Genomic DNA, 66860 nt, shown 5'->3' on the forward strand with positions numbered 1-66860 from the left:
TCTTTTACATTAATTTATAAGGTAATATATATATATATACTACACCGTAGGATATTAGCATCATAACAATCCATTCAGCGTTAAAATACGCATACATTGAACGAATTAATCTATGTAAGAAAAATTATACAATACACTCACATTAAGTACTAGATCAGCAAATTTACTCTTCTCCTTTTCTTCCTCCCCCCCCTTCCCTCATTGTACCTATACACTATTTCTTTATAATTTGTACTTTGTACTGCCCTAAATTTATATACACACATATATATATATATTATATTCCGTGATAAAATGTCAATAGTAGTAATGACGATAATAGTAATAATAATGATAACAATTAAAATAATCGCACGGTTTCCATCTTTTGATAGAAACACTGGAGGAAATATCTTTTCGATAATACCATCGACATTATCGCTCTTTATAGAAAATGGAAATCGAATCCATCGACACCACACATTTGCGCTCAGGGCATCAAGAAGTAAGAGTTGTATGCGTGGAATCGCCGTTACTCTTCTGGGTACAACTCCGAAATGGTGAAAAAGCCTACGAAAAACTGCAAAATAAATTACAAATAAAAATGGCCGCTAATAAGAAACTCATGACAAATATACATGAAGATCAAGCGTAATGCACAACAAGCTCTGGCATAGAGGTATAATAACCAGAGTCAGCAGACTAATAGGAGCAGCCGAAATCTTTCTAAAGGACATTGGCCGGAAAATATGTCTGTCTCACAATGAACTGTACGAACTTGACGATGAGTTCAGAAAATTACCGTGGCGTGCCATCGCTTGTGCTTTAGCTCACACAGGATCAGAACCCCCCACTCCCACCTGGCCAGAGGTTAATAAAAATCTAGCTCGCATAGTCGCTGAGGGTAATAAAGGATGGATAAACATAGTACAACCTCTTTGGAAAGGAGCTGCTTTAGTTAATCTTCGACTACAATCTGTAAATTTCGATGCGTCATACTATTTTAAAGAAGCACTAATTAAATTAGGAATAGCTCGTCACAGCAAAAACATTATGGAGCATGTTTCCCCCGCAGTGTAAAAAAAACAAAAAAAAAAAATAATAATAATAATAATAAAATAAAAAAAAGAAAAAAAATAACAACAAAAATAATAATAATAAAATAAAATAATAATAATAATAATAATATATATATAATGAATATATGCAAAATATATATACAATAAGTAAAACACATAGGATAACAACTATATAGCGCAAAAGCTATTTATTCTAATTTCTTTTATATATATATACAACAAGAGTCGCCCTTGAACACTTGATAATTGCTTACAGCGTAGAAATGCCGGGACATCATTACTTATCCGTTGAAAATCAGGAAGAAGACGATGAACTGATTGACGGCGTAAAACCAAGCGATCACCCTGAAACCTACAGCTACCTATTTGAACTTCGATGTATTGTTTCACTCGAGGGCGAAATTTATCAACGTATTTCAGACTGCTATAAAATCTGCAGTTTATGTTTCTTTAAAGTTCCGGAAGACTATCAGCAAGAATACGCTGTAGTGGCACCACATAATTTAGTACATAGAGCATCAGTAGAAAATCAAACCAGATGCACACAATGCTATAAGATAATAATAAAAATTAGACCAGCTGAAGAGTGCAAAGGATGCATCGAAAAATACTTGAACACCGATAAAGCATATCTTAGCGAAGGATGGGGAGCGCCTGTCTTCGCCCGATGGGAAGAAACATAACAGTGAAAAGAGAAACCTTTTCCCCCTTTTTCCCCCTCGCACTCTCACCATCAAATCCTGAATCTGTAACCATAACCACATGCCCTTGTTTGTCTCTATATTATTCACTACTTTTCCTCAACAAAAAAAAAATAATAATAATAATAATAATAATAAGAGAAGAAAAATAATACTAGAAATATAATAAAAAACCAAGAATATAAGATATATATATATATATATAATTTCGCATTCCAAGTATTTACAGTTAATTCTTGAATAATTAACCATCAACCGCAGCACAAAATGGCAGAAAGACAATGGCTTTCCTGGAACCCCGACACGCATGGAGAAGAAATTCATAGATCTACCAGAGGAACAAGACCACAAGACCATTCCGGAACACCAGATTACCTATTAGAACTCAGGTGTGTCAGGCAATCAAGAAACTATATTTTCCAACATCTCACAAATCATCAAAAAATTTGCACCCACTGCTACCTTACAGTGCCAAAAAGCCACCGACGTAAGTACTTAATGGTGTTGCCACACATGCTAATTCATAGAGACCTTACTGAACCTCTAAGAAATTGCACGCAATGCAATCAAACCATGATGAGAATCAGACCTGCAAACGAATGTGTAAACTGTATTGAAACATTTTGGAAGACTGACGAGACTGACCTGAATCGAGGGTAGGGAATACCAGTCTTTCCCTTAAGGAGAGAAAGAAGAGTAAGATCAAAAGACAAAGAAGGAGCCTTGTCTTTCTCTCTCATACGTACATCTGGTATCGACTCTGACAAAGACAAAATGTCCACATCTCTCTCTTGTCCTTACTATCCTTTCTCCGCTCCAGTCTTCTCTTTCACGCAACTATATAACTGCGTTAAAATATCAATTAACAATAATTTTTATTAAACTATCCTTATATTCTTCTTATGTTAAGTTGCCTTTATATAATATTTAATCATATTATATTTTAATCACAAAAAAAAAACATACATATATAAAAAGAAATCATGTACAAGAAGGACGAAAGAATAAAAGGAAGGGGTTATGGAGGTCGCCTTTTCTTTCCTCCTTCTTTAAAATTTATAACACACTTATACTATACTCTTACATATTACTTTAAATATATAATAATAATGCGTATAAATTTCCTTTTTCCGTTTCTCAGAAAGAAAAGAATCTAATATTCTTATTATTTGCAAATGTCGTGTACCCCCAACATTTGTCTAAGGCGGGGGTTGTTACGTCCGGTGGACTCCACGATTCTTTTCTTTCCTCGAAACGATTTCGTGGAAGAAAGAAATCAAGGATCGACTTGCATTCGGAATGCAAAGCGATTCTTCTTAGAAATAAAGATAGCACTTAGAAGAACGTAACCTCACTCGCGGGTATCGTCATTAAACTTTAACAAATCTAATACTGAGAATGGCCAGTCGAGATAGCGTTAACGAAACTCTAAATAAATTTACGAGTTATATGATGAAAAGTTGTTATGAGAAATTCTAACTGTCCCGTATCTATTGGTACGGCTTTATGTTCCAAGCCTCTCTATCTAAAGAATTTTCAAAATAAAGATCTGGTCCTCGGAAGAGTGACAAATAATAAACGTAAGACAAAACCTTTCGAAATTGATAGTGCACGTGCGCTCGTTCGACAGGCCACCCTCAAGCGTTCTCCGAATCGCCAAATCATCAAGCGATAAGATAATCAGCTCACTCCCACTCTCTACTGGATGGAGCTAAGTCTCGAGCCAAAGGGCTTAACCAATTAAAATCTTAAGAGACCCCTCTCCTTTTAAAAAATCAAGCTCCTTGACCTTAGGAAGCGAGTAATAGAAATCATTTCATTCGCCTAAAAAGATTCCCCACCATCCAGAAGGGAGGAGAAGTAAAATCCTTAAAACTCGCGAGCCGAAGACGCGGACACACTTCAGTTCACAGTTCATAGTACACAGTTCATTCTTTAAAAAATATCACGCCAGCTCTTCAGTGCAAGTTCAGAGTCTTTACTCACAGTCTTACTAGAAAGATTCTCTCGCCGGTTATACTTTTCTCCAGTTCACATACAATAAAAACAAAGAATATATATATATTCTAAAAGTGCGATCTCTAAACAAACTGTTCACGTGCGGCTAAATCTCACAATAAATTAAGTGAAGTGAATGAGGTACACTGCGGATCAACCGAGCCCTTCCTCATCACCTGCCAGCAATTGGACACTTGCGCCTCCAAGTCCGGCCGAGCTGAATTTTGTTTACATATTTCAACGCTCGCTATAATTAGTAAGTCTAATTTAATTTTATTGTCTTCCCCCTCTCGTGTTAACTTTGTAACTGGTTGTCGTTGGGAATGATCCTAGACCGATAGGTAAACGAAAGAAATATTCTACATCCAGCTTTGAGAAATAAGTTTTTCTTTAGTCAATAATCATTTTTACTTTTCTTTGTCCCACTCCCCTTTCTAATCCACCCATCATAATTCCCCGTTCGCCGGGAATCTCCGCAAGGCGATTCGCGAACAATTCCCCGTTCGCCGGGAATCTCCGCAAAGCGATTCGCGAACAATCCCTCGTTCGCCGGGAATCTCCGCAAAGCGATTCGCGAACAATCCCTCGTTCGCCGGGAATCTCCGCAAGGCGATTCGCGAACAATTCCTCGTTCGCCGGGAATCTCCGCAAGGCGATTCGCGAACAATTCCCCGTTCGCCGGGAATCTCCGCAAGGCGATTCGCGAACAATTCCTCGTTCGCCGGGAATCTCCGCAAGGCGATTCGCGAACAATTCCTCGTTCGCCGGGAATCTCCGCAAGGCGATTCGCGAACAATTCCCCGTTCGCCGGGAATCTCCGCAAGGCGATTCGCGAACAAATCCCTCGTTCGCCGGGAATCTCCGCAAGGCGATTCGCGAACAATTCCCCGTTCGCCGGGAATCTCCGCAAGGCAATTCGCGAACAAATCCTAATCCGAATTTCTCCTAAATTTCAAACCTTTATTTGAAACCATTTTCGAGTCACGTTAATTCATTTCATTTCCCTTCTATTTATTGCTTAACTATCTCTTTATTTGTATGACCAATTTAAGAGTAAAATCTTTCGGAACGAATTATCATTTTGCCTAAGGCTTAGCCATCTTTTCCCAATGACAACAGTGATATATTTTATAATAGCTAATCTAACATCAAATCAGTAAGATATTCAGCGTCAAAATTATTATTAGTGCCTCCCACCGGTAAACGGCGGGCAGCGTTGCGGTGGCGGAATCGGCTGAACAGACGGATACAGGCTCAATCTTTACCTAAACCTATTAATGGCGATACCTTAGATAATATTGACGCGCCCGTTAGAAGTAATAAACTCGACACTAACACACACACACCTAACCCCTCTTCCTCACCCGTATTCCGAATTATTCTCCAATCTCGTCCCCAGGGCATTCCTCGACCTCCCCCGGTACACCTGTTCCAGGCCCCGCGCCGTCGTCTGGTTCACCCCCCAGATCTCCTACCCCGACCCCACCAGAATTTTCTCCTTCCCCAGCTTCATCAACCCTTGTATTCGAACCCTCTCCTTTGCCTTCTCCCGAACCCCCTCGTTCCCCCTCCCATACCTGTCATCACCCTCGACTCAGACCCTCCTTCCCCTTCCACCTCCTCGGAGTTTTCTGAATTCAGCGAGGCTCTGGGAGATTTCGCGAGAGATCTTCCCGACCTTGAACAAGATTCCCCCGATTTCGACTTCCCTCCCGATTCCCCCCCCGTCGGAACATCCTGACACCCCTGAAACTCCTGAACCTCTCCCTCCTCACCCTCTAAGTTATTTCCTATCACAGTTTCCCCTCATCGACTTCCCCATTCCCGAAGGAACTTTCCGTATGGGCCCCGGTCCTGTTGACCACGAGGAGTTCCTTCACTACCTTACCACTGCCCCTCCCGATGCTATAATTGCTTGGCATCTCCCTGGCTCCCACCTTCCATTAGGAGTTCCCATACAAGCCCTGTGGAAGAAATTCCCTCCGTCCACTATCCAATTTAAAAATCCTTGACCTTTTGTGCTCCCCTCTCCCCTTTTTCTTCCCCACCTATAATATACCTGTTTAGATAGCAAATTTTAAATTAAAAGAAACAAAATTGTAATGATCTCCAGCCAGGGTTAATACTTAAGATTAGATTTACCACTTTTATTCCTGGCTGACGTCCTCCGAACCAATGTAACACCCGCGGAAATTCCCTCACACATACAAAACAACACATATAAAATTTTCAACTATATTTTGTATTTTTAGTAAGGATCTTTATGTAAACATACTTCATATCGCTCAAACGACTAATTATTGAATAAATGATAATTTATAATAAAATCTTCATTTAATTTTGCTACCCGTTCTCATTCCTTGAAGTCCGAAATCGCACAGGGTCCCGTCCCGAGTAAAAGAGATTCGATTCTCTTACCAAAAAGGGACCGACGAGCGTAACGGCCTAGGACACTCACAGAGTTAAAGGGACCATTCTGGTCACTGACCTGTGCCAGGCCCCTGACAGTGCGCTCGACTCGATCTATACACACGCCCGAAAAGTGTGTCACCGGGTAAGTAGGTTCCGTCCTTCCAGACGGCCCGACCTTTTAAGGGTCTGGACGTAACACTTTCATTTGAAAAATATTGTTTTACAATACTTTGAAATTTTTTTCGAGGTCCTATACTTGGGTTTAAACTTTTCAGATCTTCTTCTGTTAAAATATTAAATTGATCTATTTCAATTTCTTGAGCTAAAATGCAAATAAAAAATACATATATATCAGATATATCAGATTTAAATATTAAACAGTAAATTACACAGGCCCACAAAAAAAAAGTACCCTGTGCTGGCGATCTGACTAGGCTAGTCTTATGTATTTTGGCCCGCTGAATTCGAATCTGACGTCAGAATTGCTCCATCACGTCACAGTTTTTTTTTAATCTCAAAAATAGACGAAAATTTCGTAAAAATCGACATTCTAGGGTAATAAGACTGCGCTTCTTAAAGAAAAAGTTACCAAAATCATATTTTAATGTATTTTCAGACATTATAAATCCAAATCCGACCTAGAATATAAACGTTGTGCTCAATTTTTTTTGTGCTCATTTTTTTTTTATTTTTTCAGGTTGTAACACCTAAAATTTACTGGAAACAGATTCTATTTATCAAGATGCGAAGATATTAAGATAGGTTTTTATTTCCAGATAGCACAATCTTTTTTTCATGTACCTTTAGCGCTTTAAAGACATGAAAAGAGGTTTGTGATCTATATAAAGAAATTTCTGCATCTTATACGAACTCAACAGCTAGAAGCTGTAAGTTTCGAAAAAATTTTTCTCAAAATTTGGACTTGGAGAATATAAGATTAATTCTTTCCAATATAAGATTTATGAATGAACTAAAATCAAATATGGAATACGGAAGATTGCTACTTTTTCATGACAAATGTTAATGGAATCGATGGTATGATTGGTGTGACAAATCGGATTTGGATTTATAATGCCAGAAAATACATGGAAATATGATTTCGGTAACTTTTCCCTCAAGAAGCGCGTACTACCCTAGAATGTCGATTTTTACGAAATTTTCGTCTTTCTCTTTTGAGATTTAAAAAAAACTGTGACGTGATGGAGCAATTCTGACGTCAGATTCGAATTTAGCGGGCCAAAATACATAAGACTAGCCTAGTCAGATCGCCAGCACAGGGTACTTTTTTTTTTGTGGGCCTGTGTTATCAATAAGACTATTTTATGTATTTTATTATATAATATTTTGTTTCTTACTGTTTGTAATGAATAGTTACAAACGACAAGAGAGAAAAACTTAACTATCTCAAGTAACAAGATAGGAATTAAAACAAACATATTATAAAGAAAGTTCTAACACTGTGCAAAGTATTGTAAAACAATTTTAAATAATTTCAGCAACTAATATATTATGCAATTAATAATTACAAAAACATAAAACTACAAAATAACACTATACTCTAATGAGATATATTAAGATAATACGCGTGAAATGTTGTAATTGGTAAAAGAAGAGAATAGATTGTCGTGAGAAAAGATATATTAGGTTTTAGCAGAATGATTTGCAATGTTCAAGACAATATTTATAAAATGTTCATATATTATTAGTATTATTAGTCATACACTAAAATTGTTATTTTTGAATATTTACATACATATATTTATTTCTTGTAAATATTGTTTCGTATACATATTTAAAGCCTTGTGTCCATGATAACAAAAATCGATCCAAGATCTTGGTTTAAGAAATATATACCTAATCAACTCGCAGTTTTTATGGAAGAGCAGAAATTTTATTACACATTTCTCAGACCGAGATTTCAGATTGATTTCTATTATATGAGGTTGAAGACCTGAACACAGTATTATACCTTACTTAAAACAAACACAATTAAAACATTACACAAAGAGCATGAAATCATTGTCTTGAAATTACAATCATTCTACTAAGGTCCTTGCTCTTGCTTTTTTTGTCGAAAATAAGTTAACCTGTACTTACCTGTAAAATTCGCTGTTATTTCAGAAGAGAATCCCCATTTTGTTAATAAACTACACGCACTTATGTTCGACATATTCTTGAAATAAGCTTCGAAAGACAAGAAACTGTTTAACAAAATATTACGTCCGTATAATATGCAGCAGAGTCTAACGTATTGCGTGTTATACTGCATGTACTACTGTTGCGTCATATACCGCGTCGTTGAAAACAAAAAACGATCGTCTCATCGACGAAGAGACATATCAGATAGCTAGGACAGCTAACTTTTTTTATATAGCAGCAAAAAACAGCTAAATTTAGTAGCAAATATAATTTCAGCAAACATGATTAGCTATAACAGACACAATTTTCTTTTCCGTAGATATATTAAGTAGCTAAGACAGTTAACTTTATGTTGCTAAATAAAATGACTGTAACAGACATGCGATTATCTACGATATTTTGCTACTGCATCGACGTATTAGCAATAGCAGTAAATATTTGTTATGTAGTAGCAAATTTGGTAGCTATAGCAGCAAATATAGTTTCAGCAAACCATAATTAGCTGTGGTAGAAACAATTTTTTTTTCCGTGTAAGAACCCAGAAGAACGTAAAAAGTGGCTAGAAAGGATGGGTTTAAATAATGAAGATGTACCAGAAAATGCAAAATTGTGCTCGCTACATTTTGAAGAAAGTGCCTTTGACAGAAGAGATGATTATTATATTAGAATCCGGCCTGGTGTCATCCCATTTGTATATAAAATATAAAGAATTAATTTAATTATAAATATAAAATCAACTATATAATATTTAAGAAAGTATATTTTTTACAGGGAAACGCAAGTGTAAGTAACATAGAAGCTCCTAAAAAAAAACAGAAAGTACTGGACACAAAAAATCAAGAAAATATTGTTCCCAAGACAATTGTACAAAATAATTCTGATTGCCACTTTATAGAAACTGTACAAAATAATTCTGACATTCCTGGAACAGTAACGATAGATAGTATTATTATTAGTACTTCTAGCACTTCTGAAGGTTATTATTCTCTTTTGTTAAGATAATTAGTCTATTTTCTTGAAACAAATAGTTGCAGATATTTAATTAATTTCATTAAATTATTGTATATTTTTATATACAGGGTGACCCATTTTAACTTAGGCAGCCAAATAACTCGAAAAATAAGCAAGATAGAGAAAAATGTTTTAGACAAAAGTTGTATGGTTTCGAGGGGGCCATAAGATGGTATCATTGGTTTGACCTTGAAGAGTCATTTGAAGGTCACGTGAAGGTCACTTCAATTTTTTTAAATGGAACATCCTATATATTTTTGTACATTCTTGTAGCTCATCTTGAGAGCTTTCCAAAACACTATAATTAAGCACATTTTCGTTAAGTACTTTTTGAGTTATGAGGCTTGAAATAATTTCTTAATTTTACATAAACCGTAAAATATCTTGTAAAATATTCATTTTTCGATTACCTTACCTTAATAGTTTTATGTACAAAATAATGAGAGGAATCAATTGGTGTAAAGAAAACACATAGTTGTTTTTAAGAAAAAATATGGAATTGTTAATTGCAAATTACATATTTTTTCTTCAAAACAACTATGTGTTTTCTTTACACCAATTGATTCCTCTCATTATTTTGTACGTAAAAGTATTAAGGTAAGATAATCGAAAAATGAATATTTTACAAGATATTTTACGGTTTATGTAAAATTAAGAAATTATTTCAAGCATCATAACTCAAAAAGTACTTAACGGAAAGGTACTTAATTATAGTGTTTTGGAAAGCTCTCGAAATAAGCTACAAGAATGTACAAAAATATATAGGGTATTCCATTTAAAAAAATTGAAGTGACCTTCACGTGACCTTCAAATGACTCTTCAAGGTCAAACCAATGATACCATCTTATGGCCCCCTCGAAACCATACAACTTTTGTCTAAAACATTTTTCTCTATCTTGCTTATTTTTCGAGTTATTTGGCTGCCTAAGTTAAAATGGGTCACCCTGTATAGTGATTGATGCAGTTTCCCAATCAAGTACACCACGCAAAGTCAAACATCAAGGAACGGCTGTTTCACCACGTTTGTCGGAAGATACACCAAGGAAACAAACATTGAGAATTGCACTGATCAATACAAGAAAGCATTATAACAAGAAAATAAAATCTCTGCGGCAAAAACACCGAAAGTTTGTGAAGTGCATTGCAAATTTGAAAGATGTATTGGCATCTTTAAAGAAGAAACATCTTCTTGATCCACAACAGCTGGACATTTTAAACGGCATAGGTATGTTTAATAAGCAATTGTTACTGCGTCAAAGTAGTAAGATTCATAAAACACTAATGCGTAAACAATACGAGCCCGAGTTAAGATCGTTTGCTTTAACATTACATTTTTACTCGCCACGAGCGTACGCATTTGTCAGAAAAAAATTTAATACGTGTTTGCCCCATCCTAAGACAATTTGTGGGTGATATAAATCGATTAATGGTGAGCCGGGTTTTAATGAGGAAGCATTACAGTCGATCAAACAACGCGCGGAACTAGTCCATTATCCTCTTTTCGGCGTTCTTATATTTGACGAAATGGCCATAAGACAACATGTCGAATATGACGGTCAAAAATTTAGGGGGTACGTCGACTTAGGTCCTGATATTGATTGCGGTGACACTATAGCTAAAGAAGCATTAGTGTTTTTAGTAAATGTAATAAATCAGTCTTTGACAATTCCCATAGGATATTTTTTGATAAACGGATTGAATGCCGAACAGAAATCCAATTTAGTTATTCAAGCATTAAAAGCTTTGCACGAGCATAATATAAATATAATAGCAATGACTTTTGATGGAACTCCCGTTAATTTAACAATGTGCAATATTTTAGGATGCAATTTAACGCCTACTATGTCTTTTCAGACTTATTTTTCTCATCCAATGACACAAGAGAAAGTAGCAGTATTTCTTGATCCATGTCATTCTCTTAAACTATTAGGTAATTGTCTTGGAAATCACAAATCAATAATTGATGACAAAGGTAATATGATCCGGTGGGAATATTTCATGAAGCTTCATGAAATCCAATCAAACGAAGGGTTACATTTAGCTAATAAGTTAAGAACACAACATGTAAATTACCAAAAACTAAAAATGAAAGTGAAACTTGCGGCGCAAATCTTTAGTACTTCTGTAGCTGATGCGATAGACTTTTGTGCAAATGATTTAAAATATCCCGAATTTGCAGATTCGACACCAACAACACGATTTATACGATTAATAAACGATCTTTTTGATATCTTTAATTCAATGAATATGAAACAAAGTGGATTTAAACAACCGTTGCATGAAAATAATAGCTCTATTATTATTAACAAATTAAACGAAGGTTATAATTATCTTTCACAATTGCGAACAACGAAAAATGGTATATTGTTAATTCAGTCCAAAAACAAATGTGGAGTGATCGGTTTTATGATGTGTATCAAAAGTTTATTAGAAATTTACAACGATTTAGTTGTTAGTCAAGACATTCTGAAATACATACCGTGCTATAAATTTAGCCAAGATCACATTGAATTGTTTTTTGGTTGCGTAAGAGCTCAGGGAGGTTGCAACAACAATCCAACAGTTCGGCAATTTAAAGCCGCTTACAAAAAACTTCTTATCCACACAGAGATTGCAGATATAAAAACCGGTAATTGCATTCCTTTGGATGCTATTGCAATTTTACATGTTTCTTCGAATTCCTGAAATTATTATTAATCAGTCGACTCCAAGATCACGTTTATTTGAGGATAGCAGTTGTGAAGATAATAATAATTTAGACTTACCATTTTTGCCAGATATCGTTCAACTTTCTCAATGTTCTACTCGAATAATTGCTTATATTGCTGGTTTTGTGGTCCGCCATTTGAAAAAAATGATACGTTGTGACACTTGTGTCAAGGCTCTCTGTGGAAATGAAACACATCGGGAATGCTCTTTTATTAATATTAAGAATCGCGGAGAATTGACGCTCCCTTCGCATGATGTAATTGCTATTTGTAAAATAGCAGAAACTGTTATTCGCTTTACGCGAAAGTGGCGGCAAGCGTTTATTAAAACAAATGACTGAAGCTTATCTTTTACATCAAGTATTACATCGTTTTATTGGAAACAATAATGTATTTCTTAGTTTGGAACAGCATTCCTGCGATCAAACTCCGTTACAAAATCATGCGGTTCATCTAATAAGAGCGGTCGCTTCTAAATATATTCACATTAGACTTTACTTTATAGGGCGTAGTGCAATCGAAAGCAATGTAAGTATACGGCAACAATTTAACAAAATAGTATTGTTTAAGGGGCAATAATAAAGGATTAGTTTTTTTTAATATATTGTCTGATTAATCACATTATATGCGCAAATGCAGTCTTTACGGAGCCAAGCTGCATTTTGCGTGATGTGATCTATTGATCAGACAATGCATTAAAAAACTTTTTCAAAGTTTATTGTTATTTTTTATCATATTTTTAATAAATTATATAAATTATAAGAGAGTTTATATAAATTATAAGAGAGTATGTAATAAATATTTTATTCCATTCAATTATAATTTTTTATTTTCCACATTTATTATTTAGTATTAAATATATAATATAAATACAAATTAAATATAATATAATACAACAAATTAGAATACAATTAACTATAATATAATTAAACAAATTAGAATACAAATATTATATATATATATAAGTACAAATCTAAATACAAATAATGTATTACAATATATGTATATATAATATATGTAATACATATAAATATATAAATACAAATACATACATATATATAAATTTTATTTATTTTTTTCGAGTGAGAAAGCTTTCTTCGTTCCAAGACGTTAAATAAATCGCACTCCGTGACATTATCCGCCGCCGCCATCTTAAATGCCTCCGTTTCATTAGACATTTCATTCCCCTCACCCTTTGTGCTTCTACCCCGCAGCTTTGTGCTCCATCCAGGTATTTATTACATCCATGGTTGCCGAAATATTTTATGTGATATAAAATACACACGCGCAGAATATTAAATTATAGAAGTATTTTAATTTATTGATTAAAATTGATTATTTATTAAACAATTCATTCATTATGGAACCCTTTATGTACAAAATATTTTAATAATATATTATTGTGAAGCAGTTTATGAAATATTACTATCTATATAAAAGTATTAATTAATACGAGAGTATTTTATTATAGATATTTTAAGTATATTAAAATAAGATAATCCAGAATATTTTATATATATGTTATACTAATATAACTTAAAAGCTTAAATAATTTAGATAATTTACAATGAGAGAGAGAGAGAGAGAGAGAGAGAATCGTTATCGAGAAAATGGCAAGCAATATATAATATGATCTGAATATAAATGATATATATAAATCTAATATACAGAATGTCCCATTTAACTTGAGACATCGAAGTAATTCGAAACCATAGCGGTTTCGGTGAGAATGTTTTAAACAAAAGTTGTATGGTTTTAAGGGGGCCATAAGATGGTGTCATTGGTTTTACCTTAAAAAGTCGTTTAAAGGTCACGTGAAGGTCACCTCCAACTTTTTAAATGGGACGTCCTATATACTTTTGCATATTCTTATAGCTTTCCTCGAGAGCTTTCCAAAACACTATAATAAAGTATTTCTTCATTGAGTACTTTTCGAGTTATGAGGCTTGAAATAATTTCTTAATTTTACATAAACCATAAAATATCTAGTGAAATATTCATTTTTCGATTACCTTACCTTAACACTTTTATGTACAAAATAATGAGAGGAATCAATTGGTGTAAAAAAAACACATAGTTGTTTTGAAGAAAAAATATGTAATTTGCAATTAACAATTCCATATTTTTTCTTAAAAACAACTGTATGTTTTCTTTACTCCAATTGATTCCTCTCATTATTTTGAACATAAAAGTGTTGAGATAAGATAATCGAAAAATGAATATTTTACTAGATATTTTATGGTTTATATAAAATTAAAAAATTATTTCAAGCCTCATAACTCGAAAAGTACTCAATGAAGAAATACTTTATTATAGTGTTTTGGAAAGCTCTCGAGGGAAGTTCTAAGAATATGCAAAAGTATTTAGGGTGTCCCATTTAAAAAGTTGGAGGACCTTCACGTGACCTTCAAATGACTTTTCAAGGTAAAACCAATGACACCATCTTATGGCCCCCTTAAAACCATATAACTTTTGTTTAAAACATTCTCACCGAAACCGACATGATTTCGAATTGCTTCGATGTCTCAAGTTAAGTGGGACACCCTGTATAAATGATATACAGGGTGTTCTAAAAAGGTATGTCAAAAATTTAAGGAGATATTCCTCACACCTGAAGGATGAAAAAATGCTATATGGACATAGGTGCGGAAATGCTTATTTCAGGAGTTATGTTGAAAATACTGTTAGCTGTATTACTTACACAAGGAAAAATTTAGGATTAATTATTGTAGACGACAATCGTTTAATTAGGCTTATTTACATTTGGTTTTAATGTGACCTTGAGTATGTTACAATAAATGTTGAAATTCTTCACCATTTTACTAAATACAAGCAGTGACACGTCGACGCATCGATTCACGGACGCGTTCAAAAATGCCTGACGTACAGCGGATTGTCTCGCAACCTGCAGTGATAGGGTCACGAAGATCTTGAATATCACGCACTGGTGGCATTTTTTAACGTATCCGTGAATCGATGCGTCGACGTGTCACTGCTTGTATTCAGGAAAATGGTGAACATTTTCAACATTTATTGTAACATACTCAAGGTTACATTAAAACCAAATGTAAATAAGCCTAATTAAACGATTGTCGTCTACAATAATTAATCCTAAATTTTTCCTTGTGTAAGTAATACAACTAACAGTATTTTCAACATAACTCCTGAAATAAGCATTTCCGCACCTATGTCCATATAACTTTTCTTATCCTTCAGGTGTGAGGAATATCTCCTTAAATTTTTGACATACCTTTTTAGAACACCCCGTATATGAATATATATATATCAGAGTTGGGAAAGTTACTTTATAAAAGTATTTAGTTACAGTTACAGTTTTTTTACTAAAAAATGTAACTAGTTACAGTTACAAGTTACTAATTCTGAAAAGTAACGCGTTACAGTTACAGTTACTCAAAAAGTAACGAGTCGTTACTTTGCAGTTACTTTTTTCCAATGAAAATAAAAATATCAAATCTGCACGCAGTAATAAAAATTTAATGACAATCTTATAAGGTATTAATTTAATTCTTGCAAATTATAGAGAATTTTAGAATGACATTCACTTTAAAGGAAGAAAAGTACATTTTATTTTAATTCAAAAATAGTTAAATATAAACAAAAACTTTTATTTAACGTAAAAAAAAATTTATAAAAAAATATAATTTTATTGCATCTCGCTCTTATAATATTATTATTTTAAGGTAAACAATATGTGTAGATATATATAATTAATCTTTACTTTTTTACTATATTTTTACTATATTTTTTATTATATATATATATATGTATATATACATCGAATAATATTTATTACTATATTTTTTCTTAATATTTATATTATAAGATACATGAAATAATAAGAAACATATCATGATGATTAATACATGAAATACTAAGTATTAGTATGTTAAATGATTTAATGTTTAAAATTTTGATTAATAAAAATTTTTATTTATTTTCAAAAGGATTTGGTATTCAATTATGTCATCGTGAAGATGTCCTCTTTGTGGTGTTATTACGGAACCACCAACACTAAATATTCGTTCAACGGATGCACTACTCGGAAGTGCCGTATTATATTTAATAAAAAGTTTTTTAATTGCAGTGTAATCATTTAACATATATATATATATATTAATACTGCAGTTATCCGATTTTAAAAATCGATACAATTCTTCTTGTGTGGATTCAACTTTTTTTACTTGCTGATCAAAAGCAAAGAAGTCATCGCGATCGTCGAGTTTCTCACTAAGATTAGGGGAACTCTCAGTAGAACGGATTCCTAATAAATCTTCTAAATAATTTTTAGCGAGTTTCCTTTCTTCTCCATTTATCCAATTTAATTTGAATTTAGGATGCAAACAACTTGCAATAATAAGCTCTACTTTTTCAAATAATGCGGAAAATCTAGAATTATATATGTTCAGAATCAATGAATAAATATTCTTTATTAAAAAAATAACAAATTAATTTTAGCAAATTACCTTTTATTTAAACCTTGTTGTATAGCTGCGATTAGTGATTGGCAATATGTAAATCCATTTTTATTGAATTTTTCTAATTTTTCTTTTAAAGTTTTCAAGACCGGTAATAAGTATCCCATGTACATTCCTGTCTCGCTTTGCAATATATCTAAGGCTTGCGCTAAAGGTTTCATTACCTAAATCAAACAAAATAAGGAAAAGATACATTTTATTAAACATATACATATTACGACCTCTACATATATATATATATATATATATATATATATATATATATATATATACAGGGTGATTCTGAACAGACGTTTGTCTTTAAAAAGATAAATTGTCGAGTCTATTCTAAGACGATTTTCCCTTTACCAAAATTGTCTACGAGGCTTAGTTTTTAAATTATTAAATAAAATAGTTCGCGAATTACGGAACGAGTACAAGAGGTAGACAGGGACGGCGCAACTCAACGTCCGATACAGGCGATCATGTGGGGCGCGCGACGCGATCAGCTGATTGCTGCACACGATGAGTGTAACAATCAGTGTGTGTGTGTGTGTGTGTGTGTGGGGTGTATTTATGCACGCGTATCCACACATGCACCGTACTCTCTCTCTTTCTCTCTCTCTCTCTCTTTCTCCCTCTTTCTCTCACTCTCTCACTCACTCACTCACTCACTTATTCTTACCTTAATAATGAGATTCTTCATACTGCTGATAAATAGCAGTGCCCAGTGTGTTGCACGATAATAATCGTCGTCGACGAGACGTCGTTTCTTCAACACGCAGTCTGACACAAATAAGCGAAGTTTTTTCTTTCATCACTTTCGACACTTTTACAAATTTACTCGCGCACTTAATCACTCACGATTGATAAAAGGAGGAATTTACCAACGGTTACGGTACGAATTTAATAAACGGTTAACGCATTTAATTATTAATTACACACTCGATTAAAGAAACGCGTTAACAGAACGCGATACTTGATGCAAAGCGCGCGACGCGACGACCGACGACAAGCAGGTCAGGTTAGTACTAGCGCGTAATGCTACACGTTTATGTTTGGCAGCGCTAGAGGCGCTAGTACTAACCTGACCTGCTTGTCGTCGGTCGTCGCGTCGCGCGCTTTGCATCGAGTATCGCGTTCTGTTAACGCGTTTCTTTAATCGAGTGTGTAATTAATAATTAAATGCGTTAACCGTTTATTAAATTCGTACCGTAACCGTTGGTAAATTCCTCCTTTTATCAATCGTGAGTGATTAAGTGCGCGAATAAATTTGTAAAAGTGTCGAAAGTGATGAAAGAAAAAACTTCGCTTATTTGTGTCAGACTGCGTGTTGAAGAAACGACGTCTCGTCGACGACGATTATTATCGTGCAACACACTGGGCACTGCTATTTATCAGCAGTATGAAGAATCTCATTATTAAGGTAAGAATAAGTGAGTGAGTGAGTGAGTGAGAGAGTGAGAGAGAAAGAGGGAGAAAGAGAGAGAGAGAGAAAGAGAGAGAGTACGGTGTATGTGTGGATACGCGTGCATAAATACACCCCACACACACACACACACACACACACACACACACTGATTGTTACACTCATCGTGTGCAGCAATCAGCTGATCGCGTCGCGCGCCCCACATGATCGCCTGTATCGGACAGTGAGTTGCGCCGTCCCTGTCTACCTCTTGTACTCGTTCCGTAATTCGCGAACTATTTTATTTAATAATTTAAAAACTAAGCCTCGTAGACAATTTTGGTAAAGGGAAAATCGTCTTAGAATAGACTCGACAATTTATCTTTTTAAAGACAAACGTCTGTTCAGAATCACCCTGTATATATATATATATATATATATATATATATATATATATATTACAATTACATATTAATACATATTGTAATTTATTTAGAGGTATGCCTGACAGTATTCTTCTAGGAATTTAATTTCATTTTCTGTCAGTCTTTGCAAATTACAATAATCAAACAAAATAAGGAAAAGATACATTTTATTAAACATATACATATTACGACCTCTACATATATATATATATATATATATATATATATATATATATATATATTACAATTACATATTAATACATATTGTAATTTATTTAGAGGTATGCCTGACAGTATTCTTCTAGGAATTTAATTTCATTTTCTGTCAGTCTTTGCAAATTACAATAATCGAGGCATTGATTAATTTTTTTCGGAATCATTTTTTAAAAGTGTTACTAATTGCAATACAGAATCATAAGTAGAGAAGAGGTTAATAGAAAAAGATGAAAAAAATATAGAAAATTATTACTTAATAAAATTATTTAATAATTATTTAATAAATTATTTATAAAAAAAATACTTATTATATATATACTTATATACAGAGTTGAATGAATATATAATGAGAAATGAAAGTGAATATTTTGATTAACGTGATTAATATTGAAAAATAATAAATATGCAACTTATTTGATTATAGGATTGCTGACAGTTGTCAATGCTTTTTATTATTATGTCGAGAGAATAATATCTGAGATATTTATATATAAGTCACCAAGTGACTTGTATATAAATATTACAAATATACTTTCTAGATACTAAAATTGTTATGCTATCATGAAATCTAAGATCAAATAAATTTCATATTTACTACCTAATACAAGAAATCTTTTACCTGGTAATAACGGGAGTTTTCAAATAGACGCCACAAGTTTCCTTTATTTTGTCAGATATTTGTGTAGATTGATTATGCTTATTCCATAATTTGGTTAATTTGGCAAATGTCAATCTATATAGTTTTTTGTACAAAATATCACTATCTATAGCTTTCTCGGAATCTTTTACCGCGACTAGGTTTAAAGTGTGACTAGCACATCTATGATGTGGCGGAAGGGTAAGCGAATTTTCTGCATCCGTGTCTTCTATATCGTTTGTAATTAAGAGATTATTTATATCGTGAAATTCTACAGCATTAGATGTTTCATCTTCATCTTTTTCAAAATTCCTAAAAAATATTATTTATATTATATATATATATATGACTCATTCCACGTCAACCGGAACAGTCCTGTAGCCAAAATTTGCTTTGCTCGACAAGAGTGTGTGAGGTCTCAAAAAATTCGTATTGATGTATACTTTCAAAAGCAACGTGGCCTTTTGAAAAATCCAACATGGCTGATTCAATATGGCGCCTGGAAGTTGTGGATGAGATGGAATACTGAATAAAATCATCAACAATAATTTTAAAAGCCCTTTAATTCATCTCTAAAATGTTTATAGTACTGTTTTGGGGGTCGCTGATTACGAATCTGACGTTAGAATTTCAAAATTCAAAATGGCGGACACAATATAGCGGTCATCCACCAGGCCAAACACGTCTTATAGCCGGAAAACGGTTGCAATTGATTTTAGAGTATCAGAAAGGGGGTTTTCGTGGTCGCTGACTACGAATCTGACGTTAGAAATTCAAAATTCAAAATGGCGGGCACAATATGGCGGTCATCCACCAGGCCAAACACGTCTTATAGCCGGAAAACAGTTGCAATTGATTTCAGAGTATCGATAAGGGGGTTTTCTTGGTCGCTGAATACAAATCTGATATCAAGATTTCAGAATCTAAAATGGCTAATCCAGTATGGTGACCATATAACAGATGTGCATGATTAATCTCATGATAGCAAAACATTTATAATTTTTGTAAATTTCTGCTTTGAACTTTTTTTTGAAGTCTCTTAGGATTAACTGAACTATTAAAATATGAATTTCATTTCGGGAGCTATATTCATTATGTATAATCATGTAGTGTATGCAATAGCTTAATTGTAAAGTGCTCAATGAGTATTATTAGCAATTAAGACCATCTAATCATAGTTCTTTGAATTTAAAAGAAGCTCTCTGCGTTAAACAGGGTTGAGACTGTCTTCATGTACAATTTTTTCTATTTTTTTCTATTTTTTCTATTTTTTTATTTGTTCTTATTCAAATTAAAAACTTTTCTTTCAATATTAGAATACATATCTTACATTTTATAGACTTAAATATTTTTTAATTAGTATTGCATAGTACTTAAAACTGTTTTAGCTCCTGAGTATCTCATAACTTTCAAAGTTTTATTACCTCCACAATGAAGGCGTATCCATTTTGAATATTTTTAACAGGAGGAGCATTCAAAAATCTTTTATTAAGGTGCCTTTTAGTTTGTTCATGAAGTACTGCGCTGTAATACATTATTTTCATGGTGTTAAATTTTTTTTAGCCCACATGAAAAGATCTTGCGATGATAACAGTGCTTCAGTGGCTTTTGCTTGCAGACTCGCGCGTGTAGCTTCACGTTTAAAAGTCGCACCTAGACCATCACAAGCCCCTTTGCCGTGAACTGTTGCATGCATATGCTATTCTGCACTAATACCGAAATCTTCTTTGTGATGTATCAAATTGCATATTTGAAAGCGATTCTTATAATGCTGCTTGGCACCGTCAGTCACATAAATAATTTTCTTTACTTTTGGAACTATATTTTTTATTTCAGGTATCAATAACTGTTGTAGAACGTAAACAGCAGCAGTATCATGTGCAGTAGAATCTGATAGTACTATAAAACTTTGGTGTTTAATGCCTTCTTTAGATCTATAATAAAAAATTGCTGGATGTACTGTACACTGATTATTGTTGAAGTGAAAAGCTTGGGCTGCATATGTGTTATGTAAGCATAGTTTTCAGAAAAGTCACAGTGAACTAACACTTCATCTTTTTTTAAGTTATCTTTTCGCTCTGAAATGTAAGTTGCCTGATTATTAGCAATATAATGATGAGGTAACAATTTTTCCAAATGTTCACAAAGCTTATCTACGAAATTTTCAACGTCAAGACATTCTTTTTTCAATGTACATCGATCAGTTGATTGCCATGTACTATAAATTATTTCTTCAATATTATTATTCTCAAAAATATCGGTAACAAAAGATGAAAAGCGTTTGAAATCCGGACATTTTTTGCACTGACGGAAGTAGCACTCAGCACGTGAGTCTTCACATATTACAAATTGAAAGCAATCTTTGTAACTTTTTATTGGATATTCTGAATTATCAGTGAGTCTTTGCAAATTACAAGCATCTAGCATTGCCTTGAAATTTTCATGAATTGTGCATACACACACGCTATGTGTCCCCTTTGCTCCAGCAAGCACACATCATTTTGGTCTAAGTTCTGCAAACTTACTCAAACTTATTGAACATTCCGGATTAATTTTCTTAAATTGTGAATGTAAATAGCTTATATCACTAAGTAGTAAGCGTTTTTGCACTTTCTTCTTCTCTTCATCCACTACAATATTAACAACATCTTTTGTACTTGGCATTATTCGGCTGTTTATATCATTTTCGTAAAACTTTATTACCTTGTCGACTGTACAAGATGGTAATTTTTTTCCTAATTTAGAAACAGGCGATGTTAAAATACCTTTGGCTTTTTTTAAGTCTCTGGCTTTTTTAGCCATTCGTATGGAAGTGCCAATAAATTTGGCAATCTCGCGAAGAGACCAACAATCAGGAGCTATTGTAAGAATACTCACACGGAGAGGATAATTAACAGCTAAGCTATTATATTTATTTTTTAGTCCGCGTAATAATTCTTCTAATTGGCATTCCCTAGAAAGATGTGATTTTTTCGGTGGAGAAACATCTAAATCTTCATCCGACATAACATTTTCTTCAGAAATGGTCTCGATTGTCCTATCTTGACTAGCATTCATAGATGACTTATTACATTTATAAAATTTAATACGACATTGCTTACATATTTTTGAATGCGTGTTCAAGTTCGGAAACTTTTCTAGCATTGATTTTGACGGATTTCGCAAATCTCGTCCCTTATGTCCATCAATGCCAAATGGATTGACGCATCTATCTATACGTAGCTTACTGTTTGAACTTTCTGACTGCATTAGTATTCTCCAAATATCACGTAATGTGCTTATGCAATGATTACCTACCCAATGCATATGCACTTTCACTATCTCGGAAATGACAGAAAAAGGAATAATTCACCCAATCAATGTAAATGTTCGTCAACTATCCCACAGAGGACCGTTAAAAAAGCAATTACAGCACCCAATGTGAACGACCTCCAACTATCCCGAAAAACGCAGCTGGAAAAACAAAAACTCATCTAATGTAAATGCTCCCAAATAAACCGAAAAAAATGAATAGAGAAAAAGTACAAACTCTATCTAAATGTACTTAAAGTAGTCTAAAAATAACTGTAGAAGAAACAATTCACAGCATCCGATGTTAATGTCTTCTAACTATTCCGAACACACTGTTAGAAAAGTAAATATTTACGCTATGTAAATTTTAGACCTAGGTCAGACCAGATAGATGGCCGCCATATTCGGTCCGTAATTTTATATTCCCAAAATTCTGATGTCAGATTTGCAATAAGCAACTACAAATATCCTCTTACCGATACTCTAAAATCAATTGCAACCGTTTTCCGGCTATAAGACGTGTTTGGCCTGGTGGATGACCGCTATATTGTGTCCGCCATTTTGAATTTTGAAATTCTAACGTCAGATTCGTAATCAACGACCCCCAAAACAGTACTATAAACATTTTAGAGATGAATTAAAGGGCTTTTGAAATTATTGTTGATGATTTTATTCAGTATTCCATCTCATCCACAACTTCCAGGCGCCATATTGAATCAGCCATGTTGGATTTTTCAAAAGGTCACGTTGTTTTTGAAAGTATACATCAATACGAATTTTTTGAGACCTCACACACTCTTGTCGAGCAAAGCAAATTTTGGCTATAGGACTGTTCCGGTTGACGTGGAATGAGTCATATATATATATATATATATATATATATATATATATATAATACAAATTATTATATCCATATTTATATTGTATATCATTTGCACAGATAATTATTATTATATAATTATTTGTATTACATGATAAAAAGAAATGTATGTGAGCGAAAAAATACTGTATTCGTTTGCACATGTAAAAAAATTTAAATAATATACTAAATATATTTTTCTTAAAACAAACTCTTACCGAAAAGCTTTAACAAAATTGGTTCTATTGTCGGTAATTGCACACATTGTCGGTTACAACACACTTTATTTTGGATATGATATTCGAGGAAGACTGAATTAATTGCTCGAGCTAAAACATCGTATGTATGTTTGCCTTTTATTCTACGGCAAGCCAATGCAGCCGACTCTCTTTCGAAAGTTACAGGATTCACCCAATGAATAGTTATTCCTAAATAACTCCTACACAAATTTAGATTTTAATTTATAAAATATAAAAATACAATTCAACGAAAATATAAAAATATAAAATACTAGCTGTACCCTGCGCGCGCTGCTACGCCTACAAAAATCGAATTTAAAGAGAACTCGTTATAACAATTCTGTGCTCATTTTTTTTCATTGAAGTGCTCTTGGATATACAATCCCGAAAGTATGCAATCTCATTCAAAAAATGATAAAAAACGCATCGCAACGAAACACTGCTTCACGTATCATTACGGAATGTTGACTAAAACCTTCCCAGGAGTTCATAGATCATTTCATCCGAAACAACCTATATGATTAGAGCTAAACTGTGGCTTCCTATAAGACACAAACAAACAAACATTCATTTTTATATATAGAGATAAAATATAAAAATATAAAATAATATTACTAACCTTTTTGCTTTGCTCCACAAATCTGTTGTTGTCGCAATTAGTTCAATTTCTGTCAATTTTTTTTCCAGAGTAGCTTTCATTTTATGGTATGTTTCACAAACTTTGTCTCTTAATGTTTTTCTACACATATGTAAAGGATCTTATGTAAAGAATCTTATACGAATATGTAAAGGAAGTCCAATTCTAAGCAAATTAATGAATGCTGGACTGTCTACAATGGAAAGAGGTTGAATATCTTCAATAATAAAGCGTAGTATCGCTTTATCTAATGTTTTTTGAGTAACTGCTGTGCTCCCCGAGTCCCATCTCTCCAATATTTGACATTTGTTTGTAATATTATTCTGAGGATCTTCACTTGGACGTTTATTTGATAATTTCAGTTTTGCCTTATCTATGTTTTCCAATAGATGTGAACGTTTTGCCTATTAATTTTATTTTATCTATTAATTTTATATATATACACAATAAAAGGAGAAAGAAAGAGAAAAGGAGAGAAAGATAGAAATAACATATCAATATAATAGTCTTGATATTTGAAACATGTATATAAAATAATTTCATAATAAGTACAGAAATAATAACATAATAGAAATTTCTTTGAAAAGTAAAAAGCATTTACGAAAAATCTCATAAGAAAAGTTAAAATTTGTAAAGCTAATATTGTGTTAACATTTGTTTCCATTAAAAAAGAGAATTTTGCATATTTTTCTCAGTCTATAAATTTAAAAAAATAAAACAAATTGTAATTTAGACAATTTCTAAATTGAAAAAACCGTTAATGTAATCAAGCTGTCATACTTTTGATACCTACTTTTTTGTACATTTTTTATTCAAGGTTGAATGTCATATAATTATGTATTGTTTCTTAAAAGTTTAAAATTAAAATTTAAAAAAATAAAAAGTTCAAAATTAAAAATTAAAAATATAATTTTCTAATTATTTAATTTTATTATAATTTATAATAATATTGTAACGATTCGCCTGTCCCGAACGCCACGGACTGGCTCGCCGGTTCCCAGGATCCGGGAGTAGGAGGGAGAGCCAAACTTGCGAAACCTGTACTGTGGTTTAATCAGCGTTTATTCAAAACTTGTTAACAAATGAGTAGAACTTATAACTAAGACTTAGCTTAACAGAATATCTTACAAACTAACAGATGATGCACGCGGATCTACTAGCTAAGGCTTAATGCTATCGCATGCCGGTGATGCCCTGGCAGCGGAGAGGTTGTGCCCGTCTCCGTCGGTCGAACGCCGGTGATAACCTAGCTGCGGAGAGGTAGCGCCCGTCTCCGTCGGCAGGAACGGTCGGGAGCGTCGAACGCCGGTGATAACCTGCTTGCGGAGAGGTTGCGCCCGTCACCGTCGACAGGAACGGTCAAGATTGCTCACTGGGAAGCGGTTCAGGAGGTCCTCGGTTGTACCTGGAGGCTAGGAGTCAGTCAGAGGCCGGCTGGGAAAAGGTAGCGAAGTATCGCTCCGGCCGACTTATATACCGCTCGCCGGGATCCCCACTCGCGCTCCGTGGCAGCGAAGTGGGGCGGTTGGTCGGAGTGGGATCGCCCACTGGCGGAAACGCTTGGGGAGCGCCCAAAGGCGCCGAAAGTGCCCGGACGGTTGGTCGGCCCGGCCGTTTAATTAGTACGGCACTGTGGTGTCGTTACAATATTATAATTTATTTAATATTTATTTATTTAACTATTTATTTAATATTAATTTTTATGTAAAAATTTTTTATGAAATAAATTATTCTTTTAATTTTATTTTAACATAAGAAATTTATGGACTATATCCATATTTATATTGTATATAATTTGTATATAATTTGTATATAATTTGTATATAATTTGTACAGTTCCGATTCATTAATTTAAATAAAAAAAAGATTTGAGTATACAAGTCTTTACGAAATCAACATTAAACAGATTATTATTTGCTTATTATTTATTATTTATTATTATTCATTATAATTTTCAATTCATATTTATTTTTTGAGACTACGTTTTTAAGAATAACACTTATATAAACAACTGAATTTGATAAGAATATAATAACCCATAAGTACCAAAAATAATTATTAAAAAAATAAAATTTTATTAAAAATATTTTTTAATAAAAATGTATTAATGTATTAATGTTTTCTTAAATTTGAAGTTGAAGTTTTACTTGCATGAATAATTTTCTTGCAAATTTTGCACAAAAATGCCCAGTTTTTCTCGTTTTTCAAAAGTTTTTGCTGTAATTCAAATACTTCTGCATATGCATGGCATTTTATAATTCTTCTCTGAAGATTGAGATGTCTCCATTGCTTTCTAATTCTTCTTCATAGTCCTTTTGTTCGTGTCCGAACATAGTGATCTCTCTCTTTCATATACCTGTGTTGCGCACCAGATTATCACACGTATATGGGACCTACAGTTTAATGCCGATTCCGAACGTCTGAAAAATAGAGAGATTCTCTTGGCAAGATTTCTCGGTGGTTTGCCAGTGCCTTCCGAGAGAGGAGCGAGCGTATACAATTTTTCGGTTCTATCGGGAATCGAACCCGGGACCTTTGGCTTTGTAGACTAGTGCGCTATCTACTGTGCCACGCTTCATTTATGACAGAGTTTTAAGAACAAATTCCTTGGTTTATTCTATGAAAGGGATTTTTTTTGCGAACTCCTTGGGTGGTCTTCAAGAAAAAGTTTTCTAGGAATACGTATTAACTGATTCTCTGAATGCATCGCTTGCAAGGTCGTGTCCTACATACATTACAGTAGTTATAATAAATTACAATAAATGACTTTTCCAAAGATTTACAATAATTGATTATTTAAAATATTGGTTATTTATCATGATTTTTACATAAATAGATTCTCTTTAATCTTTTTAGACACATTTTACATTATTTTTATATTATAGTTTGTATAATAAAAAAACGTATGTTTAAAAGGACTTCCTTATATCGATCCTTGTTTTTCTCAAGTGTTACGTATAAGTCTATCTCGCTCGTATAGATGATTCATATATGTCTCTCTTTCTCAGATTCGCATCTTATTATAGGTATAAATATATTATTATAGGTATACGTATAAGTGTGTCTCTCTTAGTTTCATGTTGGTCTGTGCTTGTAGCCTATTGGATGAAAGATAGTGAGAAAAGAAAAATTTCTACTAGATCTAGGGGTCGCTGGACGTGACAATACATATAATGTTTCAAAAATATTTTATTATAAATATATTATAGAAATATATTATTATAATTTTAAATACTTAAGTAATAAAACATAAATATTTGTTTAATGTGTGCGTTACATCATACAATTATTTAGAATGAATCCTACAGAAAAAATATAAAAAGGACAAGCAATATGTAAAAATAATACATCTCATACACATACATACACAAATGATAAGTAATTTATAAATTGCTTATATATTACTCTACATGATTTTCCAGATCTTTTTAGTACAACAGTACATGCTAACAATCTATCACTTAAGCCGACATGCTACCTCTTTTTCTCTTTAATTTTGATCTAGGATGATTTGAATTAGGATCTATAATGTCAATAGCATATAAATGACACTCCTATACGATATATGATATAGAACTAAACTTAAATCGAAGAGAACTAAAGACACGCAATATTCCTTAATGAAAAATGAATTAAAATGTTGTGAATTATTTGTATGATGCTTCAGAAAAGAGAAATTTGTTAAATAAATGTATAATTAACGCCGTTTTTTAAACGAACATCCGTAAATTGAACTCGGATTGAAATCGGATAGCATATAGCCACACACACTACTAGCGATTCACGAATATACATATATTAATCTAATATATCAATCTAATACGAAAGCAGTGATTTTTATATGACATCAAGTAAATTAACCCTTAACGGTCGTAAGTCACCTCTGACGTGACAACAATACGCTGCGGTAGCTAGCGTCCGATAAGGGTTAAATTTGAAAATTTCTATATTGTTATAAATTACAGAAAAAAATAATTCATGATTATAATTTACTTTTTATTAAAAAAAACGCTATTTACTCAGTAGTAGGCGCAAAATAATTTGTGTGCACTAGTGCGTGCATGCGCGCGTGCGTGTGTAAATATTCGAAGAAGTATAGAAGTATAGAAGAAGTATAGAAAAATAAATATGTAGATAAGAAAATTGTGCCACGTGATTTATTATAAAAATCAAAGATTATATGAAATTTACAAAGATCATGAGTTTCAAACAATTAATAATATATATTTAAAATATTAATAATACATATTAAATGTATAATAACAATTTATTATATTGTATATATATATATAATTATTTTACATATATTAAATATATATATATATAATATATGTATATATATACATATATCTATACATATATATTATATATATATATGTATATATAAAGTTGTTATTATATATATAAATATTATAGAATTGTAATATGTTCTATAATTTTTAATTTTAGATGTTACTTAAATATTAATAATATGCAATATTGTACCTATGTTATACCTATAATATAAATTTGATTCAAGATAATAAAATTACCTAATAAATATTAATAAATAAAGTTACAAATATATATAGAACAAATCAAATACAATTTAAAAAATAAATCAGAATGCAATTTAAATTACATAATACATTTTTAGTACATTAATAATATAACGTCAAATATTGCAGATACTTTCTCATTTAATATAATTACAATTATTCATACAATATAACATAATTTAATTATAATTATTTATATATATTATAATTATAAATATAATTTACACTTAATGTAATTATAATATAACATAATTTAATTATAATTATTTATATATTATAATTATGAATATAATTTACACTTTGCATTACTTCATGTTAATAAGAAAGTAAAAACATTAGTGATTTGCAAGGTAAAATGAATCCGTGTAAATCCATTTAATTATATATTATTAATGCACATAAGCATAAATAATAAATTGATAACTATAAACATTATAAATAGCTATTTTAAAGAAAGATATATAGATATATTCGCATCATAATTATTACTTTCATTAAACGGACATGATTGATATTTTACAAAATTCTGAAAGTAATCCTTTTGACTTTCGATTTCGAAAACACGTGTTTGTATCTTGCTTCGAATATTTAAAATATCTTGCTTCATACGTCTGAACTCTTCGTTAATTCTATTCAATTCGCCTATCTGAAATTGATTATATAGATATTAATTATTAGTGAATAGCAACTATCAATTATCGATAAATACTATATTAAATATTATCTCGTATATATATATATATATATATATATATATATATATATATATATATATATATATATGAGACTGCCTTCACCGCCACGCACTTCTAGCCACGCGCATTGGCCGATCTTTTTTAATTAATTTTTCGTTAATTATTGCGAATATCGCAAAATAGTATAGGACCTTCCTTCTTAATTTGAGCCACCTTCACACTTCGGGACTGCGAAAATGTTCCTGACATCCTGTATATATATGTATATATATATATTTTATATATATACAGGGTGTCCCGAAACTAATACTTGATATTTTAAAGGCAGATTCTCTGCCCAATTTAAAAACGATTTTTCCTCAGCAAAAATGTCGCGGCACTAATAGTTTTCGAGTTACAAACGATTGAAAATAAAGGGTTGTTCGCAAACTAAGGCTTATGGGAATAAAATATTAATAAAGTCACATTCTCTAGTTAATTTTAGGTACAGTTTACTTTAATAGAATTTTAATTTAAGGCTTAGTTAGAAAGATCATTATGACAAAAATTGAGAATATGCAAAAAGTAACAATCTTTCTCGACATTTTTGCTGAGGAAAAATCGTTTTTAAATTGGCCAGAGAATCTGCCTTTGAAATATCAAGCGTTAGTTTCGGGATACCCTGTATATACAGGATGTCAGTGAAATTTTCGCCCTCACGAAGTAAGGAGGTAGATTGGCTCAAATTAAGAAGGAAGGACTTCTACTGTTTTGTGACATTCGCAATAATTAACGAAAAATTAAATAAAGAATATCGGACAATCTGCATGAGTAGAAGCGCGCGGCGACGAGAGTCGTCCCACTGTAATCTTATACTAGGCGCGCGGCGAAGCGGTGGGCGGATCGCTCTCCGAGACATGATGGTGGCGTACGATATATCGCAATACCGCGCCGAAAAATGACCCGTCCTTTTAGTGGCGAGAAAATGATGCGCTATCATTTCCACACCACCTTGCGGTAGATAGCATGGTGCGCTTTTTTTATAGTGGTTTCCCCCATAGTCCTATTCCACTCTCAATTTAAATATTTGTGAAAATTTTTCAAAATTTGTTCAAAATTTTACTGTACGCTGAATGTATCGTAAATGTAAAAAATTCATGATGACAGTACCTTCACAAAAATTGATCCGTGGTTGAAAATCCCTCGATAAAATGTGTTGCACACGTACGCTTACACAAGGCAACAGCCTGCGAGAGCTAAGACGGTTTTAGTAAAAATCTTGTGTTCGCGTAGTAAATTAACAGTAAAAATGAAGTATACTCTGCAGGAATATACGGATATGATTGTGGCATATGGGTTAGTGGGGGAAAATCCTTATCGCGCGGCCGTAATTTACGTGGAATAATTTTCCGGGCTGCACGAAAATCAAGTGGACGTACAGTTTTACGTGTTGTGCAATAATTATGTGAAACTGGGTATCGTGCATAATATCGGGATAACCGGTCCAGCAGTGTGTGTTCGTGTACGAGATGAAGAAAGTATTCTCGAAGCATTTTATGAAAATCCTGGAACTAGCATGCGTCCTGTGGCACATGAATTTGGTTTTTCGCGATACGCGGTACATCACGCTTTACGTGTAACGCATTACGCCCGTATCATTACCAACGTGTGCAACATATTTTATCGAGGGATTTTCAACCACGGATCAATTTTTGTGAAGGTACTGTCATCATCAATTTTTTACATTTACGATACATTCAGTGTACTGTTACGGCATTTTGAACAATTTTCACATTAAATTGAGAGTGGAATAGGCATATGGGGGAAACCACTATAAAAAAAGCGCACCATGCTATCTACCGCAAGATGGTGTGGAAATGATAGCGCATTATTTTCTCGCCACTAAAAGAACGGGTCATTTTTCGGCGCGGTATTGCGATATATCGCACGCCACCATCATGTCTCGGAAAGCGATCCGCCCACCGCTTCGCCGCGCGCCTAGTATAAGATTACAATGGGACGACTCTCCTCGCCGCGCGCTTCTACTCACGCAGATTGGCTGATATTCTTTATTTAATTTTTCGTTAATTATTGCGAATATCATAAAACAGTAGAAGTCCTTCCTTCTTAATTTGAGCCAATCTACGTCCTTACTTCGAGGGCGAAAATTTCACTGACACCCTGTATATATATTTTATAATGTGTGTGTGTGTGTGTGTGTGTACACACACGTACACACGTACACGTACACACACACACACACACACACACACACACACACACACACATATATAAAATGTGTGTGTGTGTGTGTGTGTGTGTGTGTATATATATATATATATATATATATATATATATATATATATATATATATATATATATATATACATATATATATATATATATATATATATATATATATATATATATATATATACATATATACAGGATGTCGGGAACGTTTTCGCAGTCCCGAAGTGTGAAGGTAGATTGGCTCAAATTAAGAAGGAAGGTCCTATACTATTTCGCGATATTTGCAATAATTAATGAAAAATTATTTAAAAAAGATCGGCCAATGCGCGTGGCTAGAAGTGCGTGGCGGTGAAAGTAGTCTCGCTGTAACATAATGGCGGCGCGCGGCGAAGCAGTGATTGGGGAGGGGAAAAGCCTTCGCCGCGCACCTACACACTCATCGCTCCTGTTTCAAAGAAAAAATATGTAATTTGCAATTAACAATTACATATTTTTTCTTAAAAATAACTGTGTTTTTTTACACTAATTGATTCCTCTCATTATTTTGTACATAAAAATATTAAGGCAACATAATCGAAAAATGAATATTTTACAAAATATTTTACGGTTTATGTAAAATTAAGAAATGATTTCAAGCCTCATAACTCGGAAAGTACTCAATGAAAAAATACTTTATTATAGTGTTTTGGAAAGCTCTTGAGGCAAACTACAAGAATATGCAATAAAAAGTGGGCAGTTCCGTTTAAAAAATCAAAGTTGACTTTCGTAGCTCCTCCACCCTTTCACCTACAAAAAAATCATTGATCTCAGGTTATAGTTCTCGTAAAACCAAGCAAATGTGGTCTGAAGCATTTTTTTTATCACTGAAAGCAGCCGAGTTATTCAGGTGGCCTGTTTTAGATGTCCCACCCTGTATATATATTTTTTATAAACATTTTATTTATAATAATAATATTAAATATAATTGGAATAAATAATAATTATAGATTATGAAGATTATATTCTCTTCTCAGAATCAAAATTTTAGTTTCCCCCCCCCAAAAAAAACGAGTTTATAAGTTTGTAAACATTTTAAATCAATTAGGGTCGATTTATATGTAGGTTACGTATCTTCGTAAAAAATTTGTCAGCAATCAAATAAAGTGAATTTTAAGAAATTAGTAAAGCTCTAAATATGAAATGTAAATTTAAATTTTTTTAATTAATAAGAGAAAACGAAATGCGGATGATAGTGCTTCAGTTTCAGAGAAAATATTTCTTTCAAAATAAATCGTTGTACATGGAATACATTTCTTTCCTCGATGCGATACTAAATAACGAAGTAAATCTCAATTTAAGATTTTTATTAAAATAAATAATTCATAATCCCTGTAAAAAAGCGTAGGCGAAAAAATATTGAGACAAAGTTGCTGAAACGAAAATGAAATCCTACTTCTGTTATACTATGTGTTCGATTATGTTATGTGCATAGTGTTGCACCATTATTTGCACATATTTTATTAAACAATTCTTTTGTCTGCAAGGAATGTTTATAAATAATATTTTGTAAGTAACTCTTGATAAATTAAAATTTACAGAATTTAGAATTAGCGATTTTAAAAATAAAATTAGAAATCTATAAGAGTTATGACTATCACAGAGAAAATATCATTATATTATAATAATCTATTATTATTAAATTTTGAGTTTAATAAATAGATAATATTGAAGTATGCTAATCACATTACTTAAATACCTTCTCAATTATATTGAAAAAATATTTAAATTTATTTAACTAAGAGTTATTTAAATATCTCAAAGCTATAAATTTTGCTATTAAAATTTATATAAATCCATTTTTATAAAGATCACTAAAATTTCCAAGTACAGAAATTCTCTTTCTCTTTTGCTTTCGCTTACTCGCATGCTCTTTCTCACTCTCTCATTCACTAAAAATTATAATACACTACTTAAAAAAAATAGGGAACATTTTTTTACCCTAAAAATTTGACTATTTTCACACTGAAATTCGTGGAAAAATTATTGTAATCAAAAAATTAAAAAAACATTTTGAAGCCTGAAGTTTCAACTTTAACGTGCAGTTGGTGATTTTAAAAAATTTTTTTATCTCTCTTATTCTGCGCTTTAAAAAGGAACACATTGTTTAGTACCCTAAAATTATATATTTTTAACACACCGAAACTGATAAAAAAATTTTTTTCGAGAAATTCATCTAAAATTTCATAAACTACAACATTTTTCCTGAAACGCTTTTTACCAAAACGCTTTTTTTTAAATTTTCCTACGATTTTTTTGACCGAGTGTAAAGAAAACATATAATTGTTTCGAAAAGAAAATGTAATTTGCAATTAACAATTACAATTTTTTTCTTAAAAATAACTATGTGTTTTCTTTACACCAATTGATTCCTTTTATTATTTTGTACATAAAAGTATTAAGGTAAGATAATCGAAAAATGAATATTTTACAAGATATTTTACAGTTTATGTAAAATTAAGAAATTATTTCAAACCTCATAACTCGGAAAGTACTTAATGAAAACTAACTTAATTATAGTGTTTTGGAAAGCTCTCGAGATGAGCTATAAGAATATGCAAAAGCATATAGGGTATCCCATTTGAAAAGTTGGAGGTGACCTTCACGTGACTTTCAGCTAACTCTTCAAGGTCAAACTAATGGCACCGTCTCATGTCCTCCTTGAAACCATATAACTTTTGTCTGAAACGTTTTTTTCTACAATCAAAATTAAAAGTTATTCGGGGTGATCGATTAAAATGGGACACCCTGTATATATATATATACTCAGGGTGTCTCAATATATATATATATATATTTACGGATAAAACTGTATTACTTAGGTTTTATATTCTCAAGATTGTGTAATATGAAATTGAGTACTGCAGAATTCCTTGCATGCTTCGCGATAGTAAAAAGAAAATAATTAATATAATCTTGATCGGAAAAATCTTTCGAAAACATAATCGATGTTGCACTATCATTTTTTATTAAACTTAAATAGTCTTTGATAAATTGTGAATCCTCAGGGCAAGAGAGAAATTTTAAAAGATTAGGTTTAAATTTTTCTTTTCCTAGACGATATACTCCCCACCAAGGAGAATCTTCATTGCTAAGAGAATGGTACAATACTTTTAAACCTTGACAGTATGTCCATTCTTTCCACCATGGCAAAAGCCTATGAGATTCAACAAAAAACATATTCTGTTATAAAAGTTTTGCACAAATTATTCTTGCATTTTGGTCAAACGGTTTAACAAATTATAATTACATAACATAATCTAATAAAGTTAAATTTTGATCAAATAATGTAATAAACATTGTACATGTATCTACAAAACAATTAAATTAAAAAATAACCGAAAATATACAGGAAAAATTACGTGTTCTTTTCGGGATCAGCGAGATGTCGATTCAAATTACGTTGGGCTTTTTCTATGCATACACGACCACCAAGATTACATGCCCATTTCGCAGCCTCCAGTCTTAAACTCTTTGTAAGATCGTGTTCATTAGAAACTTCATTGTATCCAAGTTTATCAAGCAAATCGTATAATAAGTTACTCATTTCCATCTAAATATATAAGTACATATATATTGTTAATTGATATAAATTTTATATTTTTCGATTCTTGCATTATATTTTGCTATATAGAAAGATACCTTGCGCAATTATATTTTACATGGTTTTATATATAAAGAACGTTCTGTGTTAGTAAAAAGCTCTGAATTTCTTTTTATAAAGATATCTATTATATAGCTATACTTATTATTATATACGTATTTATACACAAATTTGTATTTTTCTTACGTGCACATTCACACATGCTTAACACATGTCCAAATCATAAAATAAACATACAGAAGTGCATACATGCATATATTGTAGACATGTAGACATACATTTGGACATTATATGTATAATATTATATAATGCAACAACTTTTTAACTGTTGGTGTATTAAACACACAGATAACTAATATATATGTTCCCTACTAATTTTGTATCTCAAAATGATATTTAAATCGTCATTATAAATATCATGCTGTGATTAAAAATGATAACAATTTTCAAATTTTTCTCCCTTTTCCTCTCCAACTTCTTATAATTAGTATACATACTCTATTCGAATATTAATTTACAAATATACTTATCTTTCATCCAAAATATATTTAAAATACCTAATCTAACTTTTTTTAGGCACATGTATTTTATTGTATGTATCTTTTTGGAAAGGACTTAATAATTATTGTTATAAATGCACACAATATTAATATGTGTAATAAGTGATATGTTTTTAGTATGTTTAAGACATCACTGTTGACATTGTTTAATATATGTTATTACCTTGATATTAAAATATATTGTTTCCCGAAATAGAAAGATACTGGACAGATGTTCCAAAGCTTTGAACATAGGATACCATGCCACGTAGTCTGTTTCTCGTGATAGATATTTCGCAATACTCCAGAATACAGTGGAATTAAGTTGGTTTGTTATCATTAAGTGGAAAGCGTCATCGATAATTTGGGCACGGTTCAAAACATGTATCTTCATATAATTTTTAGAATTTAGATAACTTGTAATTCTTTGCCAGTTTTCGATATCGTAATTGACTCGATAATATCCTACCAATAACAAATGAATACATAACGATTATAATTCTTTTAAATGGATTTATATGGATATATATGCAAGTATCTGTGCTTTTGTACATTAACCCAGATAAAAAATGTATCAAAAATTGTAAATAAATGGAAAAACAGATTGTAAAATATTATATATATGAAATTATATTTTGCACTAAAATTGAGTATATATAATAATTGTACAAAAAATTGTATATAAATTTAAACGAATTTTTTAATTATGTAAATAATGATCAAATTCCATTATATAATACAATATTATTTGTTATTATCTATACATTCACATAAAAACATAATCTAAAACTGTAATAAAAAAACTTTTTTATAATCATTAATTATATTTTGTGTTATACGATAGATTATAAATGGTTTAAATTCATGTAGCTTAAAATTTACACACACATGCACGCACGCACGCACGCACGCACGAAATGCTATTTAATACAAAATGTATGTATGACCAAAATAATAAAATTGATAATAAAATTGATCTGCAATAGTTTGTAACATGATAAATAAGTTGATTAAATTATCAAATAATAAATTTATTAATTAGATAAAAAAATTCTTATTTTTATATATACATTCATCTATATAAATTATATCTTACTTTAAAGAATTATATTGTGCATTTAAAAAAGCTATTTAAGCAAAATGAAAAGAAAGCTATTGTTGTAGTTAAACTAATTAAAATATCCATGACTAATAATATACAATATCAAAACAAACACAATTTTTTTGAAGATTTAAATGCATTGCAGAAATTTAATGAAATTCTAAAATTACATATTTAAATTTAACACCGAAGATATATTATTAAATTTACTATACATTTGTAAGAATAAATTACTTTGTTATTCAATATTATACAAAAAGTAGTATTTATCTTTATTACAAATGATAGTGTACTCTCTAAAAGTGAATCAGTAAAAATATCACTAATTTTAAGTAAAATAAGATTTCACTGACAAGAGAAGCAAGTCAGCGAGTATTTCACTGTCCCCCTCCCCTTCAGTGGAAACGTTTATTTTTCGTTACTTCATCTTATATCTCACTGATTATGGTCAGTGGAAGCAAAATTCACTGTAAAATCAGTAAATTTCACTGTAAAACCAGTAATCGCTAGTTCGTTCGTTTATCGCTGCGATGTGCTATATCTTTCATATTTAAATTTTAGTTATGAGAATTAAAGTTTGCAAAGGGCGACAGATAAAATTAAAAATATTACTTCAATTTAATTTCTGATACAATCTGAACAGAGGAACTTCAGATATTAAATCGACTTTATAAATCGGACACAAAAAAACGTCCGGCGAATAAACGAAAATGATCCATTCATTATCTACTTAATATAACAAGTTCAACATGCATATAAACAATATAAATAGTAATATAAATAAGTAATATAAATAAGTAATATAAATGAAATAAAATTTTTAATATAATAAATATAAATAAAATATTATTGATACTGATTGAGACAGTTAAAATTATTAATTCTTTCAGTAAAATGATAGTGATTTATAGTGCTCTATTTATAACTGCTATAATGAGTGACTATTTACTGTTTTTCAATTATAATACACTGATTTATTTTTAGAGAGTAGCAGAATACTTATTATTATATTTTACAGTCAATCGTTTTAAATATATAACAAGTGAAAAATGTTTAAATAATTTAGAAGATTATATATAATTAAAATAATATAAAATTTTCATTATGTTAAAATCATTATAAAGTGTGATAAATTTGTTACATATTTACCAGTTTGTTGTATGTTAAATAATATCCAGCCATCCTCTTTAAATTTCAAACGTAATCCAAAAATCAGAAAATAAGACAATAAAGTATTATTTAAAGTACCAGTAAAATTATGATACGTCTGTGTAGTACGTTACAGGTATTTCATAATTCGCCAATTTATTTAAATTGTGCATTGATACCTGTATCCGTTCTACAGGAGAACTATATTCTCGTGTTATTTTCAATACAGGATAATATTATTGTGATAATATTTCTTTCAAACAATTAGTTATCATCCATATAAGTATTAAATTATTTACAGATATTTGTGGAAACGAAAAGTTCTTCAAAACTTTACCAAAATGGCCAGCAGGCTTGCTAAAGTTACAAAATTTGTGCAAAATTTATTGTTAAAGTGTCAAAAAGTATAAGCAACATGTACAATTACCACAATATTACCATAATATATAAAATTGCTACGTTAATTATACTTTTTATTTAATTTAATTAGTTATATAAATAATTATGTAATTAATCATATGATTTATAATTTCCATAAATATTTGATATGCTATAGTTTAAGCTATAATTTAACTATAGGAATAGCCTAACTTGATTATTTTTAAAAGATAAGTGTATGTGTAAATTGAAAGTTTATCTTAAATATTTAATGACATTGAAGGTAAAAGAAATTGTGTATGGTTAATAATAAAGTATGAAAGATGTAAGTTGAAATAAAAATAACTATAAAATTTGAGATTTTTATGATATATAATCAATCATTCATCATATTTAGTTTTCTATAATACAGTAATTATAGTAGTACAATATATTACTTACTTATTCTTTAAATATATGCGGATAGTCTCCCAAAATATTTCTTTAGTAAACACATGTTGAAACACACGCAATACGCCAGATCCTACATTTACATAATTTATATCAAAATATAAGATAATACTTATAAGTTAATAATAATTACAATTATATATATATATATATATATATATATATATATATATATATATATATATGTATATATATTTAAATATATTTAGAAAGAAAGATATTAACATGTAAATATTAAATATATTTAAGATTTTATTATAGTGTTTATTTCTAGATATATCTAATTTGGTAAATAAAATAAACTCTATATATATGTACACTACGTGTATATATATGTAATAAATTATTATTAATTATATGTATATATACAGGGTGTTCACAATTCGCAATTGAAATTTTAATAACATATTCCTGAGCAAAGACAGAGACGAAAATTCTGAGACACAACAAGATTGAGGCTACAATAGTTTTTGAGGTATAAGCGATTAAAGTTTGTTAATGATATCGTGTAGAATTCGCGCGCTTAGATCCGTAACTACATTTACATGTGTACTGATCTATCATCTGTAATTGATTTTTTCATGTGATATTGATTTTTACTGCACAGCTGATTTTATTTTTTTATTTTACTTTATAATAATAATAGAATAATTTCTACAAATATTTCTTTGATTAAAAAGAAATGTATCTCATTTTTCAAATATGTTAAAACGTTAGATTGTATAATTCTGTTTAAATGTAATAGCTGAACAATTATTTAAATTTTTATTTAAAAAAGAATTAAATGTTTTCTGTATATTATTTGTAATTTGTTAATATTAATTAATCACCATAATGTATGATGTACATAATAAAAAACTGAAATAAAAAATGAAATCAGCTGCAGTAAAAATCAATATCATCTAATGACAATGATGACAACATGAAAAAATCAATAACAAATGACAGGTCGGTACACATGTAAATATAGTTACGAACCTAAGGGCGCGAATTCTACACGATATCATTGGCAAACTTTGATCGTTTATAACTCAAAAACTATTGTAGCCTCAACATTTTTGCATTAGAATTTTCGTCTCAGTTTTTACTCAAGAATATGTTATTAAAATTTCAATTGCGAGTTGTGGGACACCCTGTATATGTGTGTGTGTGTGTGTGTGTGTGTGTGTGTGTGTGTGTGTGTGTGTAATATTTTAATGTTATTTTTCATATAAGTTGATACAGATTAAAGATATAATAAACATTCAGGTATGTCTCTCTCATTGTCTTATACAATTTTACTTATTTTTTACAATATATTTAAATAATATTTTTAAAATAGACAAAAGATATGTAAATAATTTTAGATACCGAGAATTATTTTCCTTTTTTCATTTTTCGAAATATATTAATATTTTTTAATTATATAATTACCTATAAATAGCAAGGCCCAGATTTATGATGCTTTCGTTTTCCGGAAAATCCGGAATTGCAATATGATTTATTTGCCAAGTTTTATTCAGGCGTTCCCACTTACCAAACAAGTACAGAGTTATATTTTGAACAATTTCGTGTGCAAATGCGCAGTGCATTCTACACCACATATCAACTCTGACCTTACTTTTACTTGGACCAGGTATGAGAGATAAATTAGCCCGGTTATCCACAAATACAAAATAATTAGGCTTTACAAATATATTAAAATGTTATATCGTCATATCTTTATCATTCATTTCTACTGTTTGTATCGGTATATTGGTATTTGATAAAACTGTATAATTTTGATGATGTTTTATAATAATATTATAGACGGGCGAGATGTGTAAAGATTCGGTCACACTTGGAATCGTGTGTTGGGTTCCAATAGTATCAACATATGTTGCCAACCTATCACATTTAAAAATATGAGTTAATGATAATGAATTTTCGACAATTACATAGAAATATTAAAAATTGAATAAAAAGAAGATATATGGATGCAATTTATATATAAGAATAATATATATAGAAAATTATGGCATAGAGTTCTTCTTATTCCTTTACTCTATATCTTATCTTGTATAACATTATGTAATCTAATAATGATTTTGATAATATTGTGACATTAGTAAAACGTAATGGTGATGAAATGTTTACTTGAGTATATACAGGTACAAAATAAATAGTTAATATTTAAAAGTTAATATTTTAGTATCAAAATTATAATTTTCAATAAAATTAAAATAAAAAAAAATTTCGTTCAATAAAATTAAAATAAATTTTAATATTATACAATATTAGAATAACAATTTTTTAAATTGATTTTAATTGATATATTATGATTATTGACATTGACATATTACCTTACCATTGCATACATAATTTTACACATGTTAAAGAAACTGCATATTTTAGTGATAATTTATTATTAAGTGAATATATATGTTTTTTAGTTATTCGTATATTATAGAGAAAATAATAATTCCTAAATAGTACTATGTATGCGTGTATGTGCATGTTTAAATACATAAAACAGCATAAGTATAGCTTATATATTTAATTTTATATATAAAGTGTTTATGTGTGTGAAAATTGAGAAAGTGTCCATGATCTAATCAAATTTCTATGAAGTATATGGATAAAAAAATTTATATAAAATTTATATAAACTTTATACAAAAACAAAAAGAGAATAACGGTCCGTAAAATAACAATCAAATTTTATAAAAAAGAAAAGGTTAAGGACCGTAGCGTAGGATGTTATTACGTAATTAAATTCAGAACATAGATTTGAGACGGGTACTTTATATATTCTTAATTAATTAATAATAAAGAAAGAAGAACATTGTCCGTCAAAAGAGTAATACAATGCAATAAAAGTTGACAGACGTACGTTTCGATCCAATGCGGATCTTTTTCAATGTCTTAATAACAGATAACATGATCAAAACGCGAACGTTACAAAGGCGCGCGCAGTACAAAATAATCAGGAGGTCGAAACAATCAAATTAAAACGGTCGACAGTCTAATGTAGCGCAGAGATAATAAAAGAATAATAACGGTCGAACAAACAAAACCTTTGGGCCCTTGTTGAGCCCCGACCATAAATGTGACGTCGAGAATTAACATTGCCTGATCAGGTTTTCCTTATCAGGACCTCATGACTGCCCCTTGCTGCACCTTATATTTCTAATAGGGTACTGGTAGGGCATCAATAGACTTATATCGATAAAATATTTTATTTATTGATCATAGATTAGATTATAATATTTCAATAATATATTTTAATAATAATGTTATTAAACCGTTTAACACTTATTATACGTAAATAATATCACATATGTATGACTAAACGTTTAAATGGCATATTTAATTGGTCGCTACTTCTGTAGAGAACAGCAGCAAAAAAGGACAATGTTAAAAAGATGTCGATTTGGCCGCCAAGTGTCATATGATTTTTCAGGATATTTTCACTTGAGGGCCAAAATCAACATCTTTTTAACATTGTCCTTTCTTCTTTCGAACATGAAAATAATATCTAACATTTTCCAGATATGATTTCTGCTGCGCAGATCGCAAATGTAAATAATGCAATGTCGCTTAAAATTTGCAGTTAAAAATTTGTAAAATAATCGGATCTTGCTGAAATTTCTGCAGCGACGCGAATCCAGTATTACGGAAATACTAAAATGATCAATGAGAAAAACGAAAGAGAGCGAAAAGCTGCATGAACATGTGTTACAAATAATTGAAATAAAAATAATTAAACGCTTAAATGTGACTTGCCATTGTATGTGTCTTGTAAAAAATTAATGAGCTTTATCCTAGCACGTGAATATATCTTACATTTAAAACATATAAGCGTAAACATAATATACTGTAACAAATATAAAATTTCACTGAAGATTTCTTTTACGTGGAGATTCAATCATCATCATCAACAGACTCTTCATATCGATCACAAGTATGAATTTGGTTTAATTTTTTTTGTCGCATTAATCGATGACCTTCCCAATCTTTGGCATTGTTAAGTACGCTGCCTAATGTTGAATAATACACCTTGTCTGTAATAGGCGGATGAGCATTTGATTTTGAATATTCTTCGACAACAACTTCTGTAATTTACGAAGGAAATTTAAAAGCGATTTATAGCACAACAATTGAAAAATTATAAAATACAGATATGTATAAATTACAAAAAATAATTACTTTGAACGCATGACGAGAAAATAGTTGTCTTTAAAATCTGCTTTCCTTCCATTTTTTTAACAGCCGTAAACGCCATAGCTAAATCTCTCGACATATATTTTTTTTAAATATTAGTCAATGACTTTAATAAAGTCATGCTTGTGTCGACATTTTTCCATAAATTTAGTTGCTAAAAAACACATAAGTAGTAAATAAATACATTTAAAATTAAGTATACAATATTATAAATGCAAAATAAGTAGATAAGCAAAAACATCTTACAAAATCTTGTCGAAATGTATTGTTTTTTAGGTTTTCTTCAAATTCCATGAAGTCTGGTAGCGTTTTACATGGAAATTCTATACCATGTTTTTCAACAAATTGAATATCAGTGCAAATTTGACGAGAAATGTTCTTTTCAAGGGATAAAGTATTTTTCAACTCATTTATGGTTAAAGTTAGTTGTGTTAACTGTGTACATATACTTCTAAATCCGGATGCCATTAAGCGCTCTAAATCTGTAATATAATGCAATAATTAAAATTAAGTATAAAATAATCACGCAATAAAATAAATATTAATAAAACATGTCATTAATAGTGTGTTTTCTCTTGTCAAGCTGACAAAAGGAACTATTTTTCTCAATACTATGTTTAGTATTTGAGATAATATCGTCATCATTGTATTCATGTCCTAGAAACCAACAATTAAAATATAACATCACTTTACATATTAACGTTATTTTTATATAAGCAATTATTTGCAACTTTGAAGTAAAATAAAAATATTGTACATACATATATATCCTCAAAAACATCTTTTAAAGTAAAAACAGTTGTATAAAACAGTTACATATATTATACTATAGATTTTTAGAATATTATAGCAGTGTGTATCGGAACATGGTTAAATATATGTTAAAACAATCGCGTAATAAATAAACAATTAACCTTTAGTTGTACAATTGAAACTTTCCATTTTCTTCAACTTTTGTTTATTGCATTTGTTTAAAGTTCCTGATTTTTTTTCCATATTTTTTGAGATTACTGCAATATATAAAAATTACATAATTTTTATCGAAAAATACAATATAAACAAATATTTATTAAAATAAATATGCAATAACAAAATTTAAAAAATAAAATAAATACATACTAGTCTTTATTGCACTACATTTATAAGTTTTTTCACACTTTTTCATTGCACATGATTCTGTATCTTCATTTAAAATTGCTGAAGGAAATCAAATAGACAATTATTCATTGGATAAATAGTCAATAATTAATAAATTAATTAAAATATTTACATTCGCTCTCTTTACTAGAATCACTAAACCGGCTGCAGGTATCATCGTCACTATGTAAAGGTGGAACATTCAATAATGTTTTTTCTAAATTATAGTCAGTTTTAATCGCTTTCAGTTTGTATTTTTTTCTGTCAGAAAATGATCGGATTTCACCGTGATCACTTTCTGTGGAATAAACATATTCCTTTACGTTCAGTTCTTTTAATTTAATCACAGCTAATTCGTAAGTTTCTAGAAGTACATCAATGTTTAGAAGAAATACAAAAATAAAATTGACATGATAAAAATGATTATGTGTTCAAACAGTTTATCATGTATCATAAATTGATACTAGATTAAGAATAAGAGTTATATCTGAATATCAACAGAATAAATTGCTCATAAAATTTCAATTATATCAGAAAAAGCTTAGTAAAAACTTACTGGCTTCACCTACAATATTTATTTCATATAATGGCCACGACTTTGATATGGCTCTGCCTTATTTTTAACAAGAGAGTACAATAATTCTGCTGTTTTAGTTGTATATGGTGGTGGCATGAAAACTGTCTTCAAGTTTCCAGTCGCATTATCATAAACAATCCATTCACATGGTACAATATCCACACTTCGACCTTTGCATTTATCTTTAGCTATAAACTCAATAAGTTTGTAAATTCCATTGGATTTTTCCAAATTCTACAAAATAAATATTATTTCTATTAATTTTATTAGAATTAAGAATGAAAGCGAATATCACATTAACTGAATAATAATGCAAATGAATATTGACATATATAATTGCAATACCCATCATAAATGAAAAATATTATCAAATTGAGAAAATTGAGAAAATATTGTCAAAAATATAAAACAAGATAAAAGAGAGGAAAAAAAGCCAGAAAGAGAGAGGGAAAGGAAGGAAGAGAGAGAAATCTATTTTCTTCTCAAGCAGCCAATTTGCCACTGACAATGAGTCGCAACTAGGCATTTGGAAAGAGGCCTTTTCGATAGTTCTACGTTTTACTTACATATTTTACAAAACGTATCATGCATTGTTTGTCTTCTCTGTTTTACAATTTAGAGGTTAATTCACATAGGTTAAAAAATTTTACAAGAGAGGTTAAAATCGCAATAAAATATAAAAAATGAGAATCACAGAAAATAAAAATATATGTATGCACCGTTTGTGAGAATTTCTTCTTTCCAGACATCATTTTTTTCATTGCTACAATTAACGTGTTCTTGGTGAGAGACAAGATGCACACACTAAAGAGAAGTTATACGTCAGATGTTTGCATTACACGTGTATGTGCGCTCACTTCAGTAACAGTAAAGAACTCGACCAATTATAATTAAACACTTTTTATAATTACATATTGTAATTGATCAATTTGTTTACAGTTTAAGTCTCACTACTTTTTCTACTGCCATTGGTCTCATCGAAGTTTTTGGCGCCATTTAGCCACTCGGTATCCAAGAAGATACATTTACTAAACAAAAGCCATTCAGCGCGACTGCGTATTTCCTTGGATCTCAAGTGGCTAAATGGCGCCAAAAACTTCGATGAGACCAATAGCAGTAGAAAAAGTAGTAAGACTTAAGCAGTAAATAAATTGATCAATTGCAAAATGTAATTATAAAAAAATATTTAATTATAATCGGTCGAGATTTTTACTTTTTAAATGCTTAAGTTTTTCTATGTGATAATAATTAGTAATTATAGACAAGTTCTTATATTTAAGACCGTCTTAATTCTTTTCTTACAATCTTCTCTAGATATGCACTAAATGCTGTGCGGATTTAACTGACGTTCTTATTCTTACTTGTAATTTTTTAAAAATAATTAATAAAAGTATGACACAATTTTATTGCCATACTTTTTTAAATTATTTAAAGACATAAATTACTTTATAACAATTTCAGAGCAATATTTGATTCGATTTATAAAACACATATTAATCATTTTATAACTAGCAATTATTTAATTAATCATTAATTCAATTACAATCGCAAACAAAGAAATTTAATCAAAGTAAATGCATTAAAAAACGTATTTACCTAATTAGTAATGTGAACATCAATTTCCATCTTATATATTTATTATTTTCAATTTATATTCAAACATAATTATATTGTATAAATGAAAAAAATAAGCCCAAATATATTCGGACGTAGGCTTTTTCTGCCCAAATATATTCGAGTGTAGTAAAAAAAGGATTAAGCTGATCAAATCGTTGTCATTGTACTTAGTTATTGAATCTTATTATTGAAAAAAATATGAAAATAAATAATAATCTATTCAATACACATGTCTTTTCATGTAAATCGTCATTTTAACAGTAATATTATAATATATTTTTCACGTACACAATATATTTCTCTCTCTCTCTCTCTCTCTCTCTCTCTCTCTCTCTCTCGTATAACCGTATTATAGAATCTCTAGTTAATATTGTATTTGATGTTTGATATTCGCACATAATATGTACTTACATACGAAACCTCACATATGAAGAAGTGGCACAACAAAAGTCTTTGTTTTCTCTTCGTCATCATTCTCTTCATCATCATTTTCATAAATCGTAGTTTTTAAGAAGATCATTTTACAAGTAACGGACTGGAGTAAACATGTAGTTTTGATTTTAGTTTCAACTACCTGCCACATATCAAGTTTACCTGAATTATGAGGGTATGTAAATATTGGTTTCACAATTTTTAATTTATATCCAGTCAATATAACATCCTCTTTTCTACCATTTTGCGGTATACTATACATTGTCTGGATTTTTATTATATCTTTATTTGTGAGAGATACCACATTATTTGGTTTTTTACATGTTAATATAGTTTCTTTATATTTGATCTTTTTGATAGGAGTTCGTCCACATGATTCAGAAAGGCCTGTTTTTAATATCATGACAGTCTGTGGTAACGTCACTTTCTTTGACACTGCATAAAGTAATTCATGCTGCCGTCGGCAGAATTGTGCGAGTGGTCGATTCCCACTTCGAAGCATTCTCTTCATTTTTCCTATTTTCCCTAATAGATTCTCAAATGGAAAAGCTGTATAATTGCTTAAGGAACATTTCATGTTTTTGACATCATCGGCTAGGTGACTAAGACTATGAATATTTAAGACTAAACTTTGTGTATTATAATATTGTTTTGTAAGCATAACAAAATTGTTCAAATAAACTTTTGCTTGAAAATTATATTTCAGACAGTTTTCTGACAAGTTATCTGAGTTCAGGATTCTACATGCAACATGAAGAAGGAGAAAATGATTATAATATCTCTTTTCCAATATTTGCTATAAAACAATAGGACCAATATAAAGCAAAAACAATCTGTACTCCGTTGCTTTCCATCTGGAAATATCTGTTATTGATCTTGTTGTTCGCTAAAAGTCTCTACTGGTATTTGTGATTGTAATTCAGTTAAACTTTGTGACAACAGACATTTTTTACTTGGAGACTCAGTCTACTTAGACTTCCTTCCAACCAAAAATCAAGTATCATTTTTTTTGTAACACCTAAGCAACCTTGGTGCATGAAATCAAGGACAAATTGTTTTATCATATTGATCGGAGGTTCTAAATAAAGAAGTGGAGAGATGCCGACGTGATGCTCAGGATCTTGTTGCTCTCTAAACGATTTATCGGTTCGTTTATCACAGATCACGGAGGGATAAACAGTTCGATTTTGACATCGTTGTTCAGGAATTAAGCATCGTTCACATGCGTTATATCCTCCATGACCTTTTATGCATTTCAGAAATGAACGTGCGGGTCTGTCGCAAACAAAGCACATAATACGTACCCTAAAGATTCGTTCTTCGATTATAATATCTTCGCGTGTCAATTCGTTCATTTCCCTTATGAAGTCATTTAAATAATTGTTTAAATTATTAGGTTTTCCATTACCGCAAAATATAGCCACAGGAAAAGGTTTGTATATGTCCGGAATGTTGTAGACTTTACACAAAATCGGCCAAAATTCTTTCGCGCTGGACTTATATAAAGGAAGGCCATCACAATTTATTTGCAAATCGAGTATATCTGTTTGATGTACTTCTTTATTTACACACCTTTGAAGACCTGCAGTTATTCCAAAATATACGTATTCACTTATGATCGCGCCATCGTTTGCTCTGAATTCTTTAATCTGATAATTAGCCGATGTCGTTCTCAAAAATGTTTTGGATGTTGTTGGCAGATTTGGAATTAATCGTCTTCTCAAAATCCAGAGCAGTGAATCTAAATAACAATGTTCAATATGAGACTGAATTGCCCATTGTCGAAGCTGTGTTACTTCATCCCATGTTTCATCGCTTTCATTATCATTTGTTTCCTCACTATTGTGCTTGTTGTCTTCGCTATCACTAACATCTGTTATTACGATTTCTCTTATTTCGTTTCCTTCTCTTTCGTTTTCAATTCCCTCATTAATGCCTCCATTGTCTTCATTAGCATTTTCACTTTCCAAATCATTATTTTCACATTCTGCATTATTTACATGATCTTTGATACTTTGAGAGCTTATATGACTTTGTATAATATTCACATTTTGTTCTTCATTTGAGTTAATACCGAGTTCACTTGATGAACCATTGTCGGATTCAAAATTAGATACCATCAAATTATGACCTCTGGATGTTGATGCCACTCCATAAATATTTGAATTTGGATAGTTATTATCTGAATAATAGTTAATTATTTTAGTTCTTACAATTTTATATATGATTTTGATATATAATTTTAAACAATATATTTACTGTATTATACAGGGTGACCCATTTTAACTTAGGCAGCCAAATAACTCGAAAAATAAGCAAGATAGAGAAAAATGTTTTAGACAAAAGTTGTATGGTTTCGAGGGGGCCATAAGATGGTATCATTGGTTTGACCTTGAAGAGTCATTTGAAGGTCACGTGAAGGTCACTTCAATTTTTTTAAATGGAACATCCTATATATTTTTGTACATTCTTGTAGCTCATCTCGAGAGCTTTCCAAAACACTATAATTAAGTACATTTTCGTTAAGTACTTTTTGAGTTATGAGGCTTGAAATAATTTCTTAATTTTACATAAACCGTAAAATATCTTGTAAAATATTCATTTTTCGATTACCTTACCTTAATAGTTTTATGTACAAAATAATGAGAGGAATCAATTGGTGTAAAGAAAACACATAGTTGTTTTTAAGAAAAAATATGGAATTGTTAATTGCAAATTACATATTTTTTCTTCAAAACAACTATGTGTTTTCTTTACACCAATTGATTCCTCTCATTATTTTGTACGTAAAAGTATTAAGGTAAGATAATCGAAAAATGAATATTTTACAAGATATTTTACGGTTTATGTAAAATTAAGAAATTATTTCAAGCATCATAACTCAAAAAGTACTTAACGGAAAGGTACTTAATTATAGTGTTTTGGAAAGCTCTCGAAATAAGCTACAAGAATGTACAAAAATATATAGGGTATTCCATTTAAAAAAATTGAAGTGACCTTCACGTGACCTTCAAATGACTCTTCAAGGTCAAACCAATGATACCATCTTATGGCCCCCTCGAAACCATACAACTTTTGTCTAAAACATTTTTCTCTATCTTGCTTATTTTTCGAGTTATTTGGCTGCCTAAGTTAAAATGGGTCACCCTGTATATATTTTATTTTAATTCGTTATATTCATTGTCAATGTCAGTAAACATCAACAAACAATAACATTAGATCGATATTATAATTTCTTATTCAACAATATATGTTGTATTATACATAACAATTACATTGTTGAGTTGGAAATTTTAATATTGATGTTAAAGTTGTAATGTTACTGTTCGTTGATGATTACTGAGATATTGTGTGGAAATGTAATTTATATTTTTTATTACAATATATATATATATATATATATATATATATATATATATATATATATATAATTTTTTACTATAGATGTTAATAAATGTACTATTTTTATTAACTTATTAATAATTTAACCAATAATTACATATTATTATTATTAAATTTATGATTTTTAAATAAAATATCGTAAAATAAAATTATATTTCACTTAGATATATATTTACCGTACGATTCAAATCTTGAATAAAATACTGTACGACGAGCAGTTCGTAACCTTCTCATGCGAATGCGTGTCAATAAACGCTCTTTTTCATTTGTATTCATAATAAACATTAATAATCACTTTATTAATTAGATATTTAACATACTTTGTCACCACTTAGACAATAGATGATTTGCCAAATTGCAGGTTAGGTACTATATAGTTAATCCAACAAACAGATATCCTATAGTATAGACATCTGTGGTCCAATATTAAAACCTATAAGAGAAATGCAGGTTAGATATCTTCTATTGCGTACCGGATCAGGCACATGTCGGGAATCTCTTATTAGGGCACACCTTATTGCTTCCCGATCAGGCCGTAGCCATACATCGGGCATGCCTGATTTCATTTCTGCTCGGGATGTTATGTCCAAGGGACTTCACGATTCTTTTCTTTCCTATAACTGGCGCACACGAATGTAATAGAATTCTGATTTGTTACATTTGTTCTAAACGCTCATAAGAGGGGGCAGGGAAGAGATGGAAATCTAATGAAAGTTTCTATTCGTTAACTTCCCTGGCTCCTCACTCTAGGAGAGGGTAATCCAAAAACGATATATAAGCGCGAACTTCGAACAAATGAATATTCTTAAGTATTCTTCATTCTTAAGTCTTCATTATTATTAATCAGTTATTCAGTTAATATCTCAGCATTCTTTGCATTACTAAGTCACTATTCTCGAAAATCTCGGGATTAACAGTATTAGCAAAAACAGTCAGTAATCAAGTCAGTGCGTGTTCGCAACTAAATAACAGTGCAAGTATCCTGTCATTCTTGACGCCAAGAGGCCAGCAACAACCACCACCCAGCGCTAACCACAATCGCGTTCTCTAAAGCAAATAGTAAGTCTTTTCTTTGTTTACGAACTCCCTCCGTTTTCTTCTCTTTACTTATTACAATCGCTTCCCTAGTGGAACCCGCTTCGAGGAAAACCACTAAAGCCAAGGTAAAGCGACTCCGATACCGTCGCAATCGCCGAACCCGCAGACTACTGGCTCGGGCTGTGGCTGACCCTTCTTTTACATTAGATTTAAACAAATTAAACACGAATCTTCCTATCACCCGAATTTTCTTGAGTAACATCCAAGAAAATACGCGAGACTCCTCGTATCTGTCCCCTCAAACCTCTCCTCCCAATTACTCCCCGTATCTGTCTCCTGGAACCCTTGCTCCTAGTTACTCTCCCGTGTACGATACAGAACCCGACCATCCTCCTAATTCTGACTAGATCCTCTTCGTCTCGCATACACACACCCGCATATACATACTCTCACGTACACACACATCCTCACTTAATATTGTTACAGAATCATGTACTAGACCGTGTCGATTTATGATTAAAATTTTTATATAACCTTTCTTTATAATGTACAATAAATTCATTTAAATTTATTCTTCCGCGTTCAACTCAATCGATCCCTCCATCAATCCCTCTCATCATCCACGCTCCTGAATCGCACTTGGTCCCGTCCCGGGTAAAAAGGATTAAGTTCCTTTACCAAAAAGGGGACCGTCGAGCGGCCATTCGGACCATAAATAGCATAAGATCGACCCTTCCGGTCGTTGACCTATCTTTGGCTCTCCCGCAGGCTCGCTCGAGTCGAGACATCTGCCTTTAAGGCACCTGTTCTCGGGATACAAGTGTTACGTCCTTCCTTCGGCCCATCCTTCCTCGGACCTGGATGTAACACTAATGTACATATATTGATATACATTATTAATATAATAAAAAACTTAAGAGATGTTAAAATAAATAAATAAATATTAAAATGTAATTTTATAGTTGTGGAGTTACTATATTATAATGATCCATAATTTAGCTTCTTTTTATAATATTAACTAAATATATTAATCTACGTATTAAAAAATAACTCTCTCATTTGCATAATTAATAGTACAATTTAAATATCTCAGATTTGCAGAGCGATAAGAAAATCTGTAATCATGCATGTATCCTTATAATACAAACGCATGTATCATTGCAGGACAATTAAAATCCTACCCACTATAATTAAAACCCTAAGAAATTAAAACGCATTTTATTTTGCATTTTACTTAGGGACATGATCTTGACAATATATGTCAAAATCAAAATCATTAGTGGTGGGAAGCATGTATAAAGGTGAATATATTTACCAGAATTATTAATAAAATTATACCAACAAAAAATTAAAAGCAATAAATATCATTAACTCCCAATAAATTTAGCGGAAATATTACATAATTTTTCAGCGCGATTGTGACCGTGACGAAAGACTTCCGTGTGTCTACTATATTATCTCGTTTTCGGGATGAACTTGACCTAGTTACCTAGCTACAGGAATATGTCGCGTTATCTGTGTTGAATGTAGGTTACTCATATGATAGCGTGATCCGCCGCATAGGTGGGCTTTAATGAAGAAGGAGGTGAGATGATGCAAACATATGCGACGTTATAGATGCCATATCACGTCATGGAACAAAGATTGGATCAAGTTTTGTGGAACATAGATAGAGTAATACCGAACTCTCTCACTTTCATGTCTCCGCAGCTCATGAATCGCACATTCATTTGCGCGAGCAAACATTTGTGACGCGTGTATGCGGACAATCTTTTTTTTTCATTGACATTATTCATTGAGTGTTCGCCGATACCGCGGGAGATAAGGGTCGCAAAAAATTTCTCCTAGAGTCGTACCAGTCTTCGCAAGATCATGGATTCGTTCTTGGAAGTCTAGTAGGTGGACCGAAGGTTTCTGCTAGCGCGGAAATGAGCATGAGATAAATTTTAACATATCGATGAGTTTTCTTTCTTATGTATATGTATCGATCATGCTTGATTCCATTTGACACACTATGCTACTCTATTCGCATTTCTTGAACTTTCAAATTCGTACACAGGATATATAATAAAAATAATAAAAAAATATAACTCGTGAATAATGCCTTTCAAAATTATCCAATATGGACGAAATTCCAATTACAATTTTATATAGTTTGCATTTAAGCATACACTCTTCATTTAAATTTCTTCATAAAAATTATTACCTTACACAAGTTATATAAATAGCACATTTAGGCGAAAATTTATTAAGTAGAATATCTCTACATATATTGCACGATATAATGCAATCATCAAAACAGAAAATTTAATTTTTTACAGCTATAATTATAACGTTACAATATAGAAAGAATATAAATCATAGCTCGAACATACATTTTATCTATGATTATATAGATTTTTGCGGTCCTACATTGATGAAAATGTGACAACGATAATTACTTGACTATATATTATAATGTCATGCTGTTCAAACGAATAAAAGATATGGCCATACATACAAAATCAACATTTTACTTATCTATCTTTCATAAAGCAAAAAATCCAAAACAATTGATCGTGAAGTTACGCACGCACAATCAATTTTTTTATTTGTCTTCTAAATAGATATTTAATATTTTAAATTGCATAATTGCTTACTCTACATAATTTCCCAGATCTTTTTACAACAGTACGTGCTAACAATCTGTCGCTTAAGTCGTCATGTCACCACTTTTTATCTTTAATTTTAATCTAGGTTCAATAGTGCCATATGAATGACACTACTATACGATATAAAACGTAGAACTAAATTTAAACTAAAGAGAACAGACATATAATATTTCTTGATGACACATCATTTAAATGTCGTGAATTATTTATATTTTATGTTTTTATTATTATGCGCGCGAATGTATATATGTTACATTTCTTTAAATATATGTAAGAAGAAGTATAGAGAAATATACATGTAGATGTGTATAAAAAAATTGTGCCATGTGATTTATTATAAATCAAAGATTATATAGAATTTACAAAGATTATGAGTTTCAAACAATTAATAATACATATTTTATATATATATATATATATATATATATATATATATAAATTAATATTATTATATATTTATTAATAATATATATTAAATTAGTAACAACAATTTATTATAAATATATAAAATTGTCATTATATATATAAATATTAAAGAATTGTAATATGTTTTATAAATTTTTAATTTTAGATGTTATTTAAATATTAATATGCATTATTATACCTATATTATGCCTACAATAAAAATTTGATTCAAGATAATAAAATTAATAAATATTAACAAATTAAGTTACAAATATAAAACAAATCAAATACAATTTAAAAAATAAATCAGAATACAATTTAAATTAGATAATACATTTTTAGTACATTAATAATATACATATAATGTCAAATATTAGATACTTTCTCATTTACGCGATTAGAATTATTCATATAATATAACATAATTTAATTATAATTATTTATAATTATGAACATAATTAACACTTTGCATTATTTCATGTTAATAAAGAAATAAAAATACCGATTAATCGCAGGATAAAATAAATCCTTGTAAATGCATTTAATTATATATTATTAATGCACATAAGCATAAATAATACATCGATAACTATAAACATTATGAAAAGCTATTTATAAGAAAGATATATAGATGTATTCGCGTCATAAATGTTACTTTCATTATACGAGTATTATTGATATTTTACAAAATTCTGAAAGTAATCCTGTTGACTTTTGATTTCGAATAAGCGTGTTTGTATCTTGCTTTGAATATTTAAAATATCTTGCTTCATAATTTTGAACTCTTCACTATTTTTACTGAATTTGCTTATCCAAAACAAATTATATCGATATTAATTATTAGTGATATATATACAGGGTGTCCCATTTTAATGTCCCACCCCAAATAACTTTCTTATTTTTAATTTTAGAAAAAGATGTTTCAGACAAAAGTTATTATATGGTTTCAAGGGGGACATAAGGTGGTGTCATTAGTTTGACCTTGAATAGTTGCTTCAAGGTCACGTAAAGGTCACTTTTAATTTTTTAAATGAAACCGTTTACTTTCTATTGCATATTCTTGTAGCTTATTTCGAGAGCTTTCCAAAACACTATAATTAAGTTAGTTTTCATTAAGTACTTTTTGAGTTATGAGGCTTGAAATAATTTCTTAATTTTACATAAACCGTAAAATATCTTGTAAAATATTCATTTTTCAATTATCTTACCTTAATACTTTTATGTACAAAATATTGAAAGGAATCAATTGGTGTAAAGAAAACACATAGTTGTTTTTAAGAAAAAATATGGAATTGTTAATTGCAAATTACATATTTTTTCTTCAAAACAACTATGTATTTTCTTTACACCAATTGATTCCTCTCATTATTTTGTACGTAAAAGTATTAAGGTGAGATAATCGAAAAATGAATATTTTACAAGATATTTTACGGTTTATGTAAAATTAAGAAATTATTTCAAGCCTCATAACTCAAAAAGTACTTAACGAAAAGGTACTTAATTATAGTGTTTTGGAAAGCTCTCGCGTATTCGTAAAACTTGTCAGCAATCGAATAAAGTGATATGAATTTTAAGAAATTAGTAAAGCTCTAAATGTGAAATATAAATTAAACTTTTTCGAACTAGTAAGAGAAAGCGAAATGCGGATAATAGTCATCCCTCCAAAAAAAACTTTACAAAAGTAAAAAAAAATACGCCAAGTACATAAAAAATATTTCACCTTGTATGCAACAAAACGTTTATAAAAAAATATCCCTAAAAATAATTTATAATAAAAATTTTCTCTCAAAAAATATATATTTTTCCTAAAAAAAAATCAAAACTAAATATGAAATCAATCATTAATTAGCCAAGTACATTAGAGCAATTGATAGGGATTTGTAATTTGAAATATTTGTCACAAATTCAATCTTGCATTTATGTATTAGATTCTCGACAAAATTAAAAATGATTTTCAAAATAAGTTCAATACTTTGTATAATATATAGAAATACATTATTATATATGATCCAAATAAATATTTGTACAATATATGAAATAGCATTAATATATTACGGATTTTATATTGCAGATTATAAATAGTAAGTCATAAAACTATTTAACACGCAGATTGATCGATGGATTACGGATGGAATTGTTCAGCCATCTACCTCTGACTATGCTAGTCCAGTGGTACTCGTTCGAAAAAAAGATGACTCTTTATAGATTATGCGTTGATTATCGGATGGTGAATAAGAAAATTGTTAAAGATAGATATCCGTTGCCGTTGATCGAGGACCAGTTAGATTTATTGCAGGACGCTCGTGTCTTTAGTACACTCGACCTCAAAAATGGATTTTTCCATGTGCGGATGGACAAGTCGAGTCAAAAATATACTGCGTTTATTGTACCGGACGGTCATTACGAATTCTTGCGAGTTCCTTTCGGTCTTTGTAATTCGCCGGCAGTATTTCAGCGATTCGTTAACACGATATTTAGAGATCTTATACGAGAAAAAATAGTTTTAGCTTATATGGATGACTTAATTGTTCCGTCTGACGACATCGAGAGCGGCATAAAGAATCTTAAAAAAGTTTTAGCGACAGCTAGTGAAGCGGGTCTTATAATTAATTGGAAAATATGTTGCTTCATGCAAACTACAGTCGAGTTTTTGGGCCACGTAATTAGCAACGGTTGCGCCCGCCCTTCAGATCGTAAAACAGAAGCGGTTCGACGATTTCCGAATCCTACGAATGCCAAGCAGGTACAGAGTTTTCTTGGGTTAAGTGGGTACTTTCGTAAATTTATCCCTGGGTATTCTACTATTGCGCGACCCTTGACGAATCTGCTGCGAGCAAACACTAAATTTTATTTTTGGAGAGGCTGAGAAAAATGCGTTCGTGCGGCTTAAAAATATAATGAATGAAAAACCGGTGTTATATTTGTATCGAAGTAGAGCGGAGACGAAGTTACACACGGATGCTTCTGCGCTAGGGTACGGTGCGATTTTACTGCAACGAAGTAGTGAAGATCAGAACTTTCACCCCGTTTATTACTCTAACGGTAAAACTACTCCTGCGGAGTCGAAATATGCTAGTTACGAACTGGAAGTCTTAGCAATAATAAAGGCGTTGAAGAATTTCGCGTTTACTCATTAGGTATCGCTTTTACGATTGTTACTGATTGTCGCGCGTTCGCTCTCACTATGAATAAGAAAGATCTTTGCGTGCGTGTTGCTCGATGGGCGTTACTTTTGGAGGAGTTTAATTATCGTATAGAGCATCGGCCAGGAAAAAGAATGATACACGTCGACGCACTCAGTCGGAATCCACTTCCGGTCTGCTTTGTGATCGATGAGTCGGAAGCTGGTTTGACGGCTTGTTTGCGAAAGGCTCAAGAGGAGGACGACAGCGTGAGAAAGCTCCGAGATCTAATAATGCAGAACAAAACGAAAGATTACATAATACGAGGTGATCTAGTTTATAGAGAATCCGGCGGTGATGTTCAACTTGTAGTACTGAAGAGAATGCAGACACAGCTCATACGACGAGCTCACGAGCGCGGACATTTGTCAGCTGGAAAGACTGAAGCCCTTGTGCTCACTGATTACTGGATCCCGAATTATAGTATTACAGTATCGTATATAAGAGAATATAATAAATAATTATTATTTATTAGATTTTTGTTCACGAGCTCTTTCAAATTTATTTGGTGGATTTATGAATAAAACAACAGGAAATCCCTCAAATCGATCAAATCAATAATCGTGTCTTTCTTATAACGAAACAGATTTTTAAATTTAAATTGATAGATTTTTTATTCATAATGTGGAATAGAAATATTATAGAGATAGCATGCTCCAAGAATTGTGCCATATAATTTATTATTAAATTAAACATTAATAGTACATTAATAAAACATGTTCATAAAAAATAATTTTTATAGGATTTAAAATATTAATAACATATATTAATATAACGCACTAATTTGTTAATATTTATATACAAGTATATTTAAATATTAATTACATGTACAGTATTTTAATATTAATTTTAATATTAATTACACATATAATATTTTATTGTATACAACGTTCATAATGATTCTATATTATATTAAAATTGTAATCTATACTATATTATTATCTACTATTAAATCACATATATGTATATTGCACATTAATGTACATATATTAATTTATATGTATTAGCAAATATCATAGTAATTAATGCAATACTAATGTACATATATTGATATACATTATTAATATAATATAATAAAAAATATATAATTAATATAATAAAAAACTTAAGAGAAGTTAAAATAAATAGATAAATATTAAAATGTAATTTAATAGGTATTTATTAGGTATTTAATAGGTAATTTAATAGGTAGGAGTTACAGTAAGGATCTAGCATTCAACTTGTTTTTATAATATTAACAAAATATATTAATCTACGTATTAAAAAATAATTTTCTCTCATTTGCACAATTAATAGTACGATTTAAATATCCCAGATTTGCAGAGCGATAAGAAAATTGGTAATCATGCGTGAAGCATCCTTATAATACAAAACGCATCGAGTATCATTGCAGGACAATTAAAATCCTATCTCTAATATAGTTAAAATCCTAAGAAATTAAAACGCATTTTATTGTACATATTACTTAGGGACATGACCTTGACAACATATGTCAAAATCAAAATCATTAGTGGTGGGGAGCATATATAAAGGTGAATATATTTACCAGAATTTTTTATTAATAAAATTATACCAACAAAAAATTCTAATTAAAAACAATAAATATCATTAACTCCCAATAAATGTAGCGGAAATATTACATAACTTTTTAGCACGATTGTGACTGTGACGAAATAAGACTTCCGTGTGTCTGCTGTATTATCTCGTCTCCGGGATGAACTTGACTGTTAGTTACCTAGCTACAGAAATATGTCACGTTATCTGTGCTGAATGCAGGTAACTCATATGCGTGGTAGGCTTCAGTGAAGAAGGAGATAAGATGATGTAAAGGTACGCGATGTTACACAGTAAAAAATTGTCCATATGTTAAAATTTTCTTGTGTTACCACATTTTGATTAATACTTCAATGTAAAATTAACATGCAACCTATATGTTATTATTTTTATAACGTTTTCATGTGTTACATTTATGTCTCCTTTATAACTTAATACTTTGTATATGTCTCTTAGAAATGGAATATTATTTTGAGCATTTTGAACATAATCATTTTAAACAGTCAACATGTCTCAAAGTCAGTTTAACATTCTAAGAAAAGTTAAAGTGACTCTTCAAATAATCTTGAACGTTAACAGACAAAAATAATCAAATTTACTAAAATCAAATGTTTTTATTACAAATAATTTAAGTTAAAATAATTACTATTATGTTAATGTCCTCAACATTTCTTACGAGTTATTGTAACTATTTTTTCATGTAACTTTTAATTAATTATATATTACTTCTACATTACACTTAGTTACATTAACATAAATAAATGTAAAGTATTGGGTCAATTATTTAACATTTTTAGTTTGACAATAAAAAGCATACGACGAATGAGTTATTTTAACTTAAAATTTAGAGTAGATTTTCTGGGACATGTGAAAAACGTTATAATTAACATTTTATTTTTCTGTGTATAGATGCTATATCGTATCATAAGACAAAGACTGGGTCGAGTTTAGTGGAATATGGATAGAGTAATACTGGATTCTCACTTTCAAGTCCCTGTAGCCTATGGTTCGCACATATACTTGCGGGAGCAAACATTTGCGACGCGTGTTGCACACAGCACTTTATATGAAAAAATGCTTTATTGCTGATTTATATATACGAAATATAAAAACTATGTTAAGCACAATTGCTCGTGCTTAAATAATGACACATATCAGAACAAATTACATTATTAATTTGCTTCGTATTTTTTCTCTTCACAACAATATTCGAACGGAGAGAATTCAAAAAAAGGAGGAAATTAATAAGATAATTTTGGTTATATAGAAAATATTCATCCTTCATTCGTAATGTAAGATCTTGTATTTGGAAGGAATTATTAAATACGTTTTATATACGATCATCAAATTCTTCAGAGCTTATCTCTCGAATTTAATAATATAAAGAGTGTTCTTACAGAAGAGTGCTTTCCTCCGTTCTCCATTTTTACATTTTTCACCGTGCGCGTTTGAAGTATCTTTATTCCATCGTTATCTTTAGCAGACAGATGAATTCTTTCTGCTTTCGTCGCGAAAGAAAGAGGCTGAGATTTATAAATATCACCGCGAAGCAAAAAAAGATATGTATCGATTCGGCCATTGATTATTCAAGTACGTAACGTTCTACATTTTCCTAATTAATCTCTGCCGTGCCGGCAATCTTTCTCTTTTCAACATTCATTAGTTGTCGTCGATATCGCGGGAGATAAGGGTCGGAAATAGTTTCTCCTAGAGTCGCACTGGCCTTCACAAGATTATGGATTCATCCTTAGAAGTCCAGTAGGTGGACCAAAGCAAAAAACTAAAGGTTTCTACTAGCGCCGAGATAGGCTGGAAATAAATTTTAATATACCGATAAATTTTGTTCCTCTTATGTACGTATATCGTATCATACCTGATTCCATTTCACACAATATCCTAATCTACTCATATTTCTTGGACTTCTAAATTCGTACGCAGAGTATATAATAAAAATAATAAAAAATATAACTCGTGAATAATGCCTTTCAAAATTATCCAATATGGACGAAATTCCAATTACGATTTTATATAGTTTGCATTTAAGCATACTATTCATTTAAATTTCTTCATAAAAATTATTACGTTACACAAGTTATATAAATAGCATGTTTAGGCGAAAATTTATTAACAGGAATATCTCTACATATTTCATGATATAATCGTCAAAACACAATCCATTTTTTATAGTTATAACGTTACAATATGCGGAGAGAATATAAATCATAGCTCGAATATATTTCTTATCTACGATTATATAGATTTTTGCGGTCCTGCTTTGATAAAATGTAACAACAATAATCATTTTACTGTCTTATAATGTCCTGCTATTCAAACGAATAATTAGTTTTACAATATATCTCTATGTTTCTTATCATAGAACATGGATATACGCTGAGAGAGAATCATCTACTCGTTTGTGTGAAACTTACATAAAAACAATTTAATGATGCATGTGCAATAATATTTTATATAGAATCTAAACATAACACATGGCAAAATAAACAAATAGAGAAAGAAAGAAACAGCTGAAAATAAAATTTTTTTTCAGTTAAAAGAAGAAAAAGAATAAATATAAAATATGAGCAATATAAGATATGGAATTAAACTTAAATCAAACAGAACTAAAGAAGCACAATATTCCTTAATGAAAAATAAATTAAAATGTGAATTATTTCTATGATGCTTTAGAAAAGAGAAATTTATTAAATAATAATTTGTAATTAAGGCCGTTTTTTAAACGAACATCCAAAAATTGAACTCGGATTGAAATCGGATAGTATGCATCGATTCACGAATATACATATTAATCTATATATCAATATAGCAATCTAACAAAAAGCAGTGACTTTTATATGACATCAAGTGAATTAAATTTGATAAGATGACAGATACTTTCCCATTTCTATATTGTTATAAATTATAGAAAAAAAAGTGATTCATGATTATAATTTCTTTTTTATTCAAAAATATCGCTATTTGCTCATGTAGTAGGCGCAAAATAATTTGTTTGCATTAGTGCGCGCGTGCGTGTGTAAATATTCATACAAATACGCGCGAGTGTATATATGTTACATTTCCTTAAATATATGTAAGAAGAAGTATAGAGAAATAGACATGTAGATGTGTATAAGAAAATTGTGCCATGTGATTTATTATAAATTAAAAATTATATGAAATTTACAAAGCTCATGAGTTTCAAACAATTAATACTATATATTTAAAATATTAATAATATATATTAAATTTATAACAACAATTTATTATTGATATATGTATATATATATATATATATATATATATATATATATATATATACATATATATATATATATATTAAAGAATTATAACATGTTTTATAAATTTTTAATTTTATATGTTATTTAAATATTAATATGTATTATTATACCTATATTATATTTATAATAAAAATTTGATTCAAGATAATAAAATTAATAAATATTAACAAATAAAGTTACAAATATAGAACAAATCAAATACAATTTAAAAAATAAATCAGAATACGATTTAAATTAGATAATACATTTTTAGTACATTAATAATATAATGTTAAATATATTGCAGATACTTTCTCATTTAATATAATTAGAATTATTCATATAATACAACATAATTTAATTATAATATAACATAATTTAATTATAATTATTTATATATTATAATTATGAATATAATTTATATTTAATTTAATTATAATATAACATAATTTAATTATAATTATTTCTATATTATAATTATAAATATAATTTACACTTTGCATTACTTCATGTAAATAAGGATATAAAAACATCAGAGCAAATATGAATTGCAGGATAAAATAAATCCTTGTAAATGCATTTAATCATATATTATTAATGCACATAAGCATAAATAATAAATCGATAACTATAAACATTATAAATAGCTATTTTAAAGAAAGATATATAGATATATTCGCATCATAATTATTACTTTCATTAAACAGATATTATTGATATTTTACAAAATTCTGAAAGTAATCCTTTTGACTTTTGATTTCGAAAAAACGTGTTTGTATTTTGCTTTGAATATTTAAAAGATATTGCTTAATACTTTTGAACTCTTCGACATTTCTACTCAATTCGCTCGTCTAAAACAGATTATATCGATATTAATTATTAGTGAATAGCAACTATCAATTATCAATAAATACTATATTAAATATTATCTCGTATATACATACATATATGTATATATATATACATATATGTATATATATATATATATATACAGAGTGTCTCATTTTAATGTCCCACGCCAAATAACTTTCTTATTTTTAATTTTAGAAAAAGATGTTTCAGACAAAAGTTGTATGGTTTCAAGGGAGGCATAAGGTGGTACCATTGATTTGACCTTGGAGAGTCATTTGAAGGTCACGTGAAGGTCACTTCAATTTTTTTAAATGGAACAACCTATATATTTTTGCACATTCTTGTAGCTTATCTCGAGAGCTTTCCAAAACACTATAATTAAGTACCATTTCGTTAAGTACTTTTTGAGTTATGAGGCTTGAAATAATTTCTTAATTTTACATAAACCGTAAAATATCTTGTAAAATATTCATTTTTCGATTATCTTACCTTAATACTTTTACGTACAAAATAATGAGAGGAATCAATTGGTCTAAAGAAAACACATAGTTGTTTTGAAGAAAAAATATGTAATTTGCAATTAACAATTCCATATTCTTCAAAACAACTATGTGTTTTCTTTAGACCAATTGATTCCTCTCATTATTTTGTACGTAAAAGTATTAAAGTAAGATAATCGAAAAATGAATATTTTACAAGATTTTACGGTTTATGTAAAATTAAGAAATTATTTCAAGCCTCATAACTCAAAAAGTACTTAACGAAAAGGTACTTAATTATAGTATTTTGGAAAGCTCTCGAGATAAGCTACAAGAATGTGCAAAAATATATAGGGTGTTCCATTTAAAAAAATTAAAGTGACCTTCACGTGACCTTCAAATGACTCTTCAAGGTCAAACCAATGGTACCATCTTATGGCCCCCTCGAAACCATACAACTTTTGTCTGAAACATTTTTGTTTGCTGGGCTTAGTTTTTGAGATATTTTACTGTCCAAGTTAAAATTGGACACCCTGTATATATTATAAACATTTTATTTATAATAATAATTTTAAATATAATTGGAATAAATAATAATTATAGATTATGAAGATTATATTCTCTTTTCAGAATCAAAATTTTAGTTATCTCGAAGAAAAAACGGATTTATAAGTTTATAAACATTTTAAATTACTATGTCGATTTCTATGCAGGTTTCGTATATTTGTAAAAAATTTATCAGCAATCGAATAAAGTGATATGAATTTTAAGAAATTAGTAAAGCTCTAAATGTGAAATATAAATTTAAATTTTTCGAACTAGGAAGAGAAAGTGAAATGCGGATAATAGGTATAACCTCAGTTTCAAAGAAAATTAATTTTTCTTTCAAAATACATAAATCATTGTACATGGAATACATTTCTTTCCTCGATGCGATACTAAATAACGAAGTCTTAATTTAAGATTTTTATTAAAATAAATAATCCCTAATCTCTATAAAAAAGCGTAGGCGAAAAAATATCGAGATAAAGTTGCTAAAACAAAAATGAAATCATACTCCTATTATACTACTTGTTCTATTACATTATGTGCATAGTGTTGCACCATATTTTATTTAACAATTCTTATGTCTGCAAAGAATGTTTATAAGTAATATTTTATAAGTAATTCTTGACAAATAAAAATTCACAGTATTTAGAATTAGCGATTTTAAATATAAAATTAGAAATTTATAAGAACTACGGCTATCACAGAGAAAATATCATTATATTATAATTGTTCTATCTAGCAGGCCATTGCATTAATTGTTGTGTTAACCTATCATTATCACAGTTTTAGTTTAATAAATGACTCATGTAATATTAGAGTATGCTAATCACATTACCTAATAACTCTCTCAATCATATTGAAAAAATATTTCAATTTATTTAACTAAGAGCTATTTAACATCTCAAAGCTATAAATTCTCTTCTTAAAATTTATATAAATCTATTTTTTATTAAGATCACTAAAATTTCCAAGTAAAGAAATTCTCTTTCTCTTTTGCTTTCGCTTGCTCCCATGTTCTTTCTCACTCTCTTATTCACTAAAAATTATAATACACTACTAAAAAAGAAATAGGGAACACTTTTTGTACCTGAAAAATTGGGCTATATTTAAACCGCTGAAATTCGTCGAAAAATTATCGTAGACAAAAAATAAAAAAAGTATTTCGAAGCTTGAAGCTTCAACTTTAACGTGCAGTTGATGATTTTAAAAAATTTTTTTATCTTTCTTATCCTGCGCTTTAAAAAAGAACACATTGTTTAGTTCCTTAATATTATATATTTTTAACACACCGAAACTTGATAAAAAAATTTTTCTCGAGAAATTCAACTAAAATTTTATAAACTACAACATTTTGCCTGAAACGCTTTTTTTTAAATTTTCTTACGATTTTTTTTAATCGAGTAATACAATTTTAAAAATAAACCAGTATTTTTTATCGAACTAGAGAGTGTCAAAAATACGTAATTTTAATAAACAAAACAATGTCTTTTTTTAAAGCAAGAGAACAAGGAAGATAAAAAATTAAAAGAAACTAACAATAGCGCGTTAAAGATGAAATTTCAAGCTTCAAAATTTCTTTATTTTTTGTCTACGACAATTTTTCGCCGAGTATCAACATCATATCCAAAAAATGCTGGTTTATTTTCAAAATCGTATTTATTTTTTATATTACTCGGTCAAAAAAAATCGGAGGAAAATTTTTAAAAAAGCTTTTCGCAGGGAAAATGCAATTTATAGAACTTGAGGTAAAGAACAATGCTGAAAAAGAGCCAAAATTTGCCTGTAAGGGGATTGTATGAAATCGGTATATCTTTATGTTTTTGAACCTGCTGAACTCGAAAATGAAGCTTAAAATTGTCCAAACACCAGAGAAAATTGTGAAAATGCAATTTTTTTTACAGAAAAGCCACGTTTTGCAGCAAATGTTTTTTAATGAACAAGTGGCAATTGTAAACGAAAAATATCTTATTTTATTAATGTTTTTTGAGAAAAAAGGGAGAGAGAGGAAGGTTGTGATTACTCATTTTAATTTAATTAAAAAAAACTAATACTGATACTGACTGTGATTTGTGATTTATATCGTAAGACATAAGTCAATGTCTGAGCGCTCCTCGCACATTTTCAAGAATACGTAAACATTTTGTACTAAAAAAATCTCTTTTACCTTTTTTGTATATTATAAATAAATAAATAAATAAATAAATAAATAAAAAATAAAAAAAATAAAAGAGAATTAAAAAAATTAAAAATAACAATATACCAGATTAGAGATTAAAAATAAAAAAAGAGCTATTGCATTAGAAGATTGATTACGTTCAAATAACACATTCTGCATACTATTTAAAAAAAAAGACTATTTTTGTTTACAATTGCCATTTGTTCATTAAAAAACATTTGCTGCAAAACGTGGCTTTTCTGTAAAAAAATTGCATTTTCACAATTTTCCCCGGTGTTTGGACAATTTTAAGCTTCATTTTCGAATTCAGCAGGTTCAAAAACATAAAGATATACCGATTTTATACAATCCCCTTACAGGCAAATTTTGGCCCTTTTTCAGCATTGTTCTTTCTCGAGAAAATTTTATTGTTAATG

General features: G+C 30.1%; 3 protein-coding genes, 1 long non-coding RNA gene and 2 pseudogenes across 5 annotated transcripts in view; 1 reads left to right on the forward strand and 5 right to left on the reverse strand.

Annotated features, from left to right (window-relative positions):
• Window positions 1–8876: 8876 nt before the first annotated feature.
• Window positions 8877–11467, forward strand: LOC145962226 (uncharacterized). Its single transcript, XM_083083193.1, has 4 exons — window positions 8877–8999; window positions 9080–9284; window positions 10272–10544; window positions 11174–11467. Exons 1-4 carry the CDS (start codon window positions 8877–8879, stop codon window positions 11221–11223), a joined length of 651 nt encoding a protein of 216 aa, XP_082939319.1. The 3' UTR covers window positions 11224–11467.
• A 4495-nt stretch (window positions 11468–15962) lies between these two features.
• On the reverse strand, window positions 15963–26501 carry LOC145962227 (uncharacterized; annotated as a pseudogene).
• Window positions 26502–34346: 7845 nt separating this feature from the next.
• LOC145962228 (aminopeptidase N-like) lies at window positions 34347–36318 on the reverse strand. Its single transcript, XM_083083194.1, has 4 exons — window positions 36043–36318; window positions 35078–35268; window positions 34782–34872; window positions 34347–34397 (listed from the first exon to the last, which is right to left on the reverse strand). Exons 1-4 carry the CDS (start codon window positions 36250–36252, stop codon window positions 34347–34349), a joined length of 543 nt encoding a protein of 180 aa, XP_082939320.1. The 5' UTR covers window positions 36253–36318.
• A 6055-nt stretch (window positions 36319–42373) lies between these two features.
• LOC145961986 (uncharacterized) lies at window positions 42374–44315 on the reverse strand. The gene is made up of 5 exons (XR_014435764.1): window positions 44238–44315; window positions 44033–44128; window positions 43365–43775; window positions 43104–43272; window positions 42374–43009 (listed from the first exon to the last, which is right to left on the reverse strand). It is a non-coding gene; the product is annotated as an uncharacterized LOC145961986 (long non-coding RNA).
• Window positions 44316–44491: 176 nt separating this feature from the next.
• On the reverse strand, window positions 44492–49001 carry LOC145962229 (uncharacterized; annotated as a pseudogene). Its single transcript, XR_014435843.1, has 3 exons — window positions 46861–49001; window positions 44812–45066; window positions 44492–44619 (listed from the first exon to the last, which is right to left on the reverse strand). The product of XR_014435843.1 is annotated as an uncharacterized LOC145962229 (transcript).
• A 14097-nt stretch (window positions 49002–63098) lies between these two features.
• The window catches only part of LOC145962230 (thyrotropin-releasing hormone-degrading ectoenzyme-like), a 29753-nt gene continuing 25991 nt past the window's right edge, over window positions 63099–66860 (reverse strand). The window contains exon 13 of the mRNA XM_083083196.1: window positions 63099–63239. Within this exon, the coding sequence (XP_082939322.1) occupies window positions 63099–63239 (141 nt within the window). The remainder of the gene's footprint in view (window positions 63240–66860) is intronic.

This window comes from Camponotus vicinus, unplaced genomic scaffold (genome assembly GCF_025532165.1).
Source record: "Camponotus vicinus isolate PSW18456_S1 unplaced genomic scaffold, iyCamVici1.0 SCAF_11, whole genome shotgun sequence".
Lineage (NCBI taxonomy): Eukaryota > Metazoa > Arthropoda > Insecta > Hymenoptera > Formicidae > Camponotus > Camponotus vicinus.

Bases quoted from the DNA above. Each gene is read 5' to 3' on its own strand.
- LOC145962226 (XM_083083193.1), top strand. From the start codon at position 8,877: ATGGGTTTAAATAATGAAGATGTACCAGAAAATGCAAAATTGTGCTCG. The intron at 9,285-10,271 runs GTTATTATTCTC...CACCCTGTATAG, and splicing joins TACTTCTAGCACTTCTGAAG to TGATTGATGCAGTTTCCCAA. The intron at 10,545-11,173 runs GTATGTTTAATA...ATGTCTTTTCAG, and splicing joins GGACATTTTAAACGGCATAG to ACTTATTTTTCTCATCCAAT.
- LOC145962228 (XM_083083194.1), bottom strand. From the start codon at position 36,252: ATGAAGATACATGTTTTGAACCGTGCCCAAATTATCGATGACGCTTTC. The intron at 34,873-35,077 runs GTAATTTTTCCT...TGAATCTCATAG, and splicing joins GCTGATCCCGAAAAGAACAC to GCTTTTGCCATGGTGGAAAG. The intron at 34,398-34,781 runs GTATATCGTCTA...AAAACGTTTCAG, and splicing joins AAGATTCTCCTTGGTGGGGA to ACAAAAGTTATATGGTTTCA.